The 60,948-nt window shown below is 37.4% G+C and overlaps 1 long non-coding RNA gene across 1 annotated transcript; it reads right to left on the bottom strand.

Annotated features, from left to right (window-relative positions):
- Window positions 1-34,286: 34,286 nt before the first annotated feature.
- LOC115854913 (uncharacterized) lies at window positions 34,287-59,438 on the bottom strand. The gene is made up of 4 exons (XR_004040166.2): window positions 59,052-59,438; window positions 53,401-53,468; window positions 51,506-51,628; window positions 34,287-34,458 (listed from the first exon to the last, which is right to left on the bottom strand). It is a non-coding gene; the product is annotated as an uncharacterized lncRNA (long non-coding RNA).
- Window positions 59,439-60,948: the final 1,510 nt, after the last annotated feature.

The following is a 60,948-nucleotide window of genomic DNA, read 5'->3' on the forward strand; positions in this document are numbered from 1 at the left end:
CAAAGGATTAATCTCCAATATATATAAACAGCTCATGCAGCTCAATATTAAAAGAAACAAAGAACCCAATTAGAAAATGGGCAGAAGACCTAAATAGACATTTCTTCAAAGAAGACATGCAGATGGCCAAGAGGCACATGAAAAGCTGCTCAACATCACTAATTATTAGAGAAATGCAAATCAAAACTACAACGAGGTATCACCTCACACCAGTTAGAATGGGGATCATCAGGAAATCTACAAACAACAAATGATGGAGAGGGTGTGGAGAAAAGGGAACCCTCTCTCACTGTTGGTGGGAATGTAAATTGATAGAGCCACTATGGAGAACAGTATGGAGGTTCCCTAAACAACTGAAATGAGAATTACCATATGACCCAGCAATCCCACTACTGGGCATATACCCAGAGAAAACCATAATTCAGAAAGATACATGCACCCCAGTGTTCATTGCAGCTCTATTTACAATAGCCAGGACATGAAAGCAACCTAAATGTCCATCAACAGAGAAATGGATAAAGAAGATGTGGTACATATATACAATGGAATATTACTCAGCCATAAAAAGGAATGAAATTGGGTTATTTGTAGAGATGGGGATGGACCTAGAGACTGTCATACAGTGTGAAGTAAGTCAGAAAGAGAAAACAAATATTGTATATTAACGTATATATGTGGAATCTAGAAAAATGGTGCAGATGCACGTGTTTACGAGGCAGAAATAGAAACACAGTTGTAGAGAACAAACGTATGGACACCAAGGGGGAAAAGTGGGGAGGGGTGGTGGGATGAATTGGAAATTGAGATTGACACATATACACTAATATGTATAAAACAGATAACTAATAAGAACCTGCTGTATAAAAAACAAATTCAAAATAAGTAACTAAATAAATAAAATAGTCAAACTCATAGAAGCAGGGAGTAGAATGCTGGTTGCTAAGGGCTGGGGAGAGGAGGGAATGGAAAATTGTTATTCAACATATGTAAAGTTTCAGTTACGCAAGATGAAAGAGTTCTAGAGATCTGCTGTATGAAACTGCCTGTAAGTTAACAATACTGTATGGTACTCTGCAAAAATTAAGAGGGCAGTACTGATGTTAAGTGCTCTTCCTACAACAATAACAAAAACAGACTAAAAAAAAAAGAAGCAATGTTGTGTGGAATGCCATGATCGTGGATAAGGCATTCCGTAAGTCCATGGATGGTAGTTTTAGCAGAAGCATTATATGCAGGGAAGGCATATAATGTATGTATCCAGAGAAAGTGTCAATTCCAGGAAACTAATACACCCACCATATACACACAGTCATCCTCCATCCTAGAGATAATAAGCTGACCTATGCATGAAATCATACTGCCACCAAGGGCAGATGGAAATCTATCACCACATGATGGGCAGTATGGACCGTGGAAACTCTGAATGAGCAGGTTCCCTTTGATATAGAGTAGGAACATATTTCTGTAACTAACATTGCAGAGAAAAGTACATTACAGGAGAATTACTGTTTTGTATCTGGAAACTATATTCTATTACCTTAAAATTAACTGTTGAGTTAAATAGAAATTTCCCAGTGACTAAGAAAGATCAAATTCAGAAAAATGTCTTCATAAAAACAAGGGTTTACACCCAGGCCTATCTCTAATTTCAGTATATACTTGGACAAATTGCTTTTACTGGAATGTTTCTGTGACATTTCGACCCTCCCTTGAAAATAAGGATAATAGCTACTTTCCTTATTGTGTTTGTTTTCCTGCTTTGGGTGAGGATTTTCACAGGAAAATGTATGTAAAGCACTTAGCCCAGAGCACACAATGTAGAAGCTTCTTAAGAAATTATAAAAGATACAATACTCATTTGATTTCACAACAATCCTGTAAAGTAGTTTATAACTAGTCTCGTTTTGTGGATGAGGAGACTAAGGCTGAAAGATCAAATGCCTTGCTGAAAGTCAGAAAAACTGACCTCAAAAAGATGTACCACGGGGCTTCCCTGGTGGCACAGTGGTTGAGAGTCCGCCTGCCGATGCACGGGACACGGGTTCGTGCCCCGGTCCGGGAAGATCCCACATGCCGCAGAGCGGCTGGGCCCGTGAGCCATGGCCGCTGAGCCTGCGCGTTCGGAACCTGTGCTCCGCAACGGGAGAGGCCGTAACAGTGAGCGGCCAGCGTACCGAAAAAAAAAAAAAAAAAAAGATGTACCACGATTCACATCCAGGTTTTCCTCCTTACAAATAGTGTTTATCATACATATACTGAGTGTGTGTGTGTGTGTGCTTTCAAAATAACTACAGGCTCATCACAGAAAATTTTAAAGAAATAAATTATCTACTGCCCTTATATTTCTCATATATAAGTTACATATAAATATAGATAATACTATTAATAATAATTATAATAATAGCTAAACTTTATTGAGTCCTTCTATGAACCAGGGCTTTTCTAAGTATTTCACATGGGTTAAGCCCACTTGGTCTTGACAAATACTGGAAAGGGTAAGTACTATTCTTATATCTATTTACCAATGAGGAACCTGAGCCTGGAGATCCTAACCAGCTTTCCCAAGGCCATCAGCCTCAGTGGTGGAGATAACCGACATCTGGATCAGCTGAGACTAGAGCCAGAACCCCTAGACATGAGGCTGGTAACCTTAGTACAGACATATTTTCTTACATTGGAATAATACTGTACACTTTATGATTTGACTTTCCACTAAAGTATAACGTTAATATTTCTTTATGTTATAAATATACTTCTATATAATACTGTTTATTGGCAATACAGTATTACAAGTTAGAAAAATGCGCCATTATTCGGTCAATTCTACATTGTTGGATGCTTACATTGTTGTTATAACACTTTGAGTGTTGTAACACTCAAAGAATACTTTTGTATATACATTTGTACGTGCTTTGTTGTGGACATGATCCAATGTTTTCATGGGACAAATTCCTAGAGTGGAATAGCTGGATAATTTTTTTTTTTTTTTTTTGCGGTACGCGGGCCTCTCACTGTTGTGGCCTCTCCCATTGCGGAGCACAGGCTCTGGACGCGCAGGCTCAGCGGCCATGGCTCACGGGCCCAGCCACTCTGCGGCATGTGGGATCTTCCCGGACCAGGGCACGAACCCGTGTGCCCTGCATCGGCAGGTGGACTCTCAACCACTGCGCCACCAGGGAAGCCCTAGCTGGATAATTTTTAAGGATTTTTGTTACAGATTCCTTGCTTGTATTTCAAAAAATGGTACCAGCCATCTCTCCCACAGGCAGTGAAGGAGAGTCCTCTGAATTCAGGTCTTCTGATTCTTGCTGATGTCAATACTGACTCTGTGATAATTTCTGTTTAATCCTTCCACTTAGCGCCAGAGAATAGGTCTGAGTCCAACCCGCTAAGAGGCTTCTTCTGTGTGATGTCCTTTTTATTCAAGTATTATCCCCCATTTGAAGCACATCTATGTAATTACTTGTGTAAATCTAGAGGAATGAAACTTAACATCTCTTGTGAGATTCAGATGGAAAATCTTTTAGCACCTGATGCCAAAAAGGAACTTTTATTCTTAAGCCCAATTTCTTATTCATGTGTTTGAACTGAAAAGGGTAGAATGCAAACTTTTGAATAGTCAGTTATAATAGATAACTGTAGTACATATTCGGTAATCTGGATTTATTATTAATCTCAAGAATGTCTTTTTTTTTTCCCCTCCTGCCATAAGCCTCTATCCAGAAGGAGCAAAGGCACAGGAAATTTCCCAGGACATCCACCAAGCCACTCAACTCAAGGTTTATTCCAAAGCTCTCTTCCTCTCAAAAGTTAGAGCTTTGTAGTCAAGAACTCTCATTAAATATTGCAATGTAATTAGAGACTTGTTTGATTACTTTGCTATATAAAAAATATTCTCATCACAACTAATACCTACACAAATCAGGAATTCCCTTAAATTTCTTAAATTTAAAGTCAAAAAGTAAGGCATCTGTTGATGAGGATAGATAATGGCAAGGGTAAAAATCTGGAAACATTAGATTTTTCACTTTGCTTCTATATAAGTATACATGCAAGCAGATCTACCCACTTGTTCCTATGGAGATTTTATATCTTTTTGCCTCTCAATGCAAAGATCAATACAAAGATGAAAGTGAGTACTTCAGCCACAAGTAATGGTTCACAAACTACTGATAATCATTTTAGAAAGAATGAAGGGGAAAATATCAAGGAAAAAAGATTGCTTTCCCTTTTCTTTTCCTTTTTTTCCTATTAAAGTAAAGGTAGATGGATTTAGGCACATCATAAACTGGGAAAGAGTATTGGACTAGAATTTGGGAAAGTTTCCTTGGGAATTTTTCTTCTTACTCTTAACTTTGTACCTTCAAAGTACCTCAGGACCCTGGGGAAGATTCTCAGGACACAGCACCATCTATATGCCAAAATATCTTTATTTTCACATTCTGTGCTCAAGTATTTCATACCATGATACTCAGGAGCCTGTTTCCTACAGCATGGCTGTCTCTAAGGCCAGACATGGAGGAGTTAAAGGAGGCCAGGGTGCAGGAACAGCTGGAGATAATTACTTACAATCAAAGGACACTGCAGAAAAGCAGCAGGAACAGCAGGGTGAGGTGTTCTGCCTGGCTGGATTACAGGAGGCATCTGGACAGAGGCAACTGGGCTTAAATACTAGTAAGGGAATTTTGCACTGTTTGATCTTCTTTTAAGACCTAAGAAAGAGATTGGGATTGGTTTGAACCTGGTTTAAAAAGCCCAAAGGTAGACATTCCTGCCATAAACAGTTTGAACTCTTGTCCTGTAAATGGGGATATGGGAAAGATGTGTTAGGGCCAAGGGGGCTTTGCGTATTAAACACAAGATCAAGTTTTACATCTAAAATTCTGAAGGATAATTTTGTACTCCTGTTTTCCAACGTGGGCAATTAGTCTAAAATCCTGGACATCTGACTTTGTTCTTTGTATTCTTTTTCCTAAGATCTCTACATAAAGCATCCCAACTTTCAACTTTTTTCATCAATTCACTTTTTCTGCAGTCCTATATTATATTTCAGCCACTGCCATTTTCCCTCACAGGGCCAAGATTCATGAGGCAAATAAATATTTCTTCAGTGAAAGAGTGTATTGTAGCCAGCACTATTTTAAGGAGATATCAGATCTCTGAAGTCTTTAAATTGGATTTTTCTTCTCAGATACAATTTTTTTCCATTTAATAACATGTATAAAGTGGATTCACTGCATTTTATTCAGTACCTAAACCTTGACTCTTAGAGGAACCTTTCCTTGATGAACTCCAATCCGAAACTATGATCGTTCTTCTTTTGATTTATCTATAATGTTAAGAAATAAGCTCTATACTTTACAACATTGGATATTTTATCAGGTAACCACAGAATTAAGCATACCAAGTAACTTGAAAGAAAGCGTGCTTACTTCAAAGCTGATGGCATTAGATGTTATAAGATTAAAATGGAAAATTGCCTCACGTACAAATGCCTGGAGCAGGACTTATACAGACAGGATAAATGACAGCCTTTTCATTTATGATATGGAATTTGTGGAGAAAAACCTTCATGGTGGAAGTCAGAAACTTTTAGACACAAAAGCACCTAAGATGTGTCCCCCTTCCTTAGAAACTTTCAGTAGTTCCCCATTGTTTACAGGATCAAGTCCAATTGCCGTAGAATGCACAGCCACATACCATAGTATGTTTCAAATCTGCCTCTGCTGCCTCTTCTTCTCTTTCCCCATCTTTGCCCCGTATGACTACGTTCCATCTAGCCCTTTGAAACTTTTACCTTTGAACTTTTGATCCTGTAATATCTTCAAATTCAAATATCCTACCCTAATTGCACAACCTGGAAATTTTCTGCTCCAGCTTAAAGGCCTACCTTAGAAATCTTTTCCTCCCCAGACTATCCTTTTAACCAATCAACAAGAGCCTTTCCCTTTTTATCCCTTTTTCCAAAACAAAATTCAATGCCTTACCCTCACTGGCCCTGAAGAATGAATTGATCCGTTATTGGTGTATACATGGTAGTATGTACATTTATCTATAATTCATTTGTCCAATAAATCAGGCATTAATTCATTCATGCATTTGTTTTAAAAAAGTGCTTATTGAGTCTTTTCTGCATAATGATAGCCAGTCACTGTTCAAAATTCTGGGAATGAAGCAGTGAACCAGACAGACTGACGATCTCAGGGCTAATGATCTAGCTGTGACCTTAAACTTCTTATAATGTTATAATTAGACACTTGCCTATCTGCTCATCTTGAAAGATGGACAACTTCTTAGTAATCTTCAGTGTGGATCAACAAGGCCTAGTAGTGTGGTTCATATTTAAGTACATAATAATATCTCTAATTTGATGCTCACTGTGTTCTAAGTAAAGATTTCATGCTTTACATGAAATTTCTCCTAGAATCCTCACAACAGCTCTGTGCATTGGACACTCATTGGGCCCAGAGAAGGCAAGAAACATAGTTTCTTTGTCCCACAGTTATTAAGTAACAGAGTCAGAAATTGAACCCAAGTATGTCTGACTCCCAGAGTCAAGTGAATGAACAAATGAATGAAAGCAATGTTACAGACAAAGGTCAGTTCTTTGCCCAGTGCTTCAGGTAAGGTGGAGAGGCAGTCGTTGGCCTAAGGAACAAAAATACATGGAGTGAGAGTCTCCGTGCTTAGCGTGGAAGAGTGAGCAACTGGCTGCATGTGCTTGAGGAATTTGAAGCTTATGCTAAAAATGTATCTCTGATCTACTTCATCACTAAAGCTGAATCCCTTTGGCCTAGTCAAAAGTGATTGGCTAATTAACTCCTCTTTCGTCTTCTTTATAAAAAATATTTCAGCCTGCCTAAAAGAAGAAAACAAATTTAACCAAAATAAATAAATAAATCTCGGTTCTTCTCACCCTGGAACGTTCTCTCTAGAATTGCCCATGTGAGAATCTGCTCCGTTTCACATTAATGGCTGCAGTTCAGAATGTCTGTCCTTTTGGCCTTTGAGGTTCCACATTGAAACCATTCCTAGATCTTCTTGGGAGGCAGCCTCATGATATTCTGAGAGGGACTGTCATGGCCTTTGAAATTCCTGTCAGGAGCCCACCCCCCAGAGGAAGTTTCCTCCTTACACACAGTATAATTTTCACATCAGATCATAACAAATACACTCTTTAAATTTGGTACAAATCTTTTCAGCTCTTTCCCTTTAATGCTGTTACAGACATGTAGAAACTGCTTATTTATATGGATAAGATTTTTAAATGTAAATAGTAAGGAAGAGGAAACACACTAAGCCTGTAGGCTGATAGATTGTTATGTCTGAGCATCAAAGTCAGACCAGTGTTTCCTGATAAATTTTGTAATTCTCAACATAAAAAGGGAGGTTTTTTTTTTTTTATATATATCATTCCTCTTGTAGTCTCTATTTTTGTTAGACATAACTACTAACAATAATATAAAGAACTTCCCCCATTTTGTTTACAAAAGTGGGTACAAGAAAAGTTCTGGTCACTTCTTTGACTCAGTTCATTGATTATTGACAGAATATAGAATTCATTTTCATCAGTTGATATTTTCATTTTTGCCTTTAACTCCCTTACATGATTTATTGAATATAGTAGTCTTCAAAATTTTTTATGAAAAATAATTTTCACTGGGGGCTGGGAATATCCTATTTTGCCCTTGATTTTGTTTTTCTCTGTGACGAGTCATCATAAATGTAATATTCTGGGCTTCTCTCCATGACCTCATGTACTCCTTCCGAAGGAGAAAGCAACTGCTCTGGATGGTAGACCTGGAACAATTAGGCATGCCTACCTTTGTCCTTCTTTCTTTCCTTCTCTTTTGGGCATGGCTGTCTGGAGATAATAAGAGTTTTAGTCTGCATGAGTGTAAATAACTTCTCATGGAGTTTGAAGCTCCCAATCTGTCCAACCAGACACAGTGACTCTGGATTCAGGCGCTGGACAGACAGAGGGGTGTCATTTTGGGGCCCATCCAAACTTCAGCATTAGTTTGGAACATTAGATTATATTTTGTGAAGCAGAAGTTTCTTAAAATTTAGCTTAAGAAGGAGTTCTGAATAAAATGTGAAGGGTTGTAACTTTAAATCCTAGTTCTAAAATTCAATGACATTAGGCTCTCAAATTATAAACTCTCTTCTGCTTCTCCATCTGTATTCTTTGTATTGGACTATCTGCCACCACTTTATCTAAAAAACATAAAGGCAAACAGTGCAATTGCATGAGAGCCTCTGAGTTCTTAGATGTTATATAAATAATTTCTAAATGACATTACTATTAGTATTCCAGATTCAAAGTAAGAGGCTACTTGGTCTGAACATAATATTTGCTCTACTTAGACTTGAATTCTGAGAATAAAGAGTTTTACATCTGATTTTGTTGTTCTCTAATCTGGCAATGTGAGGAATGATTAAAGCAGGGGTTTACATGGGGCAGAGTTGGGCAGTGATTTGTGATATGCTCCCAATAGAATATTTTTTCTTCCCTTTTATTTCCCCAAAGGAAATAAATTGTCAGACTTTGAGAAAGTGGGGTTCTAATAAAATTCTTCCTGCATTTCATCTGTTGTTGCTTCTTGTTCCCACCCTTCCACCCCTGCCAGTACCCACATGTTCATGCAGCAAAGACCAGGATTTCTGGAGATTACTTTCAGAGTTCCTGTCTCACCCAAAACACATATTCAAAACTTCTTCTGGAAAGGTTATCAGAGGCAGTAAAGGATGTAGAGACATTACTATGTAGGAGTAATGGGGCATAAAACCAAATATTTATTCTACCCACTGAGCACCAGCTACATAACTATAGTTTAGGCCAGAGCGCCTCTGTACCTGCCTCTAACAGTGAATGTACCTTCCAGATTTATCAAATATGCCTGGTTTGGAGATTAGTTCCCAGTAGGAGATTCCTTCAATTGAAGAGCACTTTGAATAAGGTTTATTTGATCCTCATCTCATCTTTACTTAAGTCTGGTTAGAAAGTATGAGAATGTATTTTAAATAGAGCCTTCATTCATTTTGATGAGATAAAATGCTATGGTGGTCTTACATTGATGGAAAGATATTTATTTACATCTCTGTACTCTTTCCCTCTGAGAAAAGAATATTTTACAATAAGATTTAATCAGCTCATACAAGGAAGTTAGTTGTTACAATATCACTGCCTTAGTAGGTATTAATTCTTTCAGTTTTATTTCTAGATGACCCAGTTAAGACTTATGTCTTTTCACTTCTGAAGTTTATTACTTGCTCTGCTTCTTAAAGGTTAGCAATACATGGTATTTTTTTAAATTTAATCTTCTAAATGCATTTTTTAAAAATTCAGTACAATAATAAGGAACTGGTTAAAAATTACAAAAATAGAAAAGTATTTAGTCATTAAAATCACATCATCCAAGTATGTTTAAAATGAGAAGAAAATTAGGTGGTGTAAAACATTAAAAAAAAACAATTTATGCAAGTTCACACAACTTTATTTAAAAACATGTATATATACATATATATGTTACATATGTATAAATTAGGAAGATAGACACAAAGTGATACAAATAATTGCCTGGTAAGTATATGTGATTATTCTTTTAAATGTCTTGGTATTATATTTTTGCTGTTTAAAATCTGTTGAATAAATATTACTTTTGCAATCAAAATGTGGCATTTTTTGAAAGTCTGAACTAAAGAAAAGTTTTGGGGAGCTTTAAAAAGGCAGATTTCTGCTTCAGCTGTTACAAACTACATACATTTTGTCTCATGTTTGCTTTAGCCATGAAGCCACATAAAATACACATTAATAGAACTCTAACGTATTAAGTATTAAAATTTTAATTTAAATGTGTACTACATATTGCCTTTTCCACCAATTGTTTACTTAGATATTTTATAATGAAAAATAATGACATGGAGAAAAACCAAAAAAGAATTGGAAAAGAGGGTACAAGTCTGCCAACCATAAAACCAAAATAATTGCTGTGTTTCTGTCTCAGATTTGTCTCTAAATTTTTCTTCTCTTTGTTTATAAGAAAGAACATGTCCTTAGGTGAAACACAGTTTTTGTAGCACTGTGTATTGAAAGAAATATCTTAGGAGGGAATCTAACATTGGATTCGATAATCACTGTGTAATTCAATTTATCAACAAATGTGCAATTTGCCATTGCACTTAACAAAATATTTACCTTTATTTAAAGAACAGAGGCATAATGCTAAAATGAATCTTAATGAAGGGAAGTTTTTTGGACACAGGGAACTCTGCTCAATACTCTCTAATGACCTATATGGGAAAAGAATCTAAAAGAGAGTGGATATATGTATATGTATAACTGATTCACTTTGCTGCACACCTGAAATTAACACAACATTGTAAATCAACTTTACTCCAATACAAATTTAAAAAAAAGAAAAAAAAATTAAAACCATAGCTGCTTCTACTTTCTTCCAGTTTTGTTTTAAAATTTACATTTAAACTTAATACTTACGTGCACAAATAATTGTTCTCCTTTACACTTTACATTTATAATTAATACTATACGATGCGATAAATTTAAAGTGTGTGATTGGCTAAACTGTGTAGTAGGGATGTGCACATTCTAATCCCTGGAAACTGTGAATATGTTGCCTTATGTGGTAAAAGGGACTTTGCAAATGTGATTGAATTAAGGATTTTCAGATGGGGAGATCAGCCTGGATTATCTGAGTGGGTCCAACGTCATCACAAGGATCCTTCTGAGAGGAAGGCAGGAGGACCAGCTGGTAGTAGAGGCTGTGATAGAACAAATATATTTATCTGAGTTTCAGATAACTCCTCTCTAAAATGATAATTGTGAAGATTGAGATAATGCATTTGAAATATTTTGCAAGAGGATGGTGCATGCATGTATAAGCATACAAAATATGTCGGCATTGGGCTTCCCTGGTGGCGCAGTGGTTAAGAGTCCGCCTTCAGATGCAGGGGACATGGGTTCGTGCTCGGTCCGGGAAGATCCCACATGCTGCGGAGCGGCTGGGCCCGTGAGCTATGGCCGCCGAGCCTGCGCGTCCGGAGCCTGTGTTCCGCAACGGGAGAGGCCACAACAGTGAGAGGCCCGATTACGGCAAAAAAAAAAAAAAAAAAATTGGCATCATTTTTTAAGTAAATATTTTTAAAGTACATATTTGTATTTTATTTTCAACTTTTAAAGTAAATATGTGTATAGAAATAATCAAAAAATATAATCAAAAAAATGTAAATCATGGTTGTCTCTGGATAATAGGATTTAATGTATTTCCCATTCTCATATTTCTTATGTTGAACATCTATATTTTGTGACAAAAAATGTTACTTTAATAAGTACTAAATAAAAAATAAAACTATATTAAAAAAAAAAAGGAGAATGGAGCTGTGTGAGGGAGGGGCTGTGAACCAAGAAATGCGAGTGACCTCTAGAAGCTAGAAAAGGAAAGGAAAAGGATTCTTCCCTAGATCCTCCAGAAGGGAATGCAGTCCTGCCAGACTTTTATTCGAGCCCCGTTGAGACCTATGATAGGCTTCCGACCTCCAGAAGTATAAGAGAATAAATTTATACTAAGTCACTAAGTTTGTGGTAATTTGTTACAGCAGTAACAGGAAACTAGTACATGGTACCATGTTTTACCTTAATACCAGGTTTTATGATGCATATGTGTATACAGTTTATAAGTAGTTACACTTATATATTATTTTAAATAATTTATTTTAAAATTATTTAAATTTTATTTACAAATTAAAAGTTAAAGAAATGTTCACAGTTGAACATCAGTGATCATTATTTCAGTATTATATTTCTTTTGTATAAAACCCCCAAAACTTAATATACTAAGAACAGTCATGGCTAAAGAGGAAGACCAAGCCTTCCTTAAAGAAAAGAGCTAAATGAGGGAGAATAAGTGAAATGCTCCTTCTATCTCCATAAATTGGAATAAAAATGACGTACATGACATCTTGTTTAACGCAAAACAGTTAACCCTGTTTTTTACAACAACCCAGCGAAGTAGAGAAAGCATTAGTCCATTTTATATAGGCGAGAGTTACATCATAAGGCTGTTTCATTCTTACTTGTATTGAGCCCTTACTATGTGCCAGATATCATGATAGGTGCTGAGGAAATACTAATAACAACAACAACAATGTGATTCTATTTATTTATCATTTATTGAACACTTACTCTGTACAGGTACAGTTCAAGATTTTATTCATACATTAACTAATTAATCTATAAAACAAACCTAGATAACAGAACAGACATAGTCTGGCCCTGAAAGTAAGCACAATCAATTGTTAAGGAAGAAAGTGTAGACATATCATCAGATACATTTTCCTGCCAGGCAAGTCCCAGGACAGAATTAAAATCACAATTTGGGAATCACAGGGAAGATACAGGTAACCCAGTCTAGGTAGAGATAGGGAAGGTTTTTCTGAGTTAGTTATTCCTGAATGTAATCTTGAAGGCAAAATCTGTCAGTCTCCCTTGGTTAAGAAATATAACAATATCACTAAACACAAAACTCTCATGGCTTAATGCAGCAAAGGCTTAATTCTTTTTTTTTAAATTAATTTATTTTACTTTATTTATTTTTGGCTGCATTGGGTCTTTGTTGCTCTGCGTGGGTTTTCTCTAGTTGTGGTGAGCAGGGGCTACTCTTAGCTGTGGTGCACAGGCTTCTCATTGTGGTGGCTTCTCCTTGTGGAGCACAGGCTCTAGGCGGGCGGGCTCAGTAGTTGTGGCTCCCAAGCTCTAGAGCACAGGCTCTATAGTTGTGGCGCACGGGTTTAGTTGCTCTGCGGCATGTGGGATCTTCTGGGACCAGGGCTCGAACCTGTGTCCCCTGCAGTGGCAGGCAGATTCTTAACCACTGCACCACCAGGGAAACCCACAAAGGCTTAATTCTTAATTACACCACAAGGCAAGGTAGATTAGACAACTTTTCACAGTGCCTTTCCTCCCATAGTGACTCAGGGATCACAACTACTTCCAACTTGCAACACCACGTCTCTGAGTTCTCTCACATGGCTGGAAGAAAGAGATGGAGAAGGTGCACTGAGTCTTATCTGCCTTGACTGGTAAATAATGCACCTCACCTCCACTCCAGATTATTGATCAGAGTTAGTCCCATAGCCTGACTCATGTGAAAGGGCAAAGAAGAATATTGAACATTTGGTGAACATTACTCCCTGCCATAGTCAGACAAAGAAGATTGAAAGGAAAGGGTTAGCAAAAGTACAGAGGGGAGAAACATCATCATCTGGGCCAGGTGGACTTTGGTTTTCTTGAATGTGATATAAAAGAAAGTGTGTAAATGATAAGAACTTGAAAGAACAGTCATGGCCTAGATCAGGAAAGGCCCCATAGGAAATGTTAAGACTCTTGGGTTTTATCCTATAGGAGAGACAGAGGCACTGAGAAATTGTAAGTAGATTTGAACTCTGGGGATTGTGGGCTAAACTTGAAAGGGACAAGGCTGAAAGCAGGAATACCAATTATGAGGTTATCGAATAGGAGAATACTCACCAAAACCTAGATGATATAATAGAGGTAAAGGAACTGTTAGAGGGAGAATTGGCAAGAATATAAATATGGACACCAGGATGAAGAAGTGACAAACAGCTTCCAGATTTCAACTTTGGGTAACTGGTACTATCAATTTAGATAGAGATTATTGGGAAAAGCCTATTTGAAGAGGACAATGGAGTAGTTTATTCCAGACTTTTTAAGGTTCAGTTGCCAGTGGGAAATCCAAGCAGAGTCTACCAGCAGGAGTTTGGATAAAGGTCTAGAGCCAGATCCAAGCTTAAGATGAAGATTTAGGAATCATAAAAGTTTGGATAAAGGATGAAACCACAGGAATAGGTGGCTTACAAACTGTGAAAATGAGATGAGCAGTGGCCTTGGAACTCAACCCTGGGAACTACCAGCATGTAAAGTGTGGGGAGAAGAAAGTGTCTCATGAAGATGCAAGAGAAGGTACTGCCAGTTGTGTAAGGAGAAGAAGCCAAGGCAGGTTTCAAGAAGAGTGGGATTGACCATCTTAAGCGGCATAAAGAAATCCAATGGGATAAGGACTGAATTTTGTCATTGAATTTGGGGATTAGAAACATCCGGTGATAGATTTACTAGTAAAGAAATTGGCAAGAAAGAGAGTTTGCAATGGACCCGGCAAATGCTACATAGTGGATAAACCAGCCATAGGGTAGCCACGTCCCCCGAGAAGTTTAGGGATTTGGTCAGCACCCCATAACCAGAGCATAAGTTCAAGATGGGCAGAACTGAAATGTGAGGCCAGGTCATGCAGCTGCTTAATGGCGGGGCAGAATATAGTCATATTCACCAGAATACCTCAAAAATAACTGCAGTCTTTCACCACATTTTCTAATTTACATGAGAGTCTAGATGAGTTGTTGAAGGGAATTTTCCAAGCATGTATTCAAACACACACACACAATAAGACTTGAAGAAGTACAATGTTTAGGTGATTTACTTTAATGGGACCTGAGCAGAGCACAACAAACTAATAATACGCTACTAAATCCAAGTGCGTTTTAGACTTTTAGGGAGTACTTAATGGGACCAAGCAGTCTTAGCAAGTTAAATTGAATGGATGTATTTTTAAACAGCATCCTACATGAACATAATTCTATCATGTGATCTTTTTTTCGATTAGCAAGGTGCTGAGCTCATATTTAAGCCCTTGCTTAAAGAAATGAAATACTTAGAGGGACAAAGTTCCCACTGCCTCTTGGGGGTCACCGAATTGTCTGTGGCCCTAAATAAAGGAAAGACCCTGGTTTTCATAGCAGGCTCTGGGAACATAGACAAGCCGTATGGCTCTCACTTGGTGGGGAGTGGAGAGAGATAACGCTGACCATGAAGGCCGGAACCAGATAATGAAGGGCTTTATATATCATGCTAAGGAGTCTGGACTTTATCTTGCCGGTTAGCAGAGAGCTATTAAAGACTTTTAAGTAAGGGATTATCATGATCAGATTTCTACTTTCTGGCAGCTACAGTGTGGAGGAGAACTGAAGGAAGACAAAGACTGGAGGCAGAGAGACCAGTAAGTCCTGCTTATTCTCTTTTTTCCCCTCTGCCTCAAGATTCCCACATACCAAGCCTCCAGCTGCATTTTTAGTGTGAACTTGCTTTCCAGGGACGGCCTCCCTGGTCTGGGTATTCATTCCCTGACTACTGACAATGCGTGCACGTGTGTGCTCTTGTGCACGCACGCAAACACACACACACACACACATATGCACACCCAGAGCATGGTTTTCATTCTGATCCTTCTTGGGCAGCATCAAAACTTCCTGTTGTATCCCGATCACCCGGAAGTCAGATCAAGGAACACCTGGATATATTATATGAATAAAGGACCTCTTGTCTGTTGGGAAGACAAGGAAAGTGCATGGGATTTGGTCAAGAGATGGGGATGGGGCCATATGAATGTATGAAAATTACAGTCAAGCTGCTTAGATGAATTTGCTGGAAAGTGTTTTTATTTTCTATATCTTTACAGAGCATTTCTCATGGAATACCTGGAAAGGTATGCAGAATTCTAAAAGGCAGTAAGAGAAAGAAATTGAAGAAGAGAGGGAATTAAAAATGTATGTCCACACAGTAGACCTTGAACAAGAAGTCTCTAGTGCGGAATCTTGTACACGGATTGCCACAGGTTAGCCATAGAAGAGATGGCTAAGGAAAATGGAAGATCACTTCCTCCAGGAAAAGAAAAGAGTAAATGCAGTAAAATATTTGCAAATAATGATTCAATGCAAACAAGTTTAAAGGGAGGAGTAACAGAAATTATCTATGTATCTGGTTCTAATGGTGCAAGTGTTTCTAGGTTATTAACAGCAGGAGAACAACTAAATTACAGACAGTTAATAGCTGTAAGTCTTGGGAGGCAGAAAATAATGTAGCCTGAGTGGATTGCTAAAAGATATTATACTTACAGAAAACTTAAACTAATATCTATGTGGTCTTTAATGTTGGAAGTACCGTCTTTGGAACATTCTTTTTTTTATCCCTTGGAGAACAAAGTAGTATCTGTGGTTTTTTGTCTTCCTCACGTTAAAGTACAGGAGAGAAATGGAGATGATCTCATCTAAACAGTGAGGTAGAAAGAGGGCAGGGTCATTTTATATGTTGTTGAATCACTAAGACATTCTTGAATATTGCAAATTTGAAACGTGACTGTTAATCACAATGGTGCAATTCATTTCAGAGGAAACTGTGACTTATGTTGGTGCCACTTTGCACATCTGTGAGAATAAGGAGGTTGTACAGAAACAATTGGTATCAACTGCTCTCTGCCATCCTGGGAGAAGACACAGGGTCCATTTCTTACCCTGGTGACATCTGTGATGTTGTGAGAAGATTGGGTGTATAGGGGAAGCATGAAATGACAAAAGAGAACATCCAGCACTGAAGCTGCTGGTGGGCATCAAGGTCAGCAGGAAGATGGAGATAAAATGGCAAGAGTAAACTAGATTATGCATAGTGCTGGGATTGAAAGGTTCTCTTTCACTGCTCAAACACTGAAAGCTGGAACAGCTTTGTTTCATGGTGTCAGAGACTGATAACTCTCCTGTTCACATAAAGTAGAGCACTAATCCTCATAGAGGTTGCTTCCACATAGTTTATAAACCCTCTAACCTCAATAGCTGAGAGATGATGGGGATAAGCTGCTAGGTTTCAGAGTGCCAGATCTTTGGACCTGAAACATTTCTTACTTCCTTCCTTTCCTTGTAAGGCCAGGACACTAGGTCTTCCAAGTGTCTGTACTAATTAAATGCAGGTCTAGTATGCCAAAAATGTTTTGAATGTAAAAGATTAACGAGAGAGAAAACTTTTGTGAAAGGAGGGAATTGAGACAAGAGAAGCCCCTCCTGGTTGGCATGGTTTTAAGGGGGAGGTAATCTTGAGGTCTTAAGAACATGAGCAGTGCAATTTTTTTTTAAGAGACACTTGGCTCCAATGGAAAGGAATGAACCAACTATTTCAGAGACTAAGACAGCAGCCACCCATGAAGGCTCACCATGATCGTGGGTGACAGATGAGCTGTAAGTGGACTGTCTGAGTAAATGAGGACAAGATTAAGCCATTCTACATTTGCTTCTTCTGGCCGTGTTACCTCTTGTTTTGTTTTAAAGCTCACCATAAGGGAAACCCACTGACCATTTTGACCTTTCCTTCCAGATTTGGCATTTGGAGGAATAAATCAGGATTAGCCCTGCCATTAAGCTTCAGACATGGTGCCTTTAAGACAAAAGTAAGACCATTACTGGCAGTTTTAGCACTTGGGACAATATTGCATTGCTCATTTGGGACAGTAAGAATTAATCAGTAGGAGAAACTCAATGTTCCTGTGGGCAACAATGCTCTCCCCCAATATTTTGACTATTACTTGTTCAATCAGCTGAGTGGTGGGAGGTAAGCAAGGAGACAAAGATTTGTGTTTTGGTAACTTGCCAGCACTTAGATGTCAGCTAGGCTTCTGAGAAGCAGAAAGATTTTTTTTTTTTTTTTTTTTACAAAAACATTCAGCAGTGGTCAGACTGATGAACATATTTGGAGACACTGAAATGAGGTAATAATGGCAACAATGTTATTTTTACAGCATTGGAAGAAAGGAGGACAAGTACCAGCTGCCAAACTCATTGGTCACATTGATCCCTAATAAATCCTGGGTGAGCCTGCCTAATATTAGTCATAAGAGTTAAGCCTGTGAATCTGTTAGGACTTAAGACACATTACTTTTATTTGGGAGGGTAAGAAAAAAACCTTCTGGCATACGGTAAGGGGAGGGGTAATTTAGTACGCTTTCTTAATGTTTTGAAAAGCAGGACTGAGGCAACATTTGTTTTCTTGGATGAATATCTTCTATTCTCAAGAGAAAATGGCCATCTCTTATCAGAGAAAAAAGGGGGAAGTGCACCTAAGGGAAGAGAAACTTTGGAAAAAATCTTTCTTGTTTCAGAAAAGATTAAAAAACAACAGCAACACATAATATAATTTCCACATACACTGAATTCATATTTACTGAAGACCAACTAAGGCATCATACTCCCTGTGGAGTCACCTTTCCTTTTCTAATACATTTAGCAATTGCCCTTCACAACTCTAGTAACAGTGCATTCTGCTAATTTCCCTATTTTACAGATGAGAAAACAGCTGTTTACTGTGATCCAACAACTTAATATGGCCAACAAAGACCATATAGCTGGTTAATTGTCAAAGTGGGATTGTGTATCAGGCCTGTTAGACTCAGAGCCCAAGAGCCTAAATGTGAGGCTAAATTATGGAAAATTTCACCTCTTTGGAGGTAGTAGACTTGGTGATCAGGGGCGCAGGAAATGAAGTGGCTCAGATCTGGAATCTTCCAGATCTATGAATTGAGTAGATCTGGAAGATCTATGAAATGGAGGTCATCATTCTTTCATAGAGTTTTTGTCAGGGTTAAATTACATAACATAGAAGCAATGTCCAATACACCACAAGTGCTTAGGGGATTTATATGTGCACACTACTATATTTAAAATAGATAACCAGCAAGGACCCACTATATAGCACAGGGAACACTGCTTAATATTCTTTAATAACCTAAATGGGAAGAGAACTTGAAAAAGAATAGATACATGTATATGTATAACTGAATCACTCTGCTGTACACCTAAAACTAACACAACATTGTCAATCAACTCTACTTCAATATAAAATAAAAATTAAAAAGAAAAAAAATTTAAAGTAGCTGCTTTTTGAATGACAATTATTGCAATATGCTTATTAGTTTTGTTTACTCTTTGACCAGTAATACCCAAACTTGGGGCCTACTCTAGACCAATAGGTCACCTATTTCTGGGAAGAGACCTTAGAATATGAACTCTCATCCATCATCACTTACAATTCTTAGGATCTGGCTAGTTGGGGACATCATGCTTTGGGTTTTTGGTTCCTCTTCTATACTCCGAACTAACCAGTTACTTAGGTAATTTGTTAAAGGCCACCCCATGCCACTGCTCTCTCTAGATCAGCCCTGCAAAGTACAAACCAATCTTTATTTTCTCCCTGATCTGTAAAGATTAGTGATGCTGTACCAGTCAGATAAGTGTCAGCTCTGGTTCTTTCTGGCACAGAATTATATGTGGTTCAAAGCACACATTTAGAGGAAAGATTGTCTGAGGCCTTCACAGTGAAATTGCTTTTCTTAAACAGGTCTTGTGTTGACACCCAGAAAGCAAAGTCTCTACAGAGCTTTCCCCCCTCCCCAATCATCTGTCAATCTTTTAAAAATCAATTCAGAATTTACCTATTCCAGAAATTGGTACTAATTGCCCTTGATTCCAACTACTTCCACATTACTCTCAGAATTTCAATTATGAGTCTATAAATATAACTGGCTTTTGGTTACAGGACAAAAGTTCTTGATAATGGCAGTTTAGTATGTCTCTTCAACTAAACTCTATAGTCCTTGAAGGTAGGAACCATTTCTGTTGCATATTAAATGTGGATGAAGATATGGTCCCTGTCCTCAAGGAGCATAATATCCAACGAAGAAAGATGCTGACCTGCAACTATTAAACAATATTTTCCATGTAACTAGATGCACATTATAGTGCTCTGGCTATTCCATGAACCCAACTGTTGACTAAAATACTACGTTCAGGAATGTCATCAGCTTGCTAAGGAGACTCACACCTGAGTTTCATAGAATGTTTGCTATTTTGGAGGGCCAAGCAAATCACTACAAATGTTTGCAGTAAATCAAAATGATATTTACTTTTATATATAATCTTTTTTTTTTTTTTTTTTTTTTTTTTGCGGTATGAGGGCCTCTCACCGTCGTGGCCTCTCCCGTTGTGGAGCACAGTCTCCGGACGCGCAGGCTCAGCGGCCATGGCTCACGGGCCCAGCCACTCCGCGGCATGTGGGATCCTCCCGGACCGGGGCACGAACCCGTGTCCCCTGCATCGGCAGGCGGACTCTCAACCACTGCGCCACCAGGGAAACCCTATATATAATCTTTATCTAGAACTTCTTCTCAAAGTCCACTCTTTTCTAGTCCATGAGCATATTATTCTCTAGACAAGCATTTTTCAACTGTAGCTTATGGTTTATTACTAGGTCAGGAAATTTATTTAGGGGCCATGACCATCATTTTAAAAACATGAAATAGAATAGACAATGTCATAGACTGTATACTTAATAAAAAAGTGAGTTTATGAAAATTGTTTTCTGCACATGTACAGGGTCACAGTGTAAAATGTATTTCTTACTATGACTTGTAATCAAAAAGCATTTGAGGAACAATGCATCTAGTCAGCACCCAGAGAACTGAACAGATATTCTTAGTAAGACTATAGAAAAGCTTGATGTTTGCAACATGTTTTCCCATTGAAGAGAATCACGTTATGTTGTGGTAATACTTTCTTTGCTAAGTTTAAATCTAACCATGGAGAACAAAACATCAGTCATGTTACTGATAAAACTCTACTGAAGACCTGGCTTAGATGGATGGCCACATCAGGAAGTGGGCTTCCTAATGCTTCACATCAGAAGTGTTGGAGTTACATGTCACCCAATTGTATGCAGAATTAGATAACTACAGACCTCACTGGGATCAAGCTCCCATAAATCTACCTCATGATGGACTCTCTGCACCAGAGAATCCAAGGTGCTAAGATCAGAAGGCCACTCTCAGGAAATCTTAAAGTGTGACTCACAGGGAAGTCGCAAAAAATAATTCCAGCCTCAACCAAGTAGGTAATTCTCAAAAGAATCCCCAGAAGCCATGGGAAACCACCACAGTTGTCTTGAGCCTCCCCATCTGTAATGGCTTGTCCTCCACTTCACATGAATGCCTCTCACTGTCCAAAGTTAAGGGTCTAAAGATCACCCTGGCACTAGTCCTACACCCATGAAAATTTGAAACACAAGCAAATTTCCAGGCCTTTGAAGCCTTATGCAAATAAAACATTTTTCCTAGAAACCAGTACTTGATAAATATCTAGACCTTGTGACAGTTACCAGGAGAAACTCCTGGTGACTTAGTTGCCAATAATTCCAGTACTATGTGGCATTATGGCTTGTTAACATGAAATCAGTTGTGAGCACTCTCCTATTCTGAGCAGAATACAGATATTTATTATATTGTAGGGTGATGTGTAACAGAGAACAAATTTGACTCCATATTGGATCCGTTCCTTTAGTTCTAACCTTTGTGTTCTGTTGCCTGTGCTTAGTCATGCAGGCTCTGCACCTTTTGTAAAAGAATGTTGCCTATAGCCTGAAATATACAGGATAGCACATTTCTCAAGGCTCTGACCTTTAAAGGTGTAACACTTATCCATTAAAAAGTTGCAGAAAAGAAAATAGCATTTGTCTTGTTGGAAGTTTATAGGAGCATTGTGACCAGACCTACATGGACAGCTGCAAGAACAAAGGATTCCAGCACCAAGAAGTTTGCAACAACTAGCCATACCCCCTCCCTTTTAGTGTAAAAGGTGCCTGAATTCTAACTTGGGTAAGATGGTTCTTTGGGACACTAGTCCTTTGTCTTCTCAGTCTGCTGGCATTCCGAATAAAGTCACTATTCCTTGCCCCAACATCTTGTTTCTCAATGTATTGACCTGTCATGTGGCAAGCAGTACAAGCTTGGACTCCATAACAGATGCACCTATGCAAAGTCTCCTCTCTCAGAGAGCAGCTTCTGCAATATCACTCCCTTGTTGCAAAATTTAGAAATTCCCCAAGTCTTCTTTGAGTCACTTTTCCTTTCTGATCATAGTTAAAACCTTATTGTGCACTACCTTTCGACCTCTTTGCATTCCGCACCCCAGAGCTGAGTATACCACCGCTTCTGTCTAACCACACAGTCTCCATTCTATTTTTTAAAGATATTTTTAAGAGAGTTTTAGGTATACAACCAAGTTGAGAGGAAAGTACAGAGATTTCCCGTATACACCCTGTCCTCACACATTCATAGCCTCCCCATTATCCACATCACTCACTAGAATGGTACTTTGTTTTTTTTAACCAACAATGATCCTACATTGACACATCAGAATCATCCAAAGTCCACAGTTCCCCTTAGGATTCACTCTTGGTGTTATACATTCTATGGGTTTGGACAAAAGTATAATGACATATGTCCATCATTAAATATCATAGAAAGTATTTTCACTGCCCTATCCATTCTATCTTTATGAGCTAGCATTTCTTACTGCTGCTGATAATGGAACTAAGGCCCATGAATTCTGCCTTCTAGATTTCATTAGTTTTGCTTCACCTGAAGAATCACCTCCAGCAGATTGCTGAACTGTTGGAGTTTTGAGCGTCTATGCCTCTCAAGGCCCAGTCAAGCCCAGTACTTTTGCCATGCTTCCTTCCCTAGAACCTGAATTTTCCTGAGCTCTTTATCTCATCAGGTCTCGAATAACTCAGGAACTTTAATGTCAACAAAAATATTTTCTTCTGCCATAACATTTTTTCGGGAGCAGTGGAACATGTCTCTTGCATTCTCTTTATCCTCATCCTCATTTTAGGGAGACTCAGTTGTGTTTTTACAATTAACTTACATTGCCCCTTTCTTTCTCTGACACATAAAAAGCTCACTCTGTTTGCTGGATCTTCCAATCTTCTTTTTAGATATTTATTTTTCTAACATTCTCCTCTCGGTTTAGCCTGGATCCATAACTACCTGCATACCTATCCTTTATGAAGCGTGAATTCAATGAACTGAGAGTCTTCCAAAAGTATATATCTTTCAAACAAATGTGTCTACTTCCTCCACCCCATCGCCACATTGAATAATCCTACTCGGGAAGCATTCTCTCATCAGATGACCATCGAACTTAGCACTGAACTTCAATATAAGACATAGTAAATTATAGTGCTCAAGAGTCCAGATTCTGGAGCTAAATGACGAGTTTGAATTTAAGCTATTTTATTTCTTAGCTATATATATCCTTGGGCAAATCCTTTAAGTTACTTTGCCTCAGTTTTCTTATATGTAAAATGGGATCATTAACGTTCCCTCCCTTATGAGATTATTATAAATATTAAATAAACTCACAGGTAAATTTCTGAGATTAGTTCATGATACATAGCAGGAGGTATTATGTGTTATCTTCCCTGAAACTTCTTTTATTCATACATTTCCCAGGCATTTTACCTCAAGAGAGAGGTGATCACTGTTGCACCTACTAATTCCTTAAACATGATTCTCTAGTCCGTTCTTCTGATATATATCTAACTTTTATAAAGTTGCTAGTTGATATTTGATTCAAGCCTTAAGGGAGCAACTATTGGCGGTTTTAAGGGTATGCTTCTCCCTGGTTTTCTGGATCCAGGCTCCTTCTGAGAAAATCATTCCAGTGAGCTTCTGGAGGTCTTGCTGCCCTTCCTCTGGTTGTTTACTTTGAACCCCAATCACCCTTTCTTATCAAGTAACAACTAGAATACTCTTACCTAATCCTATCTATAAGGACACTAAACCTGGGTGTATCACCTCTCCCCTTTCTTATTTGTCCAGACTGACCTCCAAGGTATTGTTTTTCTGCTTATTTTGGTCTACCCTCTTCTGTAAGAACTTAACCTTGCTCCTAAGAAAATCTCTGTCTTCCTCTTAACCAAATGTTCTTTATTTCTCTTTCATTTTGCCAAAGATCATGTTTTGATAGCTTTTAAAATCCAATCCAATTCTTCTTTGTTACCAGAACAAACCCGGTTCTTGAAGACAGAGTATTCCTAGCACAGACTTTTCTATTTGCCTTCTTAACTTTTGGGTTTGAACAAATTTCATTAGGTGGCTTCTCTACCTCAAGCAAAGATGGTCTATCCCTTACTTAATAAGGGTTCCTCTACTGGGCGCTATTCATTGATGTAATCACTATCCCTCTGAGTCTGAACCTAGTTACCTGAAGACAATGGGTTGGGCAGAGCTCTTTTGAGACAAACCATGTGATGCAAGGTGTGAGCCTTCCACACTTCACCCCTTGACAACTGAAATGCAGATCAGGAAAGACTATACCTGGTATGAAGCTCTGTTGCTCAAGCAGAACTTAACTGCTCTGAAATCTAAAGCCCTAGCTTGAAGGCCTTGTTGGGAAAAAAAAAAAAAATACAATAAAGCTAAAATCTTTCCATACAACCTGTGCCTAAAGAGCCCACACAATGATATATTACAGAAATAATCTCTTTTTCTATGATATTCTAATCCTTTTCTGGGTCTCATCTGCAATACAAGGCCAAGCTGTCCCTGTGTAATTTGTGGGCAGCAGCAACGACATGTACATGAAAGCCTGACGGCTAGCTCGCTGGGGTCTGTCCCAGCTAATAACCAGTTGTCCCACTGGAAAAACAGCACAGATATGCTGCCTCCAAAATACCAGGATACAATTCTAGAAGATCTGGATCTACAAAGCACTAAATAAATAAGTCTTCAGGCTGCACCATCAGAAGCAAAGATCACCACGTTTCATTTTGGTACCTAAATATCAGTCCTTGTATCCTTCTTTCAAAGTTAATAGACTGTGCATCACTCCTTTGGTCTCTTGAAACACTCAGATAATAACACCCTGTAGCCATAGGAAGCAGATGAAGATCAAAATATTTCTTACTGATAAAAGCTAAGCTGGAGGCTATGGCCTCAGTGTACATTTTCCTAATTCTTCACTCCATAATTACACCCAGCCATATGGTCACAGTGAGCTGGGCCACCACAAGACACCCTTGTATGAGCCTTCTGACCATGAAGCTTAGCACCCAGAGGATAGAGATCAGAACATAGACTTTCCATAAGCAGGCAGCTTCAAGAAGAGAACCTGGAATTATTGCCTGGTCTTCTTCTAAGTTGCTGGTCAGAAAATCCCATGAGAAGGCATAAGTCAGTGAGGGAGTGGGACCAACCACGTGCATGAGTCTACATGAGATGTTCCCTCGTGGGGACATGAGGCCAGGCTAACACTTCAGATTTGGATTTTAAATAATTGTCTTAATATTAAAAGACCAGGAGTCTGGCTGGATAGGGAATTGTTCACCAAATCCCAAAGACTTTTCTAATATTCTGCCCCAGTAATTAAATGTAAATAATGTAGTGAAAGGCAGGTTAACCATTTATTTTACACTGCAATGTTTCTAGGTTGGACAATAAATCACATTAACCATCTAGGGCTAATGCTGATTAATTTTTTCTTGCCCACCTGTAAGACTTTATAAACTAGAGTGTTTTTAATTCAAGTTAGAAAACAGATTCATGGGACTTTTCCAAAATAGCTTTTCCAGAATATTTTAGTAAGAGTTCAACTCATATGTTAACATATTTTAAATGTTTTTGAAAGTGCTCTGAAAACTGTAAGATATTGCATAAAATATGATGTTGTTTTCGGTAAGTTTAGAGTTTTACACGGTGTCTTTTTTCTAATAAACCATATCTATTTCTAAACGTGGATGAATTTTTGTGTCTCATCTACTGAACTATTCACTGTCCTGGTCAGAGATTGAACCTGATTAGGTTGATGGGATACACTTTCTAAAAATGCTTAGAACACAAATGGGAACCTCTGCTTTTTTGAAATAATTAAGAAACATCAATAATCCCAACTACCTAATTCAATTACTATTGTCATTTTTTGAACTTTCCCTTTAGACTCTCCCTTTATTATGTCATTTCTCAATAAAACAAATTAGTCTTAGGTACTTTTCATCTAAGAGTATTTATTTCTCAGCTGTAACCATTATAAAGTCTGTGTTAGAGTTGTATACAAGCCGATTCCAAAATATCTTCCACTTACTCGTGGCTGGTAGGATCACATATGACTGGTGTTTCTCTTTTTCTATGGAGAAAGTTCTCTTTGTTCAGGCTGTCACGTGAATTACTTGGGCTCCTTGGGGACTGTTAGATGCTGGTGGTGATTAATGGGAAGTTAAAACCCGTCCCATGACACCTCTTTCATCTTCTTCATGGGAGAGTGTTTGAAAAGGTACATAAACATCCCTACCAAGTAGGAGTCACTCTCAACAATACCATTATCTGACATTGAACCTTACAATTTATAAACTTAGGTCAAAACTTTATGTGTAATTTCATTTGTGCCATAAAATTATTCTTGAATAAATAAAAATGACTTTAGCTTGAAGATTTCCTTTAAGTGAAATTTTGGGTAAATAGAATGCATTCAAATTCTCTTAATCATCTTTATGTGCCCAGACCAGATTACTTTTTCCTGGGGTCTTCATTATAAGACAAGTCACAAACAAGGTGATCTTGTTAAAAGAGACTGGGGTCTGCTCACAGGCACATATACATTCAAAATGAAAATATCTAAAATAAAACTTCTGGGTTCCCTGCTGTTATCAGAGGAATCTCAGAGGTATCTGTAAGCCAAATAATAATGAGGGGGGGGAGCAGTGAGAGTGAGAGAGGGAGAGAATAACAAAAACAGTTTTCTACTTTTACGAGGTTAGCAGGTGCTAATCACTCAAGTCCCCAGGAAGCCCTCTTTTCCCTCCACAAGAGTTTGCAAAATAGCTTTTGTGTACATTTTACCCCTTCTACTGTAACCAGACCCTGCATCACTCTCACTTTTCTGTAAAGTGATTGACTGATGCTGCCATGCTGGTCTACCTCACCCACTGTTGGAATCAGTGATCATTCTGGTCCTGTTGGCAGGCCCAGGACAGGACCGTGCTATGACAGGTATAATATAGAAATAATGTAGACCCTAGTGTAAATAATTAAAGTTGTATTTTGAGCACAGTTTACCAGTGACATCATTTATCAATATCACTAGAATTCTTCAATGAAATTACAGCTTTATATGTAGAATTTAGATGTCTACCATTCACGGCAGTACATGAAGGATGTTTCTATGAAACATAGGTACTAGATTCATTAACATCAAGGGGCAGGTCTTTTTATGGGGGGAGGTATAGTTGATTTACAATGTTGTGTTAATCTCTGCTGTACAGCAAAGTGAGTCAGTTAGACATACATATACATATTTTTTTATATTATTTTCCATTATGGTTTATCACATGATATTAAATATAGCTCCCTGTGCAATACAGTCAGATCTTGCTGTTTATCCATTCTCTATATAAAAGGTTGCATCTGCTAATCCCAAACTCCCAGTACATCCCTCCCCCACTCCCTTTTCCCCTTGGCAACCACAAGTCTGTTCTATATGTCTGTGAGTCTGTTTATGTTTCATAGATAAATTCATTTGTGTCATATTTTAGATTCCACACGTAAGTGATATCATATGGTATTTGTCTCTCTCTTTCTGACTTAGTTTGATAATCTCTAATTCCATCCATGTTGCTGCAAATGGAATTATTTTGTTCCTTTTTATGGCTGAGTCGTATTCCATTGTGTGTGTGTGTGTGTGTGTGTGTGTGTGTGTGTATCTCACATCTTCTTTATCCATTCATCTGTAGATGGATATTTAGGTTGTTTTCATGTCTTGGCTATTGTGAATAGTGCTGCTATGAACATAGGGATGCATGTATCTTTTTGAATTATAGTTTTGTCCTGATATATGCCCAGGAGTGGGATTGCTGGATCATATGGCAACTCTATTTTTAGTATTTTGAGGGACCTCCATACTGTTTTCCATAGTGACTGCACCAACTTACATTCTCAAGGGGCAGGTCTTGATTCAAATAACTGAGCCTCTATTCTCTTCTCCTTCTGTGAAACTGAACCCATTCATGGATTACTTTCTAGACTCAATGAATATAACCCTAGTTGTATTGTGCCTTTTGGAGAGAAATTCAGAGAACAAAAATCAAGGTTAAAAATGTGAAGAGGCCAACTGTTGGGCAAGTATAAATTAGTGAATAGAGAAACAAACTGATGTCAGTTTCCATATATCAGGAGCTCTTACTTGTATCAGTTTAAATAAACATGATGTGTTTTTAATTTAAAAAAATGTAAATTTGGGGGGAAAATGTCAAAGGAAATCTTTGTTTTCTCTCTTAACTGATATTTTAATGTAAGTAAATTATATGAATGTAATATAAATAATTCCAGAATACAACTATTTCAAAATGGTCTTGATATCATGTCTTATAAGAAAAAAAAAAAGAAAAAGAGGTTTGAAAACAACTCTTCCAAATAGAGTTGAGGGATAGAGTATATGCTTGTCAGTTTTTAACCAAGGTTTATAAATCTGAGATGCCCATCCATAGATTACCTCAGTAGAAACTGATCTTAGAAAAATGCAAAAGTCATCCACACTCTTTCAATCTATATTCTTTTCTCTTCATTTATTCCTTTGTCTCTTGATTTCCAATAAAAGAGTACCCTAGACCTATCTCGTGCAGGGAAAAACAACATATGTTTATAAAGAGTTAATAGAACAAATTAAATTGCTATAACATATACTACTGTCTCAAACTTTCTGGAGGATTATTTAACATCAAAAACTTTAAAAGTATGCCCCTACTTTACTTCTCAGAAATTCTACTTCTAGAGATCTATCTCAAAGTTGAGATGCATTAAATGTTGGTTACTGCAGTATTCTTTATAAAAAACAAAAATTGGGAACAATGTAAATGTCCGACAAATCAAACCCATCAATGTAAATTTGTCGTCCTGAATGATTGTTCCAAAAATGTAGAAAAACACATAATGACATAAGGAAATCTTTGTCATATATTGTGATGAAAAGCAGATTAAAAACAGTTTGTACAGTATGATCTTATCTCAGTCTGTTTGGGCTGCTATAACAAAATACCATAGATTGGGTGACTAAAACAACAAACATTTATTTCTCACAGTTCTGGAGGCTGGGAAATTCAAGATCAAGGCACCAGCAGATTCAGTGTCTGATGAGGAACTCTTTACTTGTTCACAAACAAGCTGTCTTCTCCCTGTGCCCTCGCATGTCAGAAGGATGAGAGAGTTCTCTGGGGTCTTTTTTGTAAGGGCACAAATTTCATTCATAACATCTCCACCCTCATGACTAATCACTTCCCAAAGGCCCATCTCCAAATATTATCATACTGGGAATTAGATTTCAACATATGACTTTGGGGAGAAAATTCAATTTTGCAAAAGAAACTATATACTTAATATAAAATTTTATATTCATGGAAAGAACTTCAGAAAAAATTGTCTTTAAGTTTAGAGATTATGAGTAATTATATAATAACAATAGTAATTTAGTGAACAGTGTTCTCTGTACCAGGCGCTCTTCTAAGTGCTTTACATGCACTGTTTAATTTAATTTAATTCTCACAACAACCGGAAAGATGGGCATTATTGTCCCACTTAGAAGATGAAGAAACCGAAGCCCACAGAAATTAAGAGGTTTGATCAAACTAACAATGACAGACACAGGCTTGAGCCCTGGCAGTCTAAGCAGAGAACACATTTTAAATTACTATACTATAAAAACATCCCAATTTTTATTCATTTATGTTTTATATCTTTGTCCAAATTTTCTAGAGTAAACATGCATTATTTTATAACCAGGAAAAATATCTAATAAATATTGTTTTAAAATCATGTTAGGCATTGTAAGGAAAAAGAAAAAACTCCTAAGTAAGTATAGAATAATATTTCTTTTTTTTTTTACTATTTTTTTTTTTTAAATTTATTTTTATTTTTTGGCTGTGTTGGGTCTTCGTTTCTGTGCAAGGGATTTCTGTAGTTGCGGTGAGCGGGGGCCACTCTTCATCGCGGTGCGCAGGCCTCTCACTGTCGCGGCCTCTCTTGTTGCGGAGCACAGGCTCCAGACGCGCAGGCTCAGTAGTTGTGGCTCACGGGCCCAGTTGCTCCGTGGCATGTGGGATCCTCCCAGACCAGGGCTCGAACCCGTGTCCCCTGCATTGGCAGGCGGACTCTCAACCACTGCGCCACCAGGGAAGCCCTAGAATAATATTTCTATTTCAAGAAATAGATCTTCTGAAACTAAATTGATGGATTAGAGTCTCCTTTAATTTGCTTTTGGGATGCAATAAAACCATGTAACTGATGAAATAACAAATGACAACATTTCTGCCTTACTAATCACCTTTTTTTTAATATAGATGATCAACCTATCCAAGAAACATGATATTTCCATAATATGACTGTGTCTGTGCTTGCTTCCAATTTTCCCCCTACATTTCTCCTTTCTAAAGAAGTGTAAACATCTCACGTAGATATATGACAACTTGTTCTCCTTATAAGTAAGGAGAGAACAGAGTACAGAAAATGAAACCATTGTGGAATTAAGCGTATCATCCTTCTTTCAAAAGGAATTGGTCACAATTTGCTTTGTTGGAATGATCTGTCCCTTGTTACCAATTTATATTGCTCTGTGGGACTGTGTTAGAAAAACATTATTATTATTAGCAGTAGTGATACTTGGCAGCCATTCAGCACATTTCATCAAAGACTCTAAGAGCTTAGCCATCCATCAAACTTGCCTTGGTGTGCTCCTGGGAGGAGGTGGTATTATTTCTGTTTGGAACAGAGGTTAAGTGACTTGCCCAAGGCCTTGAAGCTAGTAAGATTCAGAGTTGGGAATTAAACCCTGGAGACTTGACATCCAGCATCCCACTCTCCTTCCTGGAACACATTCCCTCTGCCTGTCTGAAAGATGTAGGGATAAATAAAGCATCTAATAGAAAAATGGCCTGCTCCCCAGCATGTGTTCTTATGTTCAAGCTCTTCTGCCATTAAATTGGAAAAGCACAAGTACTTTCATTCAGAATGTGAGCTAGTACCTTTCAGTTTTGGCACTTGTTTCATTCATTCCTTCACCGAATATTTATTTAGCACTACCACACATTAGACAACAATTTAGTTTTTGTGAGCAACACATTCATGACCTGCAGGGAGTTTTCAGTCTAGTAGGAAATAAAGACGAACAGATCATTATAATAATGAGTGATGTTGGTTAGTGTTTATTACTGTATCATAGTCCACACTTGAAATGTAGATCCTTCCTCTTTTGCTGTATATTATAGATTTTAATGAGGCAACATCTGTGTCACAGCAATTTAAAGCCATATGTAGTATATACATGTGTGTAAAGCATATTTGGTTCTTTGATTTTAAGTAAAGTATAAATAGATGATAATAATTCATTATCATTTTTTAGACGTTGGTAGCGAATAGCTACTAAGACACGTTAGAGTTAGAACATGACTCCTGAGAGGCAAAATTCTTTTTTGGTATTTCCTTTTGCTGTAATAAAAAAACATTACCAGATTTAAAAATCTGTTGTTGGATTTGAGCTAAATACTACCTCTCAGAAGAAGCAGTTGCATGTAGTATTCCTGATGACTAATCCATACATTTTTATTGTAGCCTCCTAAGTGTCTGGCACTGAGCTATGTGCAGTGACATGTACAAGAGGCTGAGAATCAGACCCTGCCCTTCAGATGCTTATATTTATAAAGGGGTGAGTTTATAGACTAGGTAGAATTCTATGTTTCAAAATTTGTCACTTAACTTTTAAATTCTCTTTAAAGAAATAAAATTCCACTAAATCCTAAGAATGAGGAGTTTCCATGTTCCTATCTGTAGCAACCATCATTTTCCTACTACCTACAACCAACTGGAATGTTTGAATAGTAAGGAGTTGTACACAGAAGCAGAGACTCCCAAGTTAAAGTTTCAAAACTATGGTGGTATTTCATTTACTCTCTCCAAGCTGTTATTTCTGCCACAGTAAAATGAATATAGTAAAAATAACTGTTTAACATATCTCTGATGTTTGAAGGATCAAATGGGATCTTACACGTAAAAACTCGCCGGTAAATTGTGAATATTATAAAAAGTAAGTAATTATAATATCCTTTGGTGAAATAAAATGGTTGGAATACATATAGTCCCTTTGGGGAGGATATTCCTTGCTTGATATGTATAATAATAATAGCAATAATAACATAATTCTTATCATTTTACCCATATCTAAACAGATGAGGGCAGCAGCACCCTGTAAACTCAATGTTATTTCTTTAAAAAAATTGCTTTAAAAGTCAAACTATGAGTACCTTGTGTCTAAATGCAAAAGCTATACATATACTGATTTACAGAACATGCAAATCTCAGTCCCAGTAGAATATCTATTCATGATAAAGATGCTCAGCAAACTGGAAATAGAATATAACTTCCTTAATCTGAAAAAGACCTCTACAAAAAATGTACAGCTAACATACTTAATGTTTTCTCCCTAAAATTAGGAATGAGATAAGGATGTTCCTTCCCATCATTTAGATTAGACATTGTAGTAGAGTCCTGGCCAATGCAATAAAGTAAGAAAAAAATGTTAAAAAAACTGAAAAGGATAAATGTTAACTATCTATATTTGAAGATGGCATAATTTCCTATGTAGAATATTATAAGGAATCTATACACACACAGACACAGACACACACAACTAATAGTATTAATCAGATACAAGGTCAATTTATAAAAATCATATTATTCCTATACATTAGCAACAGTAAAACAAAAATTAGAAAATTTAAAAAAAACTTACTACTTAGAATCTAAACCAATTAGCATTTAGGAATAAATTTTAGATTTCTATACTAAAAGCTACAAAATATTGCTGAGAAAAATGAAAGGGTGTCCAAATAAATAGAAAGATACATCATGTTCATAGCATAGAAAACTCAATACCATTAAGATGTCCATTCTTCCCAAATAGGTAAATAAATCCAAAACAGTCTCTGTCAAAATTGCATCAGACCTTTTAGTAGGAATTAGGAAACTGTGTCTAAAGTTATGTGGAAATGCAGAAGACCTAGAATAGTCAAAACAATTTTGACAACAAAGTTGGATTACTCATATTTCTTGAATTCAAAGTTTACATTAAAGCTACAATAATCAAGACTGTAATATTTGCATAAAGACAAAGACATTCATAAAACAATGAAATAAAATAATCTCAAGATAGTCAAGTCAGTTTATATAGTTGATAAATTATGACAAAGGTGTTCACTTCAAAGAGAAAAGCACAGACTTAAAAGAAAGGCGTTGGAACAACTGATTATCCATATGGAAGAAAATGAACTTTGATCTTTGTCTTGTATCTTATGCCAAAATTAATTAGAAATGGATCATAGTTAAACATAAAACTATACAACTTACAGAAAGAAACATGGGAGAAAATCTTTGCAACTTTGGGATTGGCAAAGGTTTCTTTTGTACTAACCACAAAAGAAAAGGGAAAAACATGATAAATTGGACTTCATCAAAATAAAAACTTGTACTCTTCAAAATAGTGTGTGTGTGACTATTTTTTGATTGGTTGGTGGTGAGGTAACAGGGCAGTGCTCCAAGAATCTTGTGCTCAGCCTGAAGTTACCATCCTCCACCTGGGTGGGGCCTTTACTTCCTGTTGAAGAACTCAAAGATATATTGTTATTACATATCCCTTGATGAGGAACTGGGACTCTGCTTTATCATGGCACTATTGTTTCTTGATTGCTCCTCCTTTGTTTCTGCATTCCCTCACTTCCCAATTAGTAACTGTTTGAACTGGCCCTTTGGAACTCAAGGAAGGTCTAGGAGGCCGAAGCTTTTTTCCTACAAACAAGAAACAGGGACACAGAAAGTCTTCTGCACCCAGGAGGGCCCCACAGGGTCCTGCTCGATTTCACAACGAAATGTCCTCATTTGTACTGTCTTTAGCTGTTCTCGCTTTCACAGGTCCCTGCTGAATTGCCTTTATTTCTGACTGTGAGACTTCCTCAGCTATTACTCCCAGCTGTAGCCCCTCACTCTTCCCCTGGTATAAAAAACTCAGCATGACAACCTGTAGGCTTTACCATCTTCAAGATATTCTTCGGCCACATTGGAATTATTCTACTGCTTTTCCATAATACTAAGGCCTGGTCAATTATGCCAGGCTATTTTGAGTTCATATGCATAGACCTGTAGTAGCTAGATGGGTCAATGGATAATCTACCTGAGGTAGGTGTGTAATGGAGACTGTCATGACCTACAGAACACCTTGCTTGTTGGAAGATGGTACCATTATTCCATTGCAGTGGATTGCTTCTGTGCGCAAAATGTGGACCAATGTTCACAGATCTTCTGGGTTTTCAAGAAAGTGGAAATAAGGTTTTATGTGAAATTTCCCAACAGTAGGCCATATGTAGCCTGTGGACAGCTATATTAGTTTTCGTTTGTGGTTTTAACAAATTATCACAAACTCAGTTGCTTAAAACAATACAAATTTATTATCTTACAGTTCAGTAGGTCAGAAGTCTGACATGGATCTTTCTGGACAAAAATCAATGTGCTAGCAGGCTGTGTTCCTTTCTTAAGGCTCTTGGGAAAATGTTCTTTCCTTGTTTTTTTCAGCTTCTAGAAGTCACCCACATTCCTTGGCTCATGGGCCCCTTCCTCTATCTTCAAAGCCAGCAATGTCATGTTTCTCTGGCCCATTCTCTGTTGTCACAGGCCTCTCTGACCACAGCTGTGAAAGGTTAACCACTTTTAAGGACTTGTGTGATTAGAACGGACCCATGTCCAGGATAATCTCCCCATTTCAAGCCCCTTAACTTTAATCACACCTGGAAATTCCCTTTTGCCATGTAAGTTAACATAACAGATTCCAGGGATCAGGATTATGGATACCTTTAGGGAGTCTTTATTCCACCTATAAATGGGCCAGTTGTAACCTCTGGCCTAGATATTCTATGAAGTCATCTCTAGTCTAGGATTCTTTCTACTCCCTAGTAAAGGGCTATGGGCCTCTTCTGCTTTCTGTGTCCTGGATTTACCAAGGTGCTGTCAAACCTGTCCAAGGGAAGGTTTATGGGATTCCCCCAGACCTTCTCAGAAACCTGCAGGCACTCAGGGAAGGTGCTTGCTGCCTTTCTTTTGTACCAGGACAAGATCTGGTCTCAGGGAGCAGAGGGAAAGTTTTACTCTGGTCTCATCTAAGTGTGGTAAATGCTTAGCAACCTCAGGGCTAGGCTTTTGAAAGTTTGTTTCAAAACCAGTTTGTTTTTGCCTTGAGGCCCTGAGAGCTAAAGGCAGCAGTGGTTTGGCTGTCCTAAAGAAAGGAAGATCATCAGGTTACAGGAAATACTGCGTAGAGGGACTAGTTAAAATTCTACTATTTTATAAATTAGTTTTATTTTGCCTGTATTTTCTTAAGTGAGAGATCTGTGTGTGCTCAAGCAGACCACACTTAACTATTGCCATGAGATTGAAAAAAAGAACAATTAGCAAGCAGTGCTTTAAATTTCCATTATTTCCAAGCAACTTAATGCCCACCGACAGACGAATGGATAAAGAAGATGTGGTACATATATACAATGGGATATTACTCAGTCACAAAAAGGAACAAAATTGGGTCATTTTTAGAGTTGTGGGTGGACCTAGAGACTGTCATACAGAGTGAAGTAAGTCAGAAAGAGAAAAACAAATATTGTAGATTAACGCATATATGTGGAATCTAGAAAAATGGTACAGATGAACCAGTTTGCAAGGCAGAAATAGAGAGACAGATGTAGAGAGCAAACGTATGGACACCAAGGGGGAAAAGTTGGGGGGGGATGGTGGTGGGATGAATTAGGAGATTGGGATTGACATATTTACACTAATATGTATAAAACAGGTAACTAATAATGTACTGTATAAAAATAATAAATAAATAAAATAAAATAAAGTTCTATTATTTCAATTGAAAAAGTTGTAGTTGACATCCAGTTTTCCGTTCTGCCTTGAATAAAATGTTTAATGATATGAGCATTTCAATAATATGTGAAATTTATTTTCCCATAACTTATGCTATTATGTTAAGCTTACAGTCTTATATAGACTAATAATTTCATCACTTTCACTCCATAAAATAAGAAGATTTTAAATAAATTAATAATATAACTTCTATATTTCCCTTTAAAATTTGAAGATCTATTTGCTGGACTTTCTAATTTCCAGTTTGCTGAAAGTCAATCTGACTACAACCACTACTTTTAGGATAGTTAGTGATTAGAAAAGAAGATTCATCATTTTATTTCAAATGCAGTTACCTATGAGTATATGAAAAAGCATTCAATGTCATTAATAACCAAAAGATGCAAATTAGAATACAGGACATTTTTTCACTTGATAGAGAGTTTTCAAAAGATAATGAAATCTGTATTGTCAATTTTGTAAAACAAATTAGGAAATTATTTTGGATGTCATTATGACAATAAATGTTATAAAATTTTAAAAAGTATGTATTGGTTAGAGTTTCAAGTAGCTTCCAAAACACATAATAGCTCCAACACAGTGGAGGTTTATTTCTTGTACATGGTGCAGTGTTGGAGCAGTAAACATGTGAGCAGAGACCCTCTCTACAGTCACTGGGACACCCAAGCTAACAGAAGTTCCACCACCTTTAATATGTGACTTCCAACCTTGTCCTGGGGATCGTTGTCATTCCAAACAACCAAAAAGGGAAGAGAGTATGGAGAAGTATGCATAAGCGGTTTATATGGGTCGTTATTGCACTATCATTGGTTGAACCTCAGACTCATGGTCACATTAAGAGCAGTGGAAGGAGGGAAAGGCAGTCTGGCTGCATCTAGGAGGGAGAGGAGACCATGGATTCTGGGGAATAAATCAAATTCTCTGCTACAGTATGGATTATATTTGATCCAGCATTTCTACATTTATCCTAAGAAAAGGTAAGGTTTGTACCCAAAGATTGAGCTACAAAAATGTTTATTAAAGGAATGTTTATGATGTTGAACAATCGGATGCTCTTTGAATGTTCAGAAATAATTTGTGTACTGATTCAAAATACATGATGATGTGCGTATATATATCCATATATATGAGAAAAATAACTGACTATGGTACAAGAACAACTATAGTAACAAATGATGCTCTACATAAATATTTATTCACTCGGAAAAATATGTATGGTATATCATTAATTTTAAAGTGCTGATTATGAATAGTACGTAGAGTTTGAACAATTTTCATCATAACAGCATATACTGATGGGTGGAAAATATCCTGGAATGATATTGACCAAAGCTATCATAGTAGTTACATCTAGATGGCGGGGTCATAGGTGTTTTGATTTCCTTTCTTTTGTGTATTTGTTTCTTTTTTTCTAATTTCCCTAAAATTACTTTATATTTATTTTGTGGGTTTTTTTTTAAATAAAAATTACAGTCAACTGTATTGCACATCTTGCAATACAAAAGTTATCTCTTTCTATGGGTTATTTAAATCATTACTTAGATTTCTTTTGGAGAGTTACATAGACCACTTGAACCTGAGAATTCTATTTGTAGCTGGATACCTGTTCCCAGTCACTCTGCATTTGAGCACTACCTTGAACTATGTAAATAACTCTTCCATGTGGCAGGGGCTACATCCTCAAGATTATCTTTTTGTACAGTGGATTAAAGTACTTAAAAGTTCTTTTCAGTTGGGCTAACTTGCTCATAGCATCCAAAACAGAGTGTGTCTGCTGTAAGTAGCTGAAATGATTAGAAATCTCTCAGATTATCACCCATCCTTTGTTTTTCAATGCAGTATTGTACAACATAGTATGTCAAGAACCAAGGACACACTGGGAATGCTGTTCATGAAAGAATGAGACACTTCACTGTGACTGCTTGCTCCCAGGTACTCACAAGCTTTCTTTAATGGAACATAGCTAATTTTATAGTAAATTCTCAGCTAAATGCTTGTTGGCTCATAATTGAAGTGTCCCAGCATTTAATTTTGACTGTCTGTAAGCAAGGTGGTTTGTCAAGAGGTCTCATTTGGTAAATCAGAGCAGAGTCCTTACTTAATTTTTTCAATTGCTTCCTTAGATAAACTGCTCTACAGCACAAATACATATTTATAACTGAAAATATTAGGAATTTAAGAATCATAAGCATAGGATAGCAATAGGCACAGCAGCTTAAATAGCCATTGAGGACCTATTAATATTAAATCAGTCTCCTATCTGAAAAGAACAGTTCTCTGCTGAGTTATAAAGATCAGTAAGATGGGGCTTTGAGGAGGTGGTGTTCTTGGTAAATCTATGGGGCTTCAGGTTGCCCTCTGCACAAGGGCTCATGGCTAAGGGGCCGAGGGGGGGCTGAAATCCAGACTTCATCGGCTTCTCCAAGCTATATGCATCCTGTGTGAGGCTGTGTCTATCTCGGCACTTGAAAGAGATTAGCACAAACGCTCTATTTTGTCTCTGCTGTCCCAGCCATTATTTAAGTCTGAAGCTGTAATACACCTTATTAAGCTTCTTTTACAGTTAGAATCAAAACATTTTTTTTATTACAGTACTGAAGGTTAAGATTAACATGAACCACTTATTGACTTAACCAGGGTCTTTCTTCCTTCCTTCCTCCCTTCCTTCCTTCTTTCCTTCCTTCCTTCCTCCTTTCCTTCCTTCCTTCCTCCCTCCCTCCCTCCCTCCCTCCCTCCCTTCCTCCCTTCCTCCCTTCCTTCCTTCCTTCCTTCCTTCCTTCCTCCCTTCCTTCCTTCCTTCCTTCCTTCCTTCCTTCCTTCCTTCCTTCCTTCCTTCCTTCCTTCCTCCCTTCCCCTCTTCTTATTATATGCCAGGCATTACACTAGACTTCAGAGATTAAAAAATGAACATCAGAGACCCTGCCTTCAAGGAATTTACAATCTGGTGGTGGCATCATTTGAAAAAATGACAATTACCAGATAGTGGAAGTGTGGGCAAGGCTCGCTCATGAAAAATTGCCGTGGCCTCAGCTTGCTTCACAATGTCTAGGTGATCAGTAAAGTTCTCTGGGTCAAGCACAGGGCATGATCCTCACTGAGTTGTAAGGTTTTTGGAGCACAGTTGTTAGTAAGAAAACCCCCAGGTTTAAACATTCTCTAAATAATGTCCCCAGCCCCCTTCTCAGCCCTTTACCCTCAAGATTCTCACCTCTGTTTTATTTAGCTTGAAATTCAGCCAGTCAGCTTTCATGTGAGTCCTTAGCTCAGCCAGGCACTGAGTAAGCTCTAAAGCTACACTGTCAGAATAGATGAAAAGAAGATGTAGTACAGAGTATCATCAGGGTACTGATGATATTCCAATATTTGCATTAAGTAACCATAAATATTTTTCATCAGATTTCAAAAATTCCCTGTGCCCAACCCAATTTTCTCAGGAATACCCAAAGAAATTTGGTAGAGGTATTTTATAGAGTCAGTGGGAGAAGATGGATTGATCTCAGCTGGAAAGAAGAGTTTAAATAAAAACGATGAGCTAACATAGGTCATGTGTTTCTGGGGCATTTTTTTGTAGGTGTATATGATTCTATAAAACTGAATTTGACTAAGTCTTTGCATAGTGACTTCTAAAAACTGATATGCTTTTTTTGTGCAAAATAGAAAGAATCGCCTTTTTTCTCCCTTAGACACGAGTGTAACAAGTAAAACAGAATGTCAAAATATTCTAGTTAAAATGCACGATGTCAGAGATTCAGCTTCATTGCTATTATGTTCGCAGCAGCATGGTACCTAAGAACAATGGAACTGGAGTGAACTCTTCCAGGCCCAGTCTGCTTTATTTGAGCCCAGCACTTTCCTTTGCACTAATTTCCCTGATTGACAGCAATATTGGCAGTAGGAAGGAATTTATGGGTATCATTAATGACAAGCAGTGGAAGCTTTTAGGTATTTTTTTTTTTAAGAAGGATTATGCCTTTCGAACTAATATGGTACGAGGACCTTTAATGAGATGGGGTTCATAGAACCTAAAATGAAAATCTAACATGTACCATTATATGTGTAGGTAGAGGCAGTTTTATAACTTTCTGAAGCATTTTATCAACTGGGAGCGTGACAAAGATGAAAGGCCATCATGAGGATTTATTTTATTTTATTTTTTTTGCGGTACGCTGGCCTCTCACTGTTGTGGCCTCTCCCATTGCGGAGCACAGGCTCCGGATGCGCAGGCTCAGCGGCCATGGCTCACGGGCCTAGCAGCTCCGCAGCATGTGGGATCTCACGGACCGGGGCACGAACCCGTGTCCCCTGCATCGGCAGACGGATTCTCAACCACTGCGCCACCAGGGAAGCCCACCATCATGAGGCTTTCTTGCTCACCCTTCATCTGTGATTGGTTACTCAGTCAAAGCTCTCCTTGATGTCTGTGGTTCTGGGTCTGTGTTTAAAACCTGCACTTAATCGGATGCTTGGCAAATGAGATTGCTTTTAGAAACTAGACAGAAATGATGTGCTTAAATTCCAGGAGATGACATTAATGTTACCATAAATGGAAAATCAAATTGTCATCGTCTTAGAGGAGCAGAGAAGAAAAAAAAATCTATTTATACCAAACACATCATAAAAATAAGTTACGTCACACGAAGTATGAATTACTTGAGTCCCGAGAGAAAACCATTAAATATAGGCATATACAAAGACAGTTTTGACTATAAAAGAAATGAAATAAACTCAGGATCTGATTGGGCCATTACACTAAGGAAGAGTTGCTAAATAGACCCCCTATAATGGGAGGCTGCACATTTCTGAGATACCAAGGACATTTTAACTGCAGAAAATTTGGTGATAAAGGGAAAGAATAAGGGGATGGGAGGGAAGTTTCCAGAAACACCTTGCTAAGCACCATTTCCCATTTCCCAAGTTCAATTCTGATTACTTCTGCCATTTTAGAAGGCTCAAAGCCTGAAAATTTGACAAGGAAATAGACCAAACAATTGAACCCACATGTAAACTATTTACAGGTTTGCTAGCCCAGAGAAATGGGATGGGGAACAAACAGCAGCAACAGCAGATTCGAAATTGGCTATAAATTTCAAATAAGAAGTGTTAAGTTTCACATTGGGCATGGTATACCAGAATAAGCTTGCTTTAGAATTTATATATATATATATACATACATATATATATATATATATATTTGAAAGAAGAACACCTTTCATTAGTTCTCTCAGCTTGTTGAAGAGAAATCGTAGCAGAGAATTGATACCCATGGAAAAGACCTATTACTGGGGAAAAGCATTTATATTTCCTGCTTTATTACCATAAGTGCTTAAACTTAGCAGCTCTGCTGAAGTAAAAAGGGTTATGTTCCAAATGTACAAGTGGGGTCAGGCGTGTAGAACTCAAACACGGACTCTTTCTTTAGCCTCAGGCAGGTCCTTTAGTCTCTGTCGCTCAATTTCATCTTTCTACAAAGCTCAGTGGAAACTACACAGCCTCCCTCAACAAAATTGCCAATAGCCTAGGGATGCTCATGCCATCTTCAGGGGTCATCTGATACGGGGGGACAAAGCCAATGACTGTACACTGCCCAAAGGGATCAGGCAGTGCTTTAGGTGCTAGTCTTAACCCTACGGATATTGTCTTATTGGCCTTGGGCGTTTTGCACTCTATACTCTTGTGTGCTTGTGGAGGCAAGTTTTGACATGGTATAGCGGTTCCCCACTGAGTTACTATCAAATGTTTGAAGTTCTTTCTACATGTAAATATGCCCTGAAATTCAGCTGAGACAGTTACATTTTATTCATATTTTCACCCATTGAAATATATTTTGAGAATAAACACTGTGGTGGATAATGCACTTGATAATGGGATTAAAAAGGAAAATACATTGCCCAGTCTTCAAGGAGGTGAGGAGGAAACAGATGTAGAAATAAACATCACCATGTCATGTGATCAGAGCTAGCAGGGGTCATATGAAGAGGAATAATAACAGGAGTAACAGATTTGATCTCAGGACGTTGAAGGAAGCTGCACAGATATTTGAACTGGGTTTTGAAGAATGAGGTAGAATTCACTGTATGGGAGCTATATGATGGATGTTCTTATACAAGGTTAAAAACAGAGCAAAGTACCAGAGGAATGGAAAACATAGTGTGTTTAGAATAGTTTTTAATGTGAAATGGGGAGTGATAAAAGATGAGATCAGAAAGGTAGGATATGTCCTGAACTTAAATAGGCTTTGAATGCAATTCTATTGCAGGGTCTCAACCTATTAGCTCATCATGGAATCAATTCAGTGTCTTCCCTTCCCAAGACTTCCCCCTTGCATTTATATCATTTCCTCTGAAACATAATTTTATACCTTTCTTCTGGATCATATCTCAACACATATACATGTACTAACATTTACTCTCTTCAAATAAAAATTCTTAATGCTAGGATTTATCCTCCTCATCTCTCTGTGCTACTGTCTATAACTGACTATAGCTAAACTTACCTTCACAGATAGTTCTCAAAAGTATTATTTACTTCTTTAATAAATACTTCAGTCTTCACTAGCCATGATGGTTAATTTTGTGCCAATTTGACTAAGCCACAGGGTGTTCAGATACTTGGTCAAACATTATTCTGAGTGTGTCCAAGAGGGTTTCTGGATGAGATTAACATTTGAATGGATACACTGGGTGAAGCAGATTGCCCTTCCCTAAGGTGGGTGGGCCTCATCTAATCAGTTGAAGGACTGAATAGAACAAAAAGGCCGACCCTCCTGCTCATAAGAGATAATTCCTCCTGCCTGACTGCCTTTGAACTGAGACATCAGCTTTTTCCTGCCTTCAGATTTTAACTGAAACATTAGTCCTTCCTGGGTTTCAAGACAGCTGGCCTTGAGACACTAGAACTACACCATGGGCTCTCCTGGGTTCCAACTTGCCAATTCATCCTGAAAACCTTGGGAATTGTCACCCTTTATGATCATGTGAACAAATTTCTTATAATAAATCTCTCTTATATATTATATAAACATTAAATATAAAACTTATTGGTTCTGTTTCTCTGTATGTGTCTAATACATCAGCTAACACTCTGATTCTCAGTTTCCTTATCTTTATAATGAAGATAATAATATTATCTACCATTGGGTCTATTATGAGGAAATGGTACTACTAATATCTATGTGTGTAATATATGTGTGGAAATATTTATTTGGTGGAAATAAACATTAAATAATTGGAAGCTATTATTATTAAAAAAAAGTTTCTGCCTACACTACTGTTTGGACTTCTCTGTTCACACTCTATCATTACATCAGACATCTCTTGTGATGGGCCTCATATTTTTGGATCATCTTTCTTTCTCCAGTTATTTTTGAGCAAACAGTTTAGCACATGTGCGACTCAGCAGCACCACGTCTTACCTATACCAAATACTTCTCTCATTTTATTAGCTTTATAGAGCTATAATTGACATACATAAACTGAACTTGTTTACAGTGCATGATTTGGTAAATTTTAACACATGAATACTTCTGTAAAGCCACAACCACAATCAAAATAATGAACATATTCATCACCTCCAAAAGTTCCTCACTGCCCTTCAATTCTCCCCTCCTGCATCTCCCTGCCACCCTTCTCCAGGCTACGATTGACCTGCTTTTTGCCACTACTAATTAATTACCACTACAAATTGGAATTTTCTAGAATTTTATATAGGTGAAATCAAATTGTAGTATTTGTATCTTTCTTCTTTCTCTGAGCATACTGTTTTTGAGGTTCATCTGTGTTGTTGTAGGCATCATTAGAACATTCCTTTTTATTGCTGATTAGCATTTCATTGAATGGATATATGACAATTTGTTATATTATCTACTGATAATCATTTGGATTTTTTCCAATTTGAGGCTATTAAAGCTGCTATAAATATTCATGTTCAAGTCTTTTATGGAAATATGCTTTTATTTATCTTGGGTAAATACCTTGGAGTTAAATGGCTGTATCATATGGTAGATATAGAATTAACTTTTTAAGACCCTGCCAAACTGTTTTTGACCAGGAGTGAATGAGAGTTTCAGTTGATTCATATACCTGCCAACACTTGGTATGGTGAGTCGTTTTAATTTTAGGCATGTCAATAGGTGTGTGGTAGTAGTTTACTGAGATTTTAATTACACTTCTCTAATTATTAATGATATTGAGCATTTTTTTATGTGCTTATTTGCCATCCATATAATTTCTTTGGTGATGAGTATGCTCAAATCTTTTGCCCATTTTCTAATTGTGTCTTTTTATTTTCTTACTGAATTTTAACTTCTTTATATATTATAATACAAGTCCTTTATAAGATAAATGATATGCAAATTTATTCTCCCAGTCTATGGCTTAACTTTTCATTCTCTTAACAATGTCTTTTTGAGGAGAAGATGATTTAATTTTGATGAAGTCAATTAATCAATTTTTACTTTTTGTAAATCATCTTCCTGGTGTGATAGCTAGGAAATTATTTCCTAACCCCAAATCACTTACGAATCATTTAGGTTATCTCCTATATTTTCTTCTAGAATGTTTATAGATTTTGAATTTACAGTTGAGTATGTGATCCATTTTGAGTTAATCTTTGTATATGGTGTGAGGTATGAATTGAAGTTCTTTTTTCTTGCTTTCTTTTCCTCTTTTTAAATATAAAATATCCATTGTTCCAGCATACTATGAATGGAATATTTGTGTCTCCCCCATCCAAATTCATATATCAAAGCCTAATCTTCATTGTGATAGTATATGGGGGGCAGGGACTTTGGGAAGTAGTTAGGTTTGGATGAGGTCATGGACATGGAGCCCACATGATGGGATGGGATTGAAGCCCTTATAAGGAGATGAAGAGCACACCCTTTCTACCGTGTGAGACTACAAAAAGAAGTCAAATGTCCACAGCTCAGGGAAAGGCTCTCAGCAGAACCCGACCAAGCTGGCACTATAATCTTAGACTTCCAGTCTCCAGAACTGTGAGAAATATGAACCTGGGAATCAAAGAGTGGAATTGCAGAATATACATTTTGCCCCCTGCAATCTTGGTTTCTGTAGGATTCAAAATCCTGGATCTTGGGTAAATGGAAAAGATGCTACCACAGAGAACACAGGAAGGATTCTGCTGAACTTGAAGAGACTGCTACCAACTGGTCAGTTCAGCCTTGCTATGTGAATGAGTCAGCAGACAAAGAAAGAAGTTACTATGTTGGTGGGAATAACTGATTACCATTAGAACCTAGGATTGCTAACACGTAATGAGGACAGAAGAGAACATATGTAAAATCCAGGGAACTCACAGGAGTATTTCTTATTACTTCCATGATCAGTAATACCTCTAAATGGGCAAATCCAGCAACCACAGCCAAACAGATGCAAAGCAATTAAAGACTCAGACCCTGTAGGGATGAAAGTCTGAGTCACTACTAAAGCAAACAGCCTAGTCTTGATGAAGGGCTGGCCAAAGGTAAGGGGAATATAGAATAGGTGGGAGAGAAAGCTGTTGATAAATATAAATCACAGCCTCAGTCCCAGGTGCAGCAGTGGGAACTACAGCTTGCTCAACTAACCCTTCAGCATTGTCTTTTGTAGAAATTAACGTCAACCATTATCTTGAAGGTCCTGAATGATGCAAGGAACAGATATCAGACTTTCTTATTCCCCATCTTACATCTTTTATGTTCACTTTTAATTCCAATTATTGTTGTTAGCAACCAGATTTTTGCAAGCATAATCTAGCAATACCTCTTCTCTGCTGTACCTTGTATCTCTATTTTTCTGTTCTGACACTTCTTTGATTATACTGAGTGCAGCATATCTCAATAGTGGAGTTTATAAACACCTGGAAGTATGAAGAATGGACACCCCATGGATGACCTTTGTCTCATGACCTTTGATCAAAGATCACAAAGAATGATCTTTGTGTCCCATAGGCAGTCAGTTTTAAGGCATGTTCTACAGCTTCTCAGAAGATTCTAGGACAATTGAGTCTCCAGTGATGATGAGGTTAATGTATGCTTGTATTGACTTTCCTTCCTTCTCTGCTTCACTCTTCCCATTCCTCCACTCCTAGTTCCTGGGATCATGTCTCAAAATAAACTATTTTCACTGTAGCCTTTGTTTCAGACTCTGCTTTCTGGTGGGTTATACAAGCTCAAACAGTTGTCATGGGCATCCATGTTCCAATGGTCATTTCTCTGTCCTTATTCCACCTGTCAGAAACATTAGACTAGAGCTGACCACTCACTCTCTCTTTTGTAACACATTTTACTCTTTTCGTTTCTATGATGGACACTGACGTGGTTTTTCTCCTACCTCAGTGGCTTCATCTTATTAGTCTACCTCATTGCTGCTAAATTTTATGTTGCACCTATAAATGTTGGAGTGTTTCAGAGTTTGATCCTTGGATGTTTTTCAGTCCACTTTCTTTCCTTAAGACATCTTATCTAGTTCCCTGACTGTCACTGAGATGTCAATGAGTCCCAGTTTTGTATCTCTAATCATTATCTCTACACTGGCCTCTAGACTTTGATACATATGCAAATACATATTTGATTTCTTCCCTTGGATATCTAACAGGCTTCTCAAAATTATCTTGTACAGAGCTGATCCCTAAAACTGTTTCTGATTCAGTCTTCTCAATCAGCCATCTATTGATCAAGACTAGGAGTCATTCACCTCTTTCATTTATATTCCAAGTCTTATCCATAAACAAGTCCCAGCAATTCTACCTTCAATATATACCATTTGTCCATCCACTTCTGTCCATGATCATTGCCTAATCCGTCATGACCATATTTCACCTGAACCACTGTAATAGCCTTCTTTCTACTTGGCTTTCCAACTCCTATTCTTGCTCCTTAGAATTCAATCTCTGCACAGTAGAGAGAATGATCCCTTAAATTCATTAGTTAGAACACGTTGTTTCCAGGCTGCAGGTTCTCTGCTGCACTTAGAATAAATCTAATGACTTATCATCACCTTCAAGATTCTTGAACTGGCTGCTGTCTGACTTCATCATTTACTGTGCTCCACCTCTCATTATGCTACAGTCACACTGGCCTTGTGTCTATGAATTTACCAAGTGTATTCTTGCCTGAGGGCATCTTTACTCTCTGTTCCCTCTGCCTAGGACAAGCTGCCATAATATCTTTGCGGAGCTTGCTCCTTCTTGTTATTTGTCTCAACTCAAATATCACCTCTTCAGAGAGGTCTTCAAGTTTAGCCAAATACCCCACTCTCACGCCCACTCACTCTATATCATATTTCCCTATTTTATTTTTTATATATGTGTCATTACCCAAAATGAGCATGCTCACTTATTCATTTAATTGTTTATTGTCTCTTGCTCCCTTGGGGACGGAAGCTCCCATGAGCACTTACACTCTCTAACACTCTTCCCGGTACCTATGTGGAGTTTAATAAACACGTATTGAATTAACAAAAAAAAAAAGATTTCACTTCAAAACAAGGTTTCACTTTTTAAAAAGTCTTAAAACTACGAATCTTACTCTGCCTTACTGCTAAATATTGACTCTTTGCAATTTTGTCAATTTTACATAATCTCACCTGCAGTTTTTTTATTTAGTAATTCCTCCGTAATTCCTAAATAATGGGAATTTGTTGCAGTGATTAAAAGGGGGTATATGTACATAGCTATTCCTTATTTGCTGTCCTTATTCACAAACATGGTTCTTTTGGCCCATCATGTATAGAAAATAAACTGAAATAGTGTAATGTAGTCAGATAAATACAAATTGAAGTTAGAAGGTCAACCTTTGGTATCAGTTAATTCACTTGTAATACATTATAAAATGGGACTTGTTCTGCCTCTCTGTCAACTAAAGTTTCCAAAGGAATAAAGCAATAGAGGAAAATATCCTGACATTGCAAAAATGTCATTTGACCCCTCTATGCAAGATTTTCAAAGGTCCCCCCCAAACCCAGTTTTATGGTCTTCAGCCCACTCACTCAAGGGAATAAAATGCCTGAGTTTAAAGATACAAATGTCTTTGGAGAAAGCTGTTGCAATTTTTGGCGCTTTCCTTGCCCTCCCTCTGGGAGAGGATTGGGTGTTGCTTTTCCTTCATTTAAGCCATGAGAGAGGTGTTTCAAGCAGACCATCTAGAGAACCTGCTCAAGAATCCTGGAACTTGGGTGGCATGGTTGACCAGTATCTATAAGACAGTCTTGGTGGCAGAAAGAGTAATGACAACACTGTGAGCAAGGTGATGACAGGTGGGAGTTGTATGTGTTTCCCCTGGATTGAAGAAGGGCCCAATGGAAGAGAACAGGCCCAAAGCTTGTTTTAAAGGAAGTCCTAGAGAGCTTGCTGAGAAATGTGAGACATCCCAGCAGCAAGAAGCCTGTGTATACCACAGAGTGCAGAAGCTGAGGAGTGTATTGTATGTATCAAGCTGGGGGAGAGGCACCATCCAATGTCAAATGAGCCACTGTGAGACATTCTCCATAGAAATGATTCCTGAAGAATCAATAAAAGGAAGATTCAGCCTGAAATAACTGTAGTTAAAAATTGACTTCATGTGAGAGACTGAATACTTTCACCCTAAGATTGAGAACAAGTCAAGGATGTGTGCTATCACCACATCTATTCAACTTTGTACTGGAAGTCCTAGCCAGTGCAATGAGGCAAGAAAAATAAATAAAATATAACTTTAAAAGCATTATACTAAGTGAAAGGAGCCAGACACTAAAGGCTAGATGCTGTATAAAAAAGGTGAAACTAGAGGAACAGTTATCAGATCAGTTGCAGGGGATGTGAGTATGGGAGAGATTAGATTAGGAAGTGGCAAAAGTGAACTTTTTGGGGTGATGGGAAATTTCTATGTTCTGATGTTGTGGTAGTTACATGACTGTATGTGGTTGTGAACTTTTCTTAAGAAATTAAATAAATCTCACTTACAAAGTTAGTTGTGCCAAGAGCTGTAATAGAGATATGGAAAATGGGTGGGGAAAACATAGACAAGGGAAATATAATCTTCAATAGGGTGGTGGAACGCTTTGAGATAAATACATGGTCTACATTTATCATCCCACATGACAATGAGCATCAAGTGGCCAAGTACTAAGAAATCTGAGCTTCTAAGGTTGAATGGAATATTGGATTATGTTATACAAATGCATCATTGCACCCGTGTTCCTGCCAGTTGAATATATGCTCCCTGAAAGCAGAGATTTGGTCTCATTTATGATATTATCCCTTGTGCTTAGCACAATGTTTGGAAATTCACTGGCACCATAAATGCTTCTTGACTGATGGACTGAGCATCTTGTGGGAAATCACTTTTAAGTCCCCAGATACCAATCAGAAGATTACTCTTCTCAAAAAGTAGAAGAGTAGAATTTAAAGCATTTTGCCTATTTCCAACACCAAAATGTTTACTGTTCTTCAATTATATTCACCCAGTCTCCCCCAGAGGCAGATCCACACATTTTCTCCTGGAAGCACGTTGGTCTCCCAAGCGTGGATAAGTACCCATCAGGTATGTTCTTCCTAATTTGGTGCTTCTTACATTGTATGAACACATATTTATCTTCCCCTCTACCCGGATTATAGTCTATGTGACCAGGATCCAAGTCTGTATTATTCATCTTTGTATCACAGAACTGAATACCAAGTCTCACTCGTACTGAATATGCTATAAATATGCATTGAAAAAAAATGAATACTTATAAACTTTAATTTTCCTTACATCAACAATTAAGTGAAAGGGCTAAGAAAACAGAATCTTAGTAGAGCTAAAAACATGTATCCTGCTTAAGAATTTCCTTAATCAGCACCCACTAGGGTCTGAACCTATTTTTATTTTTGTACCAGTTAAGTATAAAGTTAAGTAAGGAATAAGGCCAGATGGAGAATACAATATATTCTTGTGGATTTGTTTTAACCTCCCACTAGGAAACTAATAAGTTGAAGCAGGGACAGTGGTAGTAAGGAAAGAATAAAATATTCTCTGAACAATGGCTCTACTTAAATATTTCCTTAATAAATGCCACAGCAATTTGGGAATTCATTAAAGGGAAGAACACTCTTTTCTATATGTTACCTGCAGCTTCAGCAAGAGGAGAGATAATTAAGAGGTTCTTTGAACGGAGCCCAACTTTCTCAGCAGCAGACTAATAGCTATGATTTTCTTAAAAAGGACTTTCCTAATAACCTATAAGCTTTCCTAATCCCTGATTCATGCCTGTTTTCTGTCTATGAATAAAAATAGAATAGTTCTGGAACCCAACCCGATAGCACTTAAAATTTAGAATCTCCTTTAAAAGAGAAGACAGATTGGCTCATAAGTATCTTCCCTTGCTGAATATTTTCCTTCTTGTCCCCTATTTCTCACCTTTTGCAGGGCTCCAATTCCAGATAGCAATTTTTAGCAGTACACATTCATAATATTTACCTTAAAATTGGGGTGCATTCTAAAGAAGTTGATTAATTTAGTTAAAAATTTTGATTGTGGTGGTGGTTGCACTACTCTGCTTATTTACCAAATGTCATCAAAATGATGACTGAAAGAGGTGAATTTTGTTTTACGGAGGTTATATTTTTGTTATAACTCAATCAACTGTGAAAGAATTGTTTTGGGATTTTGCTATAAATTGTGTAGAGTGCAGAATTGAAATCTAGGGTTATCTTACACAGATGTAGGTGTAGGTAGATGATAGATGATAGATATATAGCTAGAGATAGATAAACCTTTTGTTGTTTTCTCCATAGAAATGTTTATTTCTGGATATTCTGTATTTTGCTTATTATTTTATATGGATTTTCTTTTCCATTTATTTATTAGGAGCTAAATTTCAGCTTTTTTTTTTATCAAGGAACTTAGATTGTAGTTGTCATAGGTATGTAAGAAAGCTATTGTATTCATTACATGACCAATTTAATGAAATCACTTATTAGTTCCAATGATTTTTCAGGTGGTTCTCTTGAGTTTTTTTCCATGTGGGTAAATCACATTATTTGAAGATTTAAAAAATTGTTTCTCTCTTTTCCAGTATTATAAGACCTCATTTCATTTTTGATTGCATTACTTAGCATTTCCAGAAAGATGTTAAGTACTAACAATGAACTGAGTACCTCTGCCCCATTCTTAACTCTAAATGAAATTACTTCCTATTCCAACATTAAGCATGATGACAGTTAGTTAAGATACCATACATATTTATATCAAGTTAAGAAATTATTCTCCTATTCCTTTTTTGCTAAGAGTTTTCTTAAAAGGAGTATTATTAAAAATTATCAATTGCTTTTAGATCATCTATCAAAATGATCTTTGATTTTGCTCCTTTGACCTATTAGGATAATTAATTGTATTGATTCTTAATATTAAATTATACTTGGACTCTCTTTTTCACATACTGCTGGGTTTATTTGCTATTATTTCATTTAGGATGTGCATCTATCTTCAGAAGAGAAATGTTCTTTTTTGTCACTATCTTTTGTTGGATTGTGTTAATAGGGTAATTTCTTTGCGTAGTTATAACATAACATAACTGTTATGTTATAAATTGAGAATTTTCCACTTTTCTCTCTTCTATGGAACAGATAAAAGCAATGAGATTTACCATTTTCTTGGAAGTTTTGAATAATTTGTCTATAAAAGAGTGAATCATGTACCTTTTGAAGAAAATTCTTTTACAGAATTTTAAATTTCATGTTTATTGATCGACAAGATTTTTTTCTCCTTAACTCAGTTTTGGAAATTTATCATCTCCATGAACATCATAAATTTCATCAAGATATTAAAAATTATATGATATTCCCATATATGTAAAAAATCTTACCTACAACTTTGGTTATATCATCTCTTTTTTCATGATGTTTTATCAGTTTCCTCTCAATCTTGTTCATTCTCTGTGTGTGTGTCTCTCTCATTGTCAAGCCTTGTCAGATGTTTTTCTCTTTGCCTTTGAAAAAAGGAAAAAAACAGACAAGCTCTTGGACTTATTCATTTTATTTTTTTGTTTTCTGTTTCATTTCTACTCATATCTGTAAAGTTATATTTCCCTCCAAATGTGTTTCTGTGTGGTCTAGGATTTGTAGCAAAGGCTGTTAGTTGCCTACACAATATTCAAGCTCATCTTTTTAGCTAAATAACAGAATCCTGATATTAATTTGGGTAGCAATACATGTTGTCTGAAAACTACATTTTTCAGTCTCCTTTGAAGTTAGGTGTGACCACGTTCTTAAAACCTGGCCAATGAAATGTAAATGGAAGGTAGTGGGTGGTACTTCCAGACAGGCTTTTTTTTTTTTTTTTTTGCAGTACGCCGGCCTCTCACTGTTGTGGCCTCTCCTGTTGTGGAGCACAGGCTCCGGACACGCAGGCTCAGCGGCCATGGCTCACGGGCCCAGGCGCTCCACGGCATGCGGGATCCTCCCAGACCGGGGCACGAACCCGTGTCCCCTGCATCAGCAGGTGGACTCTCAACCACTGTGTCACCAGGGAAGCCCCAGAGACAGGCTTTTTAAGGGAGTTGACTTTGCTGTCCCTAATTTCTCTTGCTGGAAGGTGGATGTTATGGTCAGAGATCCAGTAGCCACCTTGTCACTTTGAGAATGAAATCAGTGTTCAAAAGATTGTAAAGCAGAGGGATAGCAGAAGGAGCTTGAGTCTTTAGTATCATGTGAGACTCCCAAACCAGCCTTGGAATGCTTACCTCTGGAATTTTTTCAAATGAAGGAGAAATAAACTCACCACTATCATCCTATTCTCATCATAATCTATTCTCAACATAAGAGCCATGCTTACTCCTTTAAGGGAAAATCAGATTATGGTCCTCCCTTTATCCTAGACATTATTATTTGTCTTGAATTCTATGTTGTTGATTATTGATATTGGCTTTCTTGGTTTGTTTGATACCTTAGTTAGTAATATCTTTGACTATGCCTTAATTGTTAGCGTTCTTCTGTCATTTAGTTTTAGGTACAACTTGTAAATTTATTATAAAATTTAACTTTTTGTTTCAATTCACTGTTTAAAAATAGTGACTTTAACTGAATACTTATTATGTGCATTGTGCCATGTATTGTGGAAAGTACTGTTTTATTAATACTTATAATGATCTTATGTGATATTTTGTTCAATATTTTTCTTATCTTTTGCTTTGCTCAAGTTGTCCTTTAATCTCGGTAATGAGATTCATCTCCTGAGGGTCTGGACTAATAGAGATAGTCAGAGATTCTCTGGAATAGCAGGATTAGTCCTTTTTAGACCAGAATAGCTTGAAACAATAACATTGTTGTCAAGATGTTTACTATTTCATGTAAGAAAAGCCAATGAGCCATTCAAGTCTTGTAAAGTGAAGTATAAGCAAACTGTGAGTGGAAGCCTCAAATTATTATCTAATATGTGAACCAGAGATTTAAGGTCAATAAACACTAACTATTAAAATCTGTCTTTTTCTGCAATAGATGTGCCACAGATAATGAAACTAGTGTAGCTTCTAGATTTTTCCCTTTTTTAAAACTTCTTGTAATAAAGGCTAGTCTCACACTGACTCAGTGAGTCCCTAGCCAAAATGTTAAAATGTAGGGCCATGAGTTCCCTGGCTCCACATTTAAGGACCTGAAAATATGAGAAAAAAAGTACATAAAAGGCATAAAGAGCAGATAGAACAGATTCTTGGAGATTGAATTTTTAAAATCCTATTGTTTTTGCAAATAGGCACTTACTCACCAGACATAGGTGATTATCAATTTCTGCCAGGAATGTGGTAATAAATGCCGACTTCACTTGTCACTGATCTGCTTTGGGGACAGAGAACTGTTAACCTTGAAAGCAAATGCACACCATTTACATTCTTACATAAATCTAATTAAGAATTACCAAGGAGAAGAAAAGTTTCAGCCCCACTCAAAAAACATATATAATGTTACTCTCAATCTTTTTCATCAACAGAATATTTTGCAAAGCATTATGTCATTTTGCTTTAGAGATTTCAAATAGGTATCTTCTTTTGCATATAATTTTGCTATTGGAGGAAGGAGTAAGAAAAAAATTATAAATAGAGGAGAAAACTTACATTAAGATCAGTGTTTAAAAATTGTGAAAGGAGATTAAGGTGACAAGAGAATATTTTAAGTAGATGTTATTAATTTCAAAGTGGTGTATTTCCTTAGATTTAGCTTGACATGTAGTTAGTGACCCCACAGTTAGAAAATTCCCATTTATCTGAAAAAATGACAGAATGGAAAGTGTACAAACTAACCTATTTAACCTTAAAACCACTTTGTTATTGAAAATGTTAAAAACGATCACCTTTCAGACTTATTTTGGAATGGAATTGACATAGAATGAAGTTTATGACTTTTGGAAAATTAATCTTGCTAGATTTTCTTTATGTTTTTAGCTTATGATGGTCTCAGATTTTGGTGACAGTCACATTAAAAAAATCATTACAGAAGTCTGCTTTTTGCTTATAAACAAAACAAAGAGAAAGATATTACTATGACCTTATCTTAATTCTCTTATGAATAGGATGAAACATATTATAACTTTTCTTTTGGAAATAATTATCATAAACCATAGCCCAAGAAGTTTTAAATTAAGTTTAAAAGCATTAAATGAATACAAATAACTCCAGATTTAAAAGACAACGTTTTTCCACAGGAAGAAAATAATGGCTGTCAAAGAGTCACCAACATTCAATTCAAGCATCATCTCATAAATACAGTGTCCCAAGATGCTGGGGGACTTATAAATATAAATAAGATATGCTCTCTATCTTCAAGGAACTTTCAGTGGAGGTGACATGCAGAGCCAAAACATGTATAAATCAAGGCAGAAAAAAATTCCCAGACTCCTTTGCAGGGACATCCCCTTCCATGCGAGCTCCCTCCCCTGCACATACAAACTCACACCTTAAAGGTTTTTCTCTGTTGATGTTCTTCAAGGATGGGTCTTTGGCTCTTATCCCCTCTAATGTTCTATATTTTCTAAGAAGTTTCTAGGCCAATGAGCCTCAAATATACAGCAACACAGACTTCTCCTTGGATCTTAAGTGAACCTTAAACACAAGTTTCCCCAAAGTGAAAGGATCTTCTCCCCAAGAACTGATTTTCTTCCAGTGTTCCCTGTCTTGGTGAATGGCACCACCACTCATTATACACAACCCTGAAACACTGCCATCCCCCTCTCTCTCACTCTCCATTTCAAACCATCACTAAGTCTAGATGATTTTATGATCTCAGTATTTCTCAAATCTGTACACTTCTCTTTACCACCACTGACATCCCCATCACCCAAGCCACCAGTTCATACCTGAACTACTGCAATAGTCTTGTAACTGGCTACTCTGCAGCCACTTTTGTTATCCTCAGATAATTTCCCTGCTACAACAAGAGGGTTCTTTACAAGACCATGTCACCCACTTAAAACTCAGAGGTTTTCCATTTTTCTTAGAATAAAGACAAAATCTGGACACTTCCTATCACAACAGATACTCTTACCTCATTCAGCCCTTGCTTTATGTATTCCAAGTATCTCTGACTTTCTTTCATTTTTTTGAATAAGCCAAAGTCACTCCCACCATGAAGATTTTGCATTCTCAGCTCCCTCTACCTTTTCTCCTTTTCATCTAGTTGACTCCTATTAGTCCTTGAAATCTCAGTTTGCCTGTCAATTCCTCAGAAAAGCTTATCCCAACTACCCAGGAAAACCCTAGTTATACATTCTCAAAAAACACTTTGTTTTCTTGCAGAGCTCTTTTCCTAGTTCACAACAGTTTATCCTTATATCTTAGGGCCATTATTTAATTAATAGCTGTCTTCCCTAGTAGTCTAAGCTTTGTGAGGGCAAAAACTCTTACAGGACAGAGCAGAGTGCCAAGTTCATGGTAAGTTCTCAGTAAACATTGTTGAATGAATGGATGGATGGAGGAATGAAAGAAACGATGGATAGATGAGCAGAGAAATTATCAAGGCAAATTAAAGGTAAAGGGAGAATTTATTTAATTCTCAAAGTAAGGTAGGATAGGTTTCTTGAGGGCATAGCTTTTGAGCTGAACCTCATAGACTAAGAAAACGGGGAAAGTTCGTCTAGGTTAACGGGAGAAAAGTTTTTTTTAAAGTAAGAAGATATAGAAGTTTTTAGATACTGTTGGCATGGTAAGTTAGCAAATGTGGCCAGAGTAGGAATTTGTGAGGCATTATATATACAAAGGGCATATAATGACGTACTAAGAATCTTATTTAGTAGACAGTGAGACACCAGTGAAGATTTGGAGGAGGAATGCATCATATTTAACCTGTTGAAAGATAAGTTGAATTTAAAGGATGGACTAGAGAGTCAAGAGATTGGAAAGAGAAATAGTAGTTGAGAGGCTACTCAGGAAAGAGAACGGAGGTCTCAGCTTGGACTGTGGAAGTAGTGTTGGAAAGGAGAAAAGGGCTAGATATATTTCAGAGAATGAACCAATAGTATCAATAGTACTGGGTGACCATTCAAATGAGAGGAGGAAGAAGGTGATGAGATTCAAGATGCTTTGATTTCTCTGCCCATAGGCCCATGGGAGGAGGACCAGAATTAGAAAGAATAACGTTGGTGAAATAAGTTCAGACTAGAAAAAAAAATTGTATAAACCAGTATAATATCATTATAAAGATTATTGTCAGAGAATAATTGCAGTCCTACCCTTGGACCCTGGAGAGGAGACCTTGCCCAAGGACCCACAATTTAGAGGGCTCTACCCTGGTCCTGGTCTGGATATGTTTCCCTGTGGGATGAGGAATCCACAGATCTAAGAGGGTTGTGCCCTGGAGTCCACTACTCATTGCTAAATCAGCTCTGGGTTCCTGAGACCCTAGAAACCATGCCCAAATGGCCCCCAATCCACTTCTGGAATAGGTGCAGTCTTCCTCATTAGGTCCATCTTCCGATGTGCTCCCTCAGGCTTAAGAGATGCTCAAAGTATAGCTGTCTGTAAGTGTATGGATGCAGCCTGCACCTGAGGTATGGGGTTCTATACATGAGGCCCCACATGGTATTGGATAGAGCCAGGCAGTGGAGAAAAAGAGAGAGGGCAGGACTGGAATGGTTCTCACCTTTAGTTATGTTCTTGGGAGGAATTCCCAGAACTCTGAAAGAAGTTTAAATTTGAACCTGGCCTTTCAGGTTTTTATGGAGGCATATTTGCCAGAGTAGAAGAATCAACTATATTGAACTGTTAAAATATCAGACATCTAAAATGTCTATACTGTTGGTGGGAATGTAAATTGGTACAGCCACTGTTTTAAAAAACTAAAAATAGAGCTACCATATGATCCAGCAATCCCACTCCTGGGCATATATCCAGAGCAAAACATGGTTCAAAAGTGTACATGCACCCCAATGTTCATTGCAGCACTGTTTACAATAGCCAAGACATGAAAGCATCCTAAATGTCTATCAACAGATGAATGGATAAAGAAGATGTGGTACATATATACAATGGAATATTACTCAGCCATTACAAAGACTAAAATAATGCCATTTGCAGCACTATGGATGGACATGGAGATTATCATACTAAGTGAATTAAGTCAGACAAAGACAAATATCGTATGATATTGCTTAGATGCAGAATCTTAAAAAAAAATGATACAAATGAACTTATTTACAAAACAGAAACAGACTTACAGAATGAACTTATGGTTACTACGGGGGAAGGGGGGGAAGGATAGATTGGGAGTTTTGGGGACTAACATGCACACACTGCTATATTTAAAATAGATAAACAACAATGACCTACTGTAATAAATAAATAAAAATCAGCCATCTGTTAAGATATCAGGCTTGGAGATACAGACTCAAGAGCCATCAGCATCACTGACACCACGGATATGGAGGAAGCCGCCTCTGGACCAAGTGCAGGCTCAGAAGTCATTATGAAGGGTTGGATGTGGGATAGGCAGAAAGAATGGAGCCAGCGAATGAGACTTGGAGCAGTCCTAAATGTAGAAGGCTGCTCAGATGAGCAGTCAGAAAGGTAGACATTCATGAAAACCAAGGGGGAATTTCAAAAATAGCAGGATTATTAATAGTATCTTTTTATAGATAGGTCAAGCTGGATGAGAACTGAAAAGTGACCAATAGATTCTAAATGACCTTTTAAATAATTGTTGCAATGATATTTTATGGGCAGTAATAAGATCCTAAGGGATTAAGAAGGAAATGAGATGTGAGAAAAAAAAGGGTCATAAGTAATGAACATTTTCTTGAAAAATTTAGTAGTGAAGGGAATAAAAGAGAAGAATGGGGAAGTTTTTATTAGGATTGGAGACAATCAGACTTGTAACCAATGGTATAGAAGCCATGGAAGGTGCAAGGGAGGGTAGGTAATTGATGGAACAAGCATAGCACACTTGGGAAGTAGCAGTGTTCATAAAGTGGGTTAAAGGGGGTACCAGAGTTAATCTAAAAATTAGTGGCTGCCATTATAAGTAAGTTTGGAAAGGAATAAGTGATAGCAACTGAGAGAGTTTGCATCTGGTGGTCTTCCTTTTTTCTGTGATGTACAGAGCATGTTAGAGTGCTGTTATGTGGGCAGTTTAAAAAGAGCAGAAAACTTCTGAAGTAATCACTGTTGGAAAAAGAATAGTAAGTTAACTAATTCAATGAATTAGTGAGCAGCGTTGGACTAGTAAAGGCTGCTCTATACACTTGTCACCAAATAAAGCAGGTTTGGTCATGTCTCTCCTTGACAGCTTCATTTAGAAAGTCAGGAAATTCAAAAATAGAAAGTGGATTTTAGGTTTTCCATGTTTATTTATTCAACTATCTAATATTTATGGTTTTGCCTAATTAGCTGATTTAGACAAGCATGGAACCTATATTTGGGGAACTAACTGCACAGTGGAATTAGAATAAGGTAAGTAGTCAATAAAATTTTGAATACTTGTGAATGAATAGTTGAACCTTTTCTTGGGGATCTGACTTGGTAGGAAGGAAAGTGAAACCAGATTGTAAACTCTGAGATCAGGAACAACTGTAATGTTTTTCTGTAAAATCTGCATTGAATAGGTTTTAAATAAACCCTTGATCAAGAAATGAATGAATGAATTTGGTCTTACAAAAATTAATGAGTTGGGCATAAATGAATGGTTATAGAGAGAAGTTAGACCTGGAAGTCTGGATGAAATTAAAGAGTAGATTTAATGATAGTGCAAGATTGACAATGAGAAGCTCAAAATAAGGATCAGAGGGAAAATTTAGAGTTTGGCATTTAGGGACTAAAGAATTCCAAATAATGGAAGTGCTATTGTGTGGCTCTGTTAAAACCAAATGAGGGTAAAATGTGTTGGATTTGGTCCAGGAACTGTGATATCTGAGTATTGGGTGGTTGTTCTTACCCAATGAGGTAAGGCAGGTCTCGAGGGAATCTGGTGCAGGTTTCAAGAACGCTGAACATGAAGGGGAGCTTCCTGAAGTTAAGAAAAATTCTGGTAAAAAAAAATAGTAGAGTCATATAGGCAAAAAAAGTAGGAAGGGAAATTAAACGAGGGTGGACACACAAAGACAAAGTGGCAGTGAGAAAGGAAAGGAGGTGGATCTTGATCGTATCTCCTGGTTCTGAAATATTATAAATTTAGGACAATGATCCACTTTCATTTAAGAGAGTTACCGGGAAAGCTAGTTCATCTGAAGAAATCCAGTTCTCCACTGCAGTGGAGGTGCCATGAGAGACAAAATAATGGCCCTCGTATGTTCTCATTTTTATCCCCAAACCTGTGAATATATTACCCTACAAGGCAAAAGGGATTTTACAGAAGTGATTGAGCGTAAGGATTTTAAGACAGAAAAATTATTCTAGGTTATCTCTGTGCAGTCAATCTAATCACATGTGGCCTTAAAAGTTGAGAACCTCTTCTGGCTTTAGTGAGTGAGAGGTGGCAGTGTGAGAATGATCCTGACACTTTGCTGCTGGTTCAGGGACCACAGGCAAGCATTGGAGAGAGGTTTTTCTCTAGGAGCTAACGGGTCCCCCCTGCTGACAGTAAGGAAACAGAGATCTTGAAACCGAGCAGGACCCTCTGGAGCTCCTGGGCGCAAAAGCCTTTCTGTGTCCCCTGTCTTTTCTTTCCTTTTTTTTTTTGAGATTCCAGGTTTGTTGCTATGAATTCTTTTTTTTAACATCTTTATTGGAGTGTAAGGAAATAGGCTTCATTCAGCATCCATGACCCTCCCTGAGTTCCAAAGAGCAGGTTCAAACAGTTGCTAATCAGGGAAGGGAGGGGATGCAGAGACAGGGGAAGAGCAGTCAAGAAACAATAGTGCAGCCTTGGAGCAGGGTCCTGGTTCTCCCTCAAGGGATATACATAACAATATCTTTGAGCTGTTTTGCAGATACTGAAATCCCTACCAGGTGGAGAGGTGAACTGTATGCTGCCCACAAGCAAGTAGACCACAGACCGCTTGGAACCAGAAGGTTGATGATGCCAACTCCCACTTACCTCAGCACCAAACGAATGTCCATGAGCTGATCACGCCCTCCTCTTTGAACCATTACTATAAAACTGCTCACTACCACCTCCAGGTGGGGACACAGTTTTGAGGGCATTACCTCTGTGGTACCCTTTGCCTGGCAAAGCAATAAAGCTATTCTTTTCTATTTCACCCAAAACTCTGTCTCCAAGATTCAATTCTGTACCTGTATTCTGAGGCTGAATTTTGGCATCAATATCAGTTCTACAACTGCATAGAGTCATCCCTTGGTATCCCTAGGGCATTGGTTCCAGCACTTTGATTTTGCCCTGGTGAGACCCATCCTGGACTTCTGATCTATAGAACTGTGAGATAATAGACTTATGTATGTTGTTTAGGCCACTAAGTTTGTGATCATTTGTTACAACAGCAATTAAAAAAAAAAAAAAAAAACAAATTCAGGGGCCATTATCGAAATAGAGATTTTATAGTAATTTTCTGACAAAAAAGTGGGGATTTTAGAGAAAACATATAAAATATTTAGAAGGATATTGATAAAGACTTCTCAGGTTTCCAAAAATGCATGGATAATTTATTTTTCAAAGGTCACACTCTTTCACAAAATTACACAGGGGTGAAGGATCTCATATTACATGCTTTAAAATAGAAATTATGTAATAAAATATGAAATGTCAGTTTGACAATTAGTCCTAAAAATGTTTTTATAAGCTAAAATGAATAATATTTTATATCAAAAACCCACCACAAATGACTACTTTTTGTAATTAAAGAAAAACTTTTTTTTTAATGAAATGGGGTGAATAT

This window comes from Globicephala melas, chromosome 17 (genome assembly GCF_963455315.2).
Source record: "Globicephala melas chromosome 17, mGloMel1.2, whole genome shotgun sequence".
Taxonomy (NCBI): Eukaryota; Metazoa; Chordata; class Mammalia; order Artiodactyla; family Delphinidae; genus Globicephala; species Globicephala melas.